Raw genomic sequence first — 72,089 nt, 5'->3', positions numbered from 1 at the left:
CTAAATCCTAAACTTTGTCTCCCCAAATAATTCATTGACTTTGTTGTGTTCTCTGCAATGATGATGGGAAACATTGCAGAATCACGCATAGAACTGGATGGCCAAGCACGGCTTATTATCGCTAGATTTTTTTTCCAGCTATTCACAATGTCCTTGTCACAAAGACTTTTCAGGGTGTGGTTCCTTAGGGACTTCTTCCTGATCAATAAGTGGTTGGGAAGGAAGAGTATGTGACCATCAGGTTCCACTCTCCCCTTCAATGCCCTGGCGCCTCTCTCTCTGAAAGAGAGCTGATCTAGACTGAGCTCCTAGTTTTACTTGGTTGGCAGCTCAGGTGGATGCTGGAAGCATGATTGGCTCTTCCTAAGTTTTGGCAAGATGAGGCCACCAAATCCCTGATTTTTGCAGTGACCTTCTGGTAAATAGATCCATAGGGTTGGGGAAAGGGTGCCATTCTCCTTTGGATATGGGCTGAGGTAAACCGCACATTTTTACACTTTTTTTCATGGCACTGTGCACTGTCTCCTGAGATGTGCAGGTTGCTGAGGATTTTTGATCGAAGTGGGTCAAGCCCGGACCCTTACTCATCTGCTTGCAATTTAAAGGGCACTAATATATCAAAAAAGATATGAAAGGTTTAATTACTCTTTTAAACACCACAGTATCTATAGTTACAATTGAAATTAATGTTTCATAGGGATTTTTCAAGATGTAATAAAAGTATAAATATTAGTGATTAGCGAACGTGCTCAGATAATGTTTTATTTGAAAATGCTCGGGTGTTATCTGAGTATCTTGGATATGCTCGAATAATATGTTCAAGTCTTTGCGGTTTTTAGACAAACAGGCAATTCCTGCATGTGTTGAGGTTGTCTAACAGCCGCGAATCATGCAGCTGCGGGGACTCAAACATATTATTCGAGCACGTCCAAGGTACTCGGATAACACCCGAGCATGCTCGAATAATATGTTATCAAAGCACAGTCGCTCATCACTAACAAATATTTGTGTGGGATTAAATGAAACCAAAACAGTATTCCAATAATTTTTATAGCTCAGCAAGTGTAATAAAGTTTTGTAACTAGCCCGAAGGTCGTAAATAAATCACTTGGGCAGTGGAATAATATAGCTGCTGCACACTAGCACAGATAAATTCATTCGCCAAAACAGAAACATGCTTTCACTGTCTTTTCCTCCTATTTTACAATATCACAAGAACACATAGAAGCAATTTATTGAACACAACTGGATACATGAATTTTATTTCATGGAGAGGCAAGTCTCAGAAATATTTTGAGTCTTGAAAGTCTGCATAGAGTGATGTTATGAATAATGCTGAACTACATGAATGAACATTCATAGCCATAAAAACCTCTCTGACATATTTAAGTCAGAAGCAAAGGCTATAGTTAGCCCATATAACAAAAAAGAAATATACCTACTCAAAGCAACATATTATAACCGGAGAAAAAAGAGTTGAACTAGGTATGAATAAAGTGGAAAAACTTCAAATTTTATTAAAGATACACATAACATGAACTGAACATTTAGACCTGAATAAAATACAATGGTACATGTGCAAAGATAGTACATAAAAGTGACCAAAAACCCTCCAACGACCCAAGTCACTTGAAGCCTATCAGTCCATATATAAAGTGCATATGCATAATATAAGGGCACTAGAAAATAAATGTCCTGCCAGATAAAAGCCTACCTACCACCACAGTGGGGAGATAATTAATAGGGAGTTGGCAGTGACTCACCGCTGACCAATCTGTATATAAAGTGCATATGCATAGTATGAAGGCACAAGACAATAGGTGTCCTGCCAAACAAAAACCCTATCTAGCACCACAGTGGGAAGATAATTGCTTCGTAGGGAGTTGGCAGTCACTTACCGCTGACAGGGGTTAGAGGGTCCTGGGGCAGATGTGAAGATAGAAGCCCCCCGACGCGCGTTTCGCATCACTAATCGACCGCTTTATCAAGGGAGTGTGCGTTCCCTTACCAGAAGGACCTTTTGAGGTCAAAGAGTATATCACATGTCCAATTTGGACCAATCACAGTGGTTTGGAAGCGGCGCATGCGCACCGCGAACCGCAGGTCCTAGAGATGCACCGGAGCGTCGCGCGCTACTGCGCACGCGCGGGGAAGGGAATCCCCAGGCGTGCGAGCAGGGCAAAGAGACGCGCCGATGCATAGCAGGAATCCCGGGTCACGGCACGCATGCGCACAGCCACTATATCACCAATGGGTAAGACAGAAAATAATATACCAAGCCGGAAATGCTTTTTGGGGTCTTGAAAATGTAGAAAGCAAGAACCCAATCATAAGAGACATGAACATAAATATGCTAATAAAGCAGAGATGTTGACTGATGCAAAACATGATTTTCAGTTCCCCAAAAATCGGGGACAAATTCTGTCTCTGCTGGTCTCAGTGGAAATCGTCAGCAATATTCTCCAAGGCAGGGTACTTGAATGGTAGAAGGGATATGGATATATATAGCAAATCCAACTCAGATGTAAGAAGTGTGATCCCAAAGGTATCTTTAGACAGGTCCTACTGCAAGGTACACAAATGTAAATATTAAACATAAAATGACAAATACCAAGTTAAAAACAAGAAATGACATCACCCCAGGCATAAAAAGTGGGTGACCGGTGGGAAAAACTAAAAAGTAAAAATAAGAAATAAAAATAAAAATAATACTAAAACAGACGGATATGCACAATTATAGATTCCTCAAGACCCCAAAAATGAGGAAAAGGACACGGATTCAATTCAGACCCTTCGGGGTCAGGGTATCTAGTATGGTAATCCATTTGGCCTCGACCTGCGCTAATATTTTCTTATAATTCCCCCCTCTTATACCAAGATGAATTAAATCTATCCCCCTCACCTTAAATGATGCTGGATCACTATTGTGATACTGTCGATAGTGACGGGGGATGGTTTTGAGGAGGGTCACATCGGTCGCCGTCTTGGCAGCGCAAATGTCCCGCACATGTTCTTGCACCCTTATTCTGAGCTCCCTTGACGTAAGTCCTACATAAATTTTGGAACACCCGCACGTAGCATAATATATAACATTTGTGCTACTGCAGGAGATCCGATGTCTTATGTCAAAGATTTTTTTACCATCGGAGCTACAGAAGGTGGAGCAACGCAGGACATTTGCACAGGCAAGACAGCGACCGCATGATATAGATCCAGGTGTTGGGCCTTTGGAACCAAAGGGGTGCTTCATAGTAGGCACATAGTGACTACTAACGAGAAGGTCTTTCAAGTTCTTAGACCTTCTTGCGGTCATAAGAGGGTAACTACCCAGGGATGTTCCCAGGGAGGGCTCAGTGCTCAAAATAGGCCAATGTTTAGAAAGGATCTGCCGCATGTCCTCCCATTCATGGTTGAATGTTGATATGAACCGAATGGGTCCATTGTAGGTGATATCTGTCCGGGCTCTGGTACTTTTTAGGAGATCGCCGCATGGAGTAGCCCGTGCCCTGCGATATCCATGTTTGATGCACCGGTTTGAATAACCTCGTGCTACAAATCTGGATTTGAGATCAGAAGCCTGTGCTTCGAATTTTGCATCTGACGAACAGATCCGCCTCATCCGGAGGAACTGTCCGACCGGGACAGCCCTAATGGTGGAAGAAATGTGTGCAGAGGACGCATGAATCAAGGAATTCACAGATGTCGGTTTACGGTATACATCAGTCTGGATGGACCTATTTGCATCCACTTCAAAACTGACATCTAGAAAGTTCACCTTTTTGACATCATAGTTATAGGTCAGAAATATGTTAAAAGAATTCCGATTCAGTGTCTCCATAAATTCCCCGAGCTGCTGCACTGTCCCGTCCCAAAGAAAAAAGACATCATCTATATATCTATGCCAGCACAGCACATGGGAGGCGGCCCGTGGGCCCTCGTCACCGAAAATAAATCTCTCCCAAGACCCCAGGAAGAGATTTGCGTACGAGGGCGCACAGGCCGCGCCCATGGCTGTGCCGCGCTTCTGTAGATAATATTGGTCCTTATAGACGAAAAAATTATGGGTAAGGACATAGTGCAGCAGCTCGAGGATAAGGTCACACAAAGGGCCGTCATGGTCGGAGGCCCCCAGGAAGAGGCGGACCGCGTCGATGCCCTGTTGTTGTTGTTTTCAAGCCAGCAGACAAGGGGGGGAACATTGTGATCTGGCCACAGGACAAATATGAACGTGAGGCTCTCAGACAACTGAGAGACTCTAAAACTTATTCCAGATTGTCCTACAATCCTCTGGTCTCTTTCTCTCTCGATCTCCAGGGCATTCTTGTCCGGGCTCTTGATAGAAATGTCATTACCAAACAGGTACTAGAGGGTCTGACGGTGAGATATCCAAAGGTCCCGACCTTCTACCTACTTCCTAAGATCCACAAGAATGCCCTCGACCATCCGGGGCGTCCCATTGTGCCCGGCATTGGGGGGCTCTGTAACCCCATATGCCAATTTATTGATTTTTATCTTAAACCTTTAGTTGAAACACTACCATCTTATGTGCGTGACACAACGGACGCCCTGGCGAGGGTTGACGGCATTTTTGTGGACCATGACACTTTGCTGGTGACCGCCAACGTGGAGAGCCTGTATACCTGCATAGACCACCAACAGGGCATCGACGCGGTCCGCCTCTTCCTGGGGGCCTCCGACCGTGACGGCCCTTTGTGTGACCTTACCCTCGAGCTGCTGCACTATGTCCTTACCCATAATTTTTTCGTCTATAAGGACCAATATTATCTACAGAAGCGCGGCACAGCCATGGGCGCGGCCTGTGCGCCCTCGTACGCAAATCTCTTCCTGGGGTCTTGGGAGAGATTTATTTTCGGTGACGAGGGCCCACGGGCCGCCTCCCATGTGCTGTGCTGGCATAGATATATAGATGATGTCTTTTTTCTTTGGGACGGGACAGTGCAGCAGCTCGGGGAATTTATGGAGACACTGAATCGGAATTCTTTTAACATATTTCTGACCTATAACTATGATGTCAAAAAGGTGAACTTTCTAGATGTCAGTTTTGAAGTGGATGCAAATAGGTCCATCCAGACTGATGTATACCGTAAACCGACATCTGTGAATTCCTTGATTCATGCGTCCTCTGCACACATTTCTTCCACCATTAGGGCTGTCCCGGTCGGACAGTTCCTCCGGATGAGGCGGATCTGTTCGTCAGATGCAAAATTCGAAGCACAGGCTTCTGATCTCAAATCCAGATTTGTAGCACGAGGTTATTCAAACCGGTGCATCAAACATGGATATCGCAGGGCACGGGCTACTCCACGCGGCGATCTCCTAAAAAGTACCAGAGCCCGGACAGATATCACCTACAATGGACCCATTCGGTTCATATCAACATTCAACCATGAATGGGAGGACATGCGGCAGATCCTTTCTAAACATTGGCCTATTTTGAGCACTGAGCCCTCCCTGGGAACATCCCTGGGTAGTTACCCTCTTATGACCGCAAGAAGGTCTAAGAACTTGAAAGACCTTCTCGTTAGTAGTCACTATGTGCCTACTATGAAGCACCCCTTTGGTTCCAAAGGCCCAACACCTGGATCTATATCATGCGGTCGCTGTCTTGCCTGTGCAAATGTCCTGCGTTGCTCCACCTTCTGTAGCTCCGATGGTAAAAAAATCTTTGACATAAGACATCGGATCTCCTGCAGTAGCACAAATGTTATATATTATGCTACGTGCGGGTGTTCCAAAATTTATGTAGGACTTACGTCAAGGGAGCTCAGAATAAGGGTGCAAGAACATGTGCGGGACATTTGCGCTGCCAAGACGGCGACCGATGTGACCCTCCTCAAAACCATCCCCCGTCACTATCGACAGTATCACAATAGTGATCCAGCATCATTTAAGGTGAGGGGGATAGATTTAATTCATCTTGGTATAAGAGGGGGGAATTATAAGAAAATATTAGCGCAGGTCGAGGCCAAATGGATTACCATACTAGATACCCTGACCCCGAAGGGTCTGAATGAATCCGTGTCCTTTGCCTCATTTTTGGGGTCTTGAGGAATCTATAATTGTGCATATCCGTCTGTTTTAGTATTATTTTTATTTTTATTTCTTATTTTTACTTTTTAGTTTTTCCCACCGGTCACCCACTTTTTATGCCTGGGGTGATGTCATTTCTTGTTTTTAACTTGGTATTTGTCATTTTATGTTTAATATTTACATTTGTGTACCTTGCAGTAGGACCTGTCTAAAGATACCTTTGGGATCACACTTCTTACATCTGAGTTGGATTTGCTATATATATCCATATCCCTTCTACCATTCAAGTACCCTGCCTTGGAGAATATTGCTGACGATTTCCACTGAGACCAGCAGAGACAGAATTTGTCCCCGATTTTTGGGGAACTGAAAATCATGTTTTGCATCAGTCAACATCTCTGCTTTATTATCATATTTATGTTCATGTCTCTTATGATTGGGTTCTTGCTTTCTACATTTTCAAGACCCCAAAAAGCATTTCCGGCTTGGTATATTATTTTCTGTCTTACCCATTGGTGATATAGTGGCTGTGCGCATGCGTGCCGTGACCTGGGATTCCTGCTATGCATCGGCGCGTCTCTTTGCCCTGCTCGCACGCCTGGGGATTCCCTTCCCCGCGCGTGCGCAGTAGCGCGCGACGCTCCGGTGCATCTCTAGGACCTGCGGTTCGTGGAGCGCATGCGCCGCTTCCAAACCACTGTGATTGGTCCAAATTGGACATGTGATATACTCTTTGACCTCAAAAGGTCCTTCTGGTAAGGGAACGCACACTCCCTTGATAAAGCGGTCGATTAGTGACGCGAAACGCGCGTCGGGGGGCTTCTATCTTCACATCTGCCCCAGGACCCTCTAACCCCTGTCAGCGGTAAGTGACTGCCAACTCCCTACGAAGCAATTATCTTCCCACTGTGGTGCTAGATAGGGTTTTTGTTTGGCAGGATACCTATTGTCTTGTGCCTTCATACTATGCATATGCACTTTATATACAGATTGGTCAGCGGTGAGTCACTGCCAACTCCCTATTAATTATCTCCCCACTGTGGTGGTAGGTAGGCTTTTATCTGGCAGGACATTTATTTTCTAGTGCCCTTATATTATGCATATGCACTTTATATATGGACTGATAGGCTTCAAGTGACTTGGGTCGTTGGAGGGTTTTTGGTCACTTTTATGTACTATCTTTGCACATGTACCATTGTATTTTATTCAGGTCTAAATGTTCAGTTCATGTTATGTGTATCTTTAATAAAATTTGAAGTTTTTCCACTTTATTCATACCTAGTTCAACTCTTTTTTCTCCGGTTATAATATGAATGAACATTCAGACTGTATTTAGCACAGGGCAGATCATGCCCTCACATAGGTAGAGGTAAGAATCCAAAGATCCCCTTCTTTTAAAACATAAAAAGGTTGTCTCATGTTTGTAAGTTACCTGGAGCACCTATCGATCCAGAGAAGCAGAGACCTTTGTAAATGTAGCAATAGTTTCATCATGCGATCTGCTGCTGCATCCACAATGGGACTGCTGGAGATAGTACCTTAATTAAGTGGCACCAAAAGTCCCAGGAAAAAAAATAGGACAGTTGCTGTCCCCAGCTTCCAGCAACAAAGGTGCGCTGCTGTCCAGCAGCTAAAGCATTTGTGCAAAATGATAAAGCCAAGCTAAAGCAGACAGTTGGGGCCTGGTATTCTCAGACTGGTAAGGGTTTATGGATACTGGCCCCATCTTAAAAATAGCAGCCGCCCCAGAAAAGGCATATCTATTAGATGTGCCAATTCTGGCACTTTACCTGACTCTTCCCACTTGCCCTTCTGCGATGGAAAATGGGATAATTGGTTTGGGGTTGATGTCAGCTGCTAACCCCATAGTTAGATTGCAAAAAAAACCACAGCCAGAATAAAGTCCTTTATTTGAAATAAAGACACCAACACCTTTTAAATAAAAAAAAAAAATCTAAATTATACTCCTCTTTACGCTTAATCCACTGAAGCCCATGTCACCTGTAAAAGACAAAAAATAATAAATCAACAGTACTCTCCTTTATGCCTAATTCAATGGTGCCTAGGTCCTTGAAAAAGGAGAAAAATAATAAACAACCATATCCCTCAACTGTCTGAATTTGCAAAGATCCGGATAATTTGGATAGCGGTCACATCAGTAATGCGATCGCTATCCACGTCAGTCAGATCACATAGAGAAAGGAGAGTAATCACGCTCCTGCAGTGTGTAACGTTGAGCTCCCATGAGAAAAGTCACCAGAGTTCACAGCTGATGAATCACAGTCACCTCACTTACGGCACCAGTCGCTGCTTGAGAACTCATTGCAGCATTCTCATTTCAGTCAAACGAGTATATTTACTAGGTTGTGCCAGATCAGGACTGGATTCCCTGCCATTTTTTTCCCTACCCCTTCTTCTAACTATTACCAGGCTACCTACTTCTGGGCCCAGATCTTCCACACTTCCGTATCACTGACCCCAGCTAGCGCATGCTCAGCGAGCTCTAAACTCATCTCCAGGTTTACAATGCTCCTGAGTGTTGCAAGCTGCACGTTTAGATCCATTACCTGGGCTTCCAAACATGCAACATGCTGACATCAAGGCAGATACATTCACAATGAACACCTAGTAAGTAAAATACCAAACTGTGCTCTTGTGTTAAACTATGATATTGTGTTTAATTATGAACTTATCAGCAGCCCCACATTTAAAATGCAGTCCCTGCTCTGCTCATCAGCCTGCTGTCAGTGGCGTTACCATCAACTTTTTTTAGTTTCAATAGATTTTTAGTTAGAAACTTACAAAACCAAGTTTAAATTTAAATCTTTTCCCATGCAAGGGACTATAGAATAACAAATTCACAAACATAACTAAAACTATTATAAGGGGGATACAAGACAAAGACAGGGGAGGGGAAAGGTACATAGGATTTATCAAAATAATATTTTAAAATTACGTCAGCAAACAGTCTCCATTAGATAAGACAATTACATAAGCCATCCTTTACCAAAACTCTTTACAGGTTTTAATCACTTCACAGTTGATTATGGAGAGAGTCTCAGTGCCTGAACAAGTCGGGTATCTGAGTGATGTTCTATCCAGGGCTGCCAAATCTTAAAGAAAGAGTCCAACGTGTCATTTCTTGTTGCTTCTATTCTTCCATACAGGATAATATCATCCATTTTTTCTTTCATCGTATGGATAGACAGAGAAAGTGATTTCCACTGTGCCGCGATATGGATTTTAGCAGCCATAGATAAATAGTTTATTAACTTCTGAAAGCTTTTCAAGGTCTGAGGTGGTCTGGCTCCTAATAAAAGGATAGAGGGATCTAGATCAACTGGTCCTCCAAACATCTGTGTGATTAAGTGTTTAACCTTTTACCAAAGTCCAGTTACTACTGTACATGACCACCAAATATGTTTCATGTCACCAGTTATTCCACAACCTCCAAAACAGTCTCCCGAGATATTAAGGAAGATATTGTGAATTTTCTCTGGAACATAATAAGTTCTATGTAGCAGTTTTAGAGAGGTCTCCACGAGAGACGTCTGATGGCTACCCCTTGAAAGAGTGTCACAACTATGAAACCACTCATCTAATGGCTTTTCAAACCCCAGATCCTCCTCCCATTGTAACCATCAACTTTTTTTGTCTGATAACTGACATCCTCTGAGAGGCAGGGAGATCTGAAATAAAATCCATGGAAATATGCGTCCAGGGCCTTTTCGGGACCGGCAAGGGCAAAAGCAACCCACTGGCACGAGAACAGCAGGGCTTAGCCCGAGCACAAGTCCCACAGGACTGCACAAAAGAATGCACATCTCGTGACAAGGAAGGCCACCAAAAGGATCTAGCCACCAAATCTCTGGTACCAAAGATTCCAGGATGACCAGCCAACACCGAACAATGAACCTCAGAGATAACTCTACTAGTCCATCTATCAGGGACAAACAGCTTCTCCGCTGGGCAACGGTCAGGTCTATCAGCCTGAAACTCCTGCAGCACCCGCCGCAAATCAGGGGAGATGGCAGACAAAATTACCCCCTCTTTGAGAATACCAGCCGGCTCAGGAACTCCCGGGGAATCAGGCACAAAACTCCTTGAAAGGGCATCAGCCTTCACATTCTTAAAACCCGGAAGGTACGAAACCACAAAATTGAAGCGGGAGAAAAACAGCGACCATCGAGCCTGTCTAGGATTCAACCGCTTGGCAGACTCGAGATAAGTCAGATTCTTGTGATCCGTCAAGACCACCACGCGATGTTTGGCTCCTTCAAGCCAATGTCGCCACTCCTCAAACGCCCACTTCATAGCTAACAACTCTCGATTACCCACATCATAATTGCGCTCAGCAGGCGAAAACTTTCTAGAAAAGAAAGCACATGGTTTCATCACAGAGCCATCAGAACCTCTTTGAGACAAAACAGCCCCTGCTCCAATCTCAGAAGCATCCACCTCGACCTGAAACGGGAGCGAAACATCTGGCTGACACAACACAGGAGCAGAAGAAAAACGACGCTTCAGCTCCTGAAAAGCCTCAATGGCCGCAGAGGACCAGTTGACCACATCAGCACCTTTCTTGATTAAATCAGTCAATGGTTTAACAACACTAGAAAAATTAGCGCTGAAGCGACGGTAAAAATTAGCAAAGCCCAGAAATTTCTGAAGGCTCTTCACAGAAGTAGGCTGAGTCCAATCATAAATGGCCTGGACTTTAACAGGGTCCATCTCGATAGTAGAAGGGGAAAAAATGAAGCCCAAAAATGAAACCTTCTGAACTCCAAAGAGACATTTAGACCCCGTCACAAACAAGGAATGAGCACGAAGGACCTGAAACACCATTCTGACCTGCTTCACATGAGACTCCCAATCGTCCGAAAACACCAAAATATCATCCAAATATACAATCATGAATCTATCCAGGTACTTTCGGAAGATGTCATGCATAAAGGACTAAAACACAGATGGAGCATTAGAAAGCCCGAATGGCATCACCAAGTACTCAAAATGGCCCTCGGGCGTATTAAATGCTGTTTTCCATTCGTCGCCCCGTTTAATACGCACAAGATTATACGCCCCTCGAAGATCTATCTTGGTGAACCAGCTAGCTCCCTTAATCCAAGCAAACAAATCAGACAGTAGCGGCAAAGGGTACTGAAATTTGACGGTGATTTTATTAAGAAGGCGGTAATCTATACAAGGTCTCAGAGAACCATCCTTCTTGGCCACAAAAAAGAACCCTGCTCCCAACGGTGACGACGACGGGCGAATATGCCCTTTCTTCAAGGACTCCTTTATATAACTCCGCATTGCAGCGTGTTCTGGCACAGATAAATTGAACAGTCGGCCCTTCGGAAACTTACTACCAGGAATCAAATTAATAGCACAATCGCAATCCCTATGAGGAGGTAGGGCACTGGATTTGGGCTCATCAAATACATCCCGGTAATCTGACAAGAACTCAGGGACTTCTGAAGGATGGGAAGATGAAATAGACAACAATGGGACATCCCCATGTACCCCTTGACAACCCCAACTGGATACAGACATTGATTTCCAATCCAATACAGGATTATGGACCTGTAGCCAATGCAAACCCAAAACGACCACATCATGCAGATTATGCAACACCAAAAAGCGAATATCCTCCTGATGTGCAGGAGCCATGCACATGGTCAATTGAGTCCAGTACTGAGGCTTATTCTTGGCCAAAGGTGTAGCATCAATTCCTCTCAATGGAATAGGATACTGCAAGGGCTCCAAGAAAAAACCACAGTGCCTGGCAAACTCCAAGTCCATCAAATTCAGGGCAGCGCCTGAATCCACAAATGCCATAACAGAATAGGACGACAAAGAGCAAATCAGAGTAACGGACAAAAGAAATTTTGGCTGTACCGTACCAATGGTGGCAGACCTAGCGAACCGTTTAGTGCGCTTAGGACAATCAGAGATAGCATGAGTGGAGTCACCACAGTAAAAACACAGCCCATTCTGACGTCTGTATTTTTGCGGTTCAGCTCTGGTCAAGGTCCTATCACATTGCATAGGCTCAGGCTTCTGCTCAGAAAACACCGCCAAATGGTGCACATTTTTGCGCTCACGTAAGCGTCGATCGATCTGAATGGCCAAGGACATAGACTCATTCAGACCAGAAGGCGTGGGAAATCCCACCATAACATCCTTAAGGGCTTCAGAAAGACCCTTTCTGAAAATTGCCGCCAGGGCACACTCATTCCACTGAGTAAGCACAGACCACTTTCTGAACTTCTGACAATATACCTCCGCTTCATCCTGACCCTGACATAAAGCCAGCAAAATTTTCTCTGCCTGATCCACTGAATCTGGTTCATCATAAAGCAATCCAAGCGCCAGAAAAAACGCATCAACATTACGCAATGCAGGATCTCCTGGCGCAAGGGAAAATGCCCAGTCTTGAGGGTCGCTACGTAGCAAAGAAATAATGATTTTTACTTGCTGAATGGGGTCACCAGAGGAGCGGGGTTTCAAAGCAAAAAACAGTCTACAATTATTTTTGAAATTCAGGAACTTAGATCTATCCCCAGAAAACAAATCAGGAATTGGAATTCTGGGTTCTAACATCGGGTTCTGAACTACATAATCTTGAATGCTTTGTACCCTTGCAGTGAGTTGATCCACACAAGAGGACAGACCTTGAATGTCCATATCTACACCTGTGTCCTGAACCACCCAAAGGTTAAGGGGAAAAGAAATACAAAACACACTGCAGAGAAAAAAAAATGGTATCAGAACTTCTCTTATCCCTCTATTGAGATGCATTAACACTTTGTAGGCCAGCTGTACTGTTATGTTGGGCTGGTGGTTAGGAGCACTAGAAATGACCAGATGAGCAAACTAGCAATACAGGACGAGCTCTGGGAAGTGGGAGCTCTGCTGACCGCAACCCCTAATCCTATCACAACAACTAGAAATAGCCGTGGAGCGTTCCTGACTCTGCCTAGACGCCTCTTCACAGCCTAAGAGCTAACTACCCCTAAAGATAGAAAATACAGCCTACCTTGCCTCAGAGAAATTCCCCAAGAAATAGGCAGCCCCCACATATATTGACTGTGAGTTAAGATGGAAGTCACAAACACAGGAATGAAATAGGTTTCAGCATAGGAGGCCAGACTTAACTAAACAGACTGAAGATAGAAAAGGTATCTCTGCGGTCAGCATAAAAAACTAACAAAAAACCACGCAGAGTGTGCAAAAGAAACCACCGCACCGACTCACGGCGCGGTGGTGCCACTCTGCATTCCAGAGCTTCCAGCTAACAAGATTAAATCATAATAGCAAGCTGGACAAAAACACAGTGGTAACAAATAAGCTAGCAGGGACTTAGCTTTTGCTAAAGTAGACAAGTCATCTGAAAGATCCAAGAGAACTGAACCAGTACTAGGACATTGACAGCTGGCATCAAGTAACAATCTGAGTGGAGTTAAATAGAGCAGCCAGCCAAGGCCTGAACGAGATCAGCAGGAGAAGGAATTTCAGAACCAGCAGCTCCACTCACAGCCACCAGAGGGAGTTCACGAACAGAACTCGCCGAAGTACCATTCATAACCACAGGAGGGAGCTCGAGAACAGAATTCACAACACAAGCCATACCATCTACGGGCACTTATAGCCAAGATTTAATAATGCATCATTTCCCTCAGGCTACTTAACGGCACCGGTTGCTTCCGGTCTGAAATCCATTTCACTACAGGGACTAATTACTAGTATGCACATGTGAACTTGTTCCACTATCTCCACAGCAATCTACATGGCATAGACCATCATCACTATGTGTTTTGTGTCTTCTTGATTTAGCCACGTGGCACAGCGAGTATATTTTTATTCTACCACCATATATCCATCCCCTAATTGACAGTACGGTATGTTTCTCTTCTTATTTGGTTACTATATTTCAGTACCCCTCTTCCCATAGGTGGACATACCGCCGGTTCAATCGGTGAGGCTGCACAGCGGCCCAGAGGCTCCGGGGGCCCCTGCAGGGCAGCTATTAATAAGGGCTATCTGGCCAGTTTATTTGGCCCCAAGGCTTCGGGGGGGCCCCTAGCCCAGTGGCGTATCCAGGGGGGGCAGCCGGGGCATGTGCTCCGGGCGCAGCCGACAGGGGGGTGCCAGTGGGCCGCCTGATGAAGCGGCGGTCCAAGGAGGCTCCTCGTCCTGTACTGAGCAGTCACATGGTACCGCTCATTACAGTAATGAATATGCGGCTCCACCTCCCTTAGGGGTGGAGCCACATATTCATTACTGTAATGAGCAGTAATAGTGACCGCTCAGTACAGGAAGAAGCTGCCAGCGCCGGAGAAGCAGGGACTGCACAGCGACAGGAGCAGGTGAGTATAACGGGGAGGGGAGCGCTGCACTGTGCGATATTCACCTGCTCCCCGTTCCAACACCGCTCCGTCTTCAGCAGTGACGCTGAGGTCAGACGGCGCGGTGACGTACTTAGTGCGTGCCCTCTGACTGAACGTCAGTACTGAAGATGGAGCGGTGGCTGAAATGAGGAGCAGGTGAATATTAAAAGTGCCGGGGGCCTGAGCGACAGAGAGGTGAGTATGTGATTTTTTTTTTTATTGCAGCAACAGCAAATGGGGCAAGTGTCTGTATGGGGCATCTTATGGGGCCATAACATTTGTGGAGCACTATAATGGGGCAAGTGTCTGTATAGAGCATCTTATGGGGCCATAACATTTGTGCAGCACTATATGGGGCAAGTGTCTGTATGGAGCATCTTATGGGGCCATAACATTTGTGCAGCACTATAATGGGGCAAGTGTCTGTATAGAGCATCTGATGGGGCCATAACATTTGTGCAGAACTATAATGGGGCAAGTGTCTGTATAGAGCATCTGATGGGGCCATAACATTTGTGCAGAACTATAATGGGGCAAGTGTCTGTATAGAGCATCTTATGGGGCCATAACATTTGTGCAGCACTATAATGGGGCAAGTGTCTGTATAGAGCATCTTATGGGGCCATAACGTTTGTGCAGCACTATATGGGGCAAGTGTCTGTATAGAGCATCTGATGGGGCCATAACATTTGTGCAGAACTATATTGGGGCAAGTGTCTGTATAGAGCATCTTACGGGGCCTTAAGGTTTGAGCAGCACTAAATGGGGCAAGTGTCTGTATAGAGCATCTTAAAGGGCCATAACATTTGTGCAGCACTATATGGGTCAAATATCTTTATGGAGCATCTTATGGGGCCATAATCAACGTTTCTGCAGCACTATACGGGGCAAATGTCTCTATGGAGCATCTTATGTGGCCATAATCAACGTTTCTGCAGCACTATATGGCGCAAATATCTTTATGGAGCATCTTATGGGGCCATAATCAACGTTTCTGCAGCACTATATTGGGCAAATGTGTCTATGGAGCATCTTATGGGGCCATTATTAACCTTTTTGCAGGATTATATGGGGCTCTTGATTCAATATGGATATTCAAAAACACTTAACCTACTGATGTCTCAATTAATTTTACTTTTATTGGTATCTATTTTAACATTATGGGGATTCAGGAATGTACCTTGGCTTGGTCATACACTTTCAATAGAGTTAAGGTTCAAATGGGGGAGGTTTTGGGGGGTGGGGGGGGCGCCAAACTAATCCTTTGCCCCGGGTGCAGGAAAGGCTAGATACACCTCTGCCCTAGCCAGATCGCCCTCATGTGCGGCGGGCAGGGAGCAATCCCTGCAGATCCGCTACCTGCAACAGAGAATGGGAGCAGTGCTGCAGGGAATGGATCCGTCTCGCTCTCACTTCCCACCTTTTCTTGCTGCAGTGCGAGTGCTGACTGTAATAATTATAGGAGATAACTCAGGAGACTCTTTGCATGGAACAAGACAACTACAGGACACAGTTTTATAAGTGGTAAAGTCTATATTATCACACGGTGATTCAAACAGGTGCAGAGAGAAACTCAATCCACAACACTTGGTGCAAATATCAAATGCAGCTCAGCAGTCTATAGGAAACTTCAGGGGAAAATGAAATCACGCAGAAAGTCTATGAAGCACAATTATTCTTGAGGATACTTGACATGAATAAGTCCTTGCTTAGTCCACAACACAGATAGATTATAAGGCAGTTAAAATAATATCTTAGCTCAGCCAGGGAGGTCTGGGTAATAGTCTCAGGTTCTTGCAGAGCAGAAACAGCTTACATGTCCAGCAAATGCAGATGGAAGCAAACACGAGCAGCAGATGAAGGAGGATTACTGGAACTGGTGTATGCAGCAGGAACTCAGAGCAGAGTAGCAGGATAACCCCACAGGTTCACAGGAGCAGGCATATAGCCAGGGAGTCACCAGAGGTCAGGAGCTGGATGCAAGGCAGAATGCTCTAGCACAGACTGAAGGCTGGGGTTAAGTTTTATAGCAGGAAGACACAGTGCACATGAGACCAAAGACGCCATCTTGGAAAAGGGCAGTAATGCACAAAAAGGTAATAAAAAATGTTCAAAGTCCTGACATTACTCCCTCCTTAGAAGCAGCCTCAGGATGATCCTGGACCTGGTTTCTCAGGGAATCTCTGATGAAAACGAGAAATCTTCTGTTGGGCATTGATGTTTTCCACAGGTTTCCAAGAGTCTTCCTCAGGGGGATATCCCTGCCATCTTATCAGATATTGGAGCCGATTCCTGCGAATCCTGGAATCAACAATTTCCTCCACCACAAATTGTTTTTGCCCATCAATCACCACAGGCTGCGGAGGTGGCACAACATGTCCCTGGAAGGTATTAGGAGATACAGGCTTTAGTAAAGATACATGAAAAACTGGGTGTACCTTCATAGTCCTAGGCAGCTTCAGCAGGCAGGCCACAGAGCTCACAATACCATTGATCTTGAAAGGGCCAATGAATTTCTGTCCAAGTTTTTGTGAAGGAACATTTAACTTCAGATTCTTAGTTGCTAACCACACAGAATCTCCTACCTTGAACATGGGTGCAGGTTTACGGAATCTATCAGCCGATCTCTTATAACGCTCTTGAGCTGTGGTCAGGGATTCCTTCAGAACCTCCAGATTTTGCCTCATCGCAGTCAGCCTTTCCTCCACTGCCGGAACCAGAGAATTAATTGGAGACCAAGGTAAGATACACGGATGATAACCCAGATTGGCAAAGAAAGGTGTATATTTAGTGGAGGCGCTCTGAGAATTGTTATATGAAAATTCAGCTAACGGTAGCAACTCCAACCAATCATCCTGGAGATGGCTGACATAGCATCTTAGATATTGTTCCAGCATCTGGTTGGTACGCTCAGTCTGACCATTTGTCTGGGGATAGTAAGCGGAAGAGAGACAGACATTAATATTGAGTGCAGAGCAAAACCCCTTCCAGAATCTTGAAGTGAACTGCACTCCACGGTCAGAGATGATCTCATCCGGAACCCCATGTAACCGAAAGACATTCTGTATAACCAACTTCACTGTATCTTTAGCTGAGGGGAGGCCGGTGCACGGAACAAAATGAGCAGCTTTAGTCAGGCGATCAACTACCACTATGATTGTATTCATGCCCCCCGATGTAGGCAGGTCCACAATAAAGTCCATTGATATAGACCCCCAAGGGTGGGACGGAACAGGTAATGGTTGTAGAAGACCCATAGGTGCCACATGAGGAGTCTTGTAACGAGAACATACCTCGCAAGAGAGAACATAGTCTTTGGTATCCTTCAGGCAAGTTGGCCACCAGAAGAATCGGCTCAGGAACTCTTGTGTCTTCTGTACCCCCCTGTGACCAGCCAACTTGGAGTCATGTACCAACTTGAGGATCTGCAGACGGACGACCTCAGGGACGTAGATATGTTGATCTCTGAACCACATGCCACCCTTAAAGACAAGATTAATATCCACAGGTGGTTTGGCCAGAAATACTTCACCGTCATAGGCCTCCCTGCACTCCTTCCACAAGTCCTGATCATGGATAACTCCGATGAAATTGGCATCAGATAGAATGGTCTTGGACGGGGCTCCAGGTACGGAATCCGCAGCATGGATTCGGGATAAAGCATCAGCCTTCCCATTATGAGAACCTGGACTGTACGAGATAACAAAGTTAAATTGATTTAAAAATAAGTTCCAATGAGCCTGACGAGGAGAAAGACATCTAGCGGATCTAAGGAACTCTAAATTGCGATGGTCAGTTAGCACTATGATCTGTTGTGCAGCTCCTTGCAGATGATGCCTCCATTCTTTGAAAGCCTCAATAATAGCCAGCAATTCCTTGTCTCCCACGTTGTAATTCTTCTCTGCTGAGGTTAGTCTACGGGAAAAGAAAGCACAAGGATGTAGCAGACCCTTCTCTCCAGTTCTTTGGGAGAGAATAGCCCCCAAAAGCATTATCAGAAGCGTCCACCTCCACAATGAAAGAAAGTGTTGGATCTGGGTGTATCAACAGCGGTGCTGATGTGAAACAGATCTTAAGCCGATCAAAAGCTTCTTGAGCCTGTGATGACCACTTAAAGGGCTTTTCCTTCTTTGTCAAGGAAGTAATGGGACGGACAATATCAGAAAAATTTCGAATGAAGCGTCTGTAGAAATTTGCAAAACCAATAAAGCGTTGGACCTCCTTAACGTTCTTGGGTACCGGCCAGTCAAGGATAGCCTGAATCTTACCAGATTCCATGTTCAGCCCCTGGGGAGAGATGATATAACCTAAGAACTGTATCTCAGAACGATGGAACTTGCATTTCTCCGGCTTAATATACAGATGGTTCTCTTTCAGACATCTTAAAACAGTTTTGACATGTTCTTCATGTTCCTGTAGAGAGTCAGAAATGATTAGTATATCGTCCAAATAGATCACTACAAACTGGTCCAACAAATCTCTGAAAATGTCATTAGCAAGGTGTTGAAATGTTGCAGGGGTGTTACAAAGCCCGAAGGGCATCACAAGAGATTCAAAGTGTCCTTACCGGCATCTGAATGCTGTCTTCCACTCATCCCCTGGACGAATATGCACCAAATTATAAGCCCCACGAAGATCCAGTTTAGAGAACACCTTAGCATCGCAGACTCTTTCCAGTAATTCGGGAATCAGAGGCAAAGGGTAACGGTTTCGTACGGTTACCGTATTGAGTTCCTGATAGTCAACACAGGGTCTCAGGGTCCCATCCTTCTTCTTTACAAAAAAGATAGGTGCCCCTGCTGGTGAGGAAGAAGGACGTATGAAGGAGGACAATGAGGGGTGTGGGGGATTGGGATGGGAGGAAGGGGGATTTATAATGGATTTAGGAACAGGGAAAGGTGGAGGAAATGTTATTGTCGACTATTATGTCTAACACAGTCCCTTACTATAAAGTGTACTCACTAATGCATAGCACAGTCCCTTAGTATGTGTGTGTGTGTGTATATATATATATATCTATATATCTATATATATATATAGATATATATATATGTATATGGCGTTGCTGCCTTAAAAGGAGGGGGCCCAGACACATTTCCTGCACAGGGGCCCCAAGCTGTCTGTGTCCGCCCCTGCCTCTTCCTCTTACCTCATTTATGAGCAATGTATTTTCCATCTCCTGCTTAAACTTACAATGTTGCATATTCTTGACCACGCTATTGATTTATTATGCAAAAAGGATGTTGGAACCACAAACAAACATGTGACCATATAGCCCAAAATATAAACTTTATTGGAAACATTCAGTAAACCAAAAAAGAGAAAAGAGACATACCAAAATTTGGGGAACACCCTAAATATAGTAATATATAGAAAAAAGTTTATTGATTCCAATCCAAACAACACATATCGTATAGGCAATAGTTACATAAAAACATGAGAATTTTAAAAACATCAATAGAAAAAACCACCTTAAGAGAAAGGAAAAAACAGTGTGAAAAGCCCCCAGACCAGGGGTAAAGTGCACACAAATGCTAAATATAACTGTAATACATTAGATTCTGAGAGGACAAGACTAACTGTACTAATGATACTAGCATACGAGGTAGAGCATACCATGCCCACAAAAAGTGGAGAATAGTGCCTAAATTGGCTAGTTCTTATCAAACATATGATATTACCAAATACCTATAGTTGGAAAGTTCACTAAAATAGGTGAACCCTATGTGACCAGCCAAACCTCATAATAACCGTTTAGGTATAAATATAATGATAGACCACAGGCTGGCTTGTCCAGCATAACCATATACAAAGCACCTGCGTGTGGATAGTAAGCGCGAGATATATATAGCCAAGCCCCTCAGTTTAAATAACTATCCCTGCAGGAGTATAGCGTTAAATGCATGATATAAAAACCAAATATGCAGCTGAACAAACTAAAATACAAATGCATGGAAGGAGGATGAATACATGACCTGAGACCGCAGAATGGAACAGTCAAATATAGCTAAGATCTCTGCTGAACCTACATAGCCACACCGCAGATCCCATTAGGCATGTCCATAAAGAAAGTGTGCACAATCCCGGAAAAAAGGTCCAGGGGGGATTAAAAACCCAACGTGTGTCGCCACCGCTGTGGCTTCATCAGGGGTAGAAAGTCATATGCGCCATTGGACTCGAATACTAAACTTTAAGTAGTTTACCCGAAAGCACGAGATGCTGAACAGCTGTAGAGGAGGACGCCGTGTGCGACCAGAAATAACATCGCACCGGAAGTAGGATGAGGTGTACATTTCACAAACTGGGTGTACCAATATGGTGGCTGAGGAATCATTCAGCGCATGCGCAAAATATATTGTAGAGAATCCCTGTCAATATTGGACGAGACCGCCCGCCTGCAGAGATGCGATCTGTAAGGGAAAGCACAACGCTGCTGCAGCCATATGCAAAACATAGTGTCACTCATGTTTTTACCACACTCTAAGACTTCACTGATTGTACAGTATAGAGAACTAAGTGCTGTGATGTTATGATATCCGTGTGCGACCGGAAATGACATCGCACCGGAAGTAGGGTGAGGTGTACACTTCACATCCTAGGTGTACCAATATGGTGGATGAAGACTCATACAGCGCATGCGCACAATACACCATAGAACATCCCTGTCAGTATTGGACAAGACCGCCCACCTGCAGAGATGAAAACTATAAGAGAAGTCACATCGCTGCTGCAGCCACATGCAACACATAGTATCACTCGTATTTTTTACCACACTCTCGAAGTTCACTAATTGTACAAACATAGAGAACTAAGTGCTGTGATGTTATGATATGGCAAAAAAATGTCATACCTGCACTTATGACTTGGAGCGGGGGTTCCAGAGGTCATCATAAGGATATTTCTATCCATAGGGAAGTGTAAATCCACAAACATCTCCTACTGTGAATGTATAAATGGTGTGGGAGACACCAGTGCTAAGAGCACGGTGGAATAACCTCCTACTGTGTCAGTATAAAGCCGCAGCACATACAGTATGTAGATACGGCGCCGCATGTAGAGAAGATCACGCCAAACAGGAGACTGTGTCCACTCCATATCAGTGTGTACAGCTCTATATCGCACAAAACTAGAGCCAAAGGTGAAAAGCAACTGAAAATTTGAAACTTTATTGGATGACCAACGGGCCCAACATAAAGGAAAAAAGGGGGGGAACGACGAAACTCAAAGACAGAGTATACAGCCGCTCGAGATACATGTATATATTCTCAAAGATCAATAAATCAAAAATATAATTAAATAATAATATAATTAACCCTCATTAATATAAAGATACTAAAATAAGTGTACCTATAGCAGCACCTCAAACGTAAATATGGTAGTGACTAGGGTTGAGCGAAACGGGTCGATCATTTTCAAAAGTCGCCGACTTTTGGCTAAGTCGGCGTCTCATGAAACCCGATCCGACCCCTGTGCTTGTCGGCCATGCGGTACGCGACTTTCGCGCCAAAGTCGCGTTTCAATGACGCGAAAAGCGCCATTTCTCAGCCAATGAAGGTGAACGCAGAGTGTGGGCAGCGTGATGACATAGATCCTGGTCCCCACCATCTTAGAGAAGGGCATTGCAGTGATTGGCTTGCTGTCTGCGGCGTCACAGGGGCTATAAAGGGGCGTTCCCGCCGACCGCCATCTTACTGCTGCTGATCTGAGCTTAGGGACAGGTTGCTGCCGCTTCGTCAGAAGCAGGGAGAGCGTTAGGCAGGGTCCACTAACCACCAAACCGCTTGTGCTGCAGCGATTTCCACTGTCCAACACCACCTTCGGTGTGCAGGGACTGTGGAAGCTATTTTTTTTTTTTTTTCCCCTCAGCGCTGTAGCTCATTGGGCTGCCCTAGAAGGCTCCGTGATAGCTGTATTGCTGTGTGTACGCCACTGTGGAAACCAACTGCTTTTTTCAAAGCACATATCCTCTTGTTCCTTCCTTTCTGCACAGCTATCTTTTTTGTTTGTCCACACTTTTTATTTAATTTGTGCATCAGTCCACTCCTATTGCTGCCTGCCATACCTGGCTTAGATTACTGCAGGGAGATAGTAATTGTAGGACAGTCCCTGTTTTTTTTTTGTTTTTTTTGTGGGAGATTAAGATTGGCATTTCTGCTACAGTGCCATCCCTGTGTGTGCCATCTCTCACTGAGTGGGCCATAGAAAGCCTATTTATTTTTTCCGTGATTTGTGTTCTAAATTCTACCTCAACACAAAAACACTACATCAATCAGTGGGAGAAAAATATTGGCCTCAGTCAGGGCTTGTGTGCCACTGCTGTGTGTGCTATCTCTCATTCAGTGGGCTATAGAAAGCCTATTTATTTATTTATTTTTTTTAATATTATTTGGTTTCTAAAGTCTCCCTGAAAAAAAAAAAAATACCTAAAAAAACAGTGGGAGAGTAATATTGCCCTTTCAGCTTGTGTGCCAGTCTTGACTCCTGGGTGTGCCACCTCTCTCTAATTGTGGGCCATAGAAAGCCTATTTATTTTTTCCGTGATTTGTGTTCTAAATTCTACCTCAACACAAAAACACTACATCAATCAGTGGGAGAAAAATATTGGCCTCAGTCAGGGCTTGTGTGCCACTGCTGTGTGTGCTATCTCTCATTCAGTGGGCTATAGAAAGCCTATTTATTTATTTATTTTTTTTCTTATTATTTGGTTTCTAAAGTCTCCCTGAAAAAAAAAAAAAAACATAAAAAAACAGTGGGAGAGTAATATTGCCCTTTCAGCTTGTGTGCCAGTCTTGACTCCTGGGTGTGCCACCTCTCTCCCTCTCATTCAGTGGGCCATAGAAAGCCTATTTATTTTTTTTTAAAAATATTATTGGGTTTCTAAAGTCTCCCTTAAAAAAAAAAAAAAACATAAAAAAACAGTGGGAGAGTAATATTGCCCTTTCAGCTTGTGTGCCAGTCTTGACTCCTGGGTGTGCCACCTCTCTCCCTCTCATTCAGTGGGCCATAGAAAGCCTATTTATTTATTTTTTTAAATATTATTGGGTTTCTAAAGTCTCCCTTAAAAAACAAAAAATACATAAAAAAACAGTGGGAGAGTAATATTGCCCTTTCAGCTTGTGTGCCAGTCTTGACTCCTGGGTGTGCCACCTCTCTCTCATTCAGTGGGCCATAGAAAGCATTTTTTTTTTTTCCTTGATTTGTGTTCTAAAATCTACCTCAACACAAAAACACTACATCAATCAGTGGGAGAAAAATATTGGCCTCAGTCAGGGCTTGTGTGCCACTGCTGTGTGTGCTATCTCTCATTCAGTGGGCTATAGAAAGCCTATTTATTTATTTATTTTTTTTCTTATTATTTGGTTTCTAAAGTCTCCCTGAAAAAAAAAAAAAACATAAAAAAACAGTGGGAGAGTAATATTGCCCTTTCAGCTTGTGTGCCAGTCTTGACTCCTGGGTGTGCCACCTCTCTCCCTCTCATTCAGTGGGCCATAGAAAGCCTATTTATTTATTTTTTTAAATATTATTGGGTTTCTAAAGTCTCCCTTAAAAAACAAAAAATACATAAAAAAACAGTGGGAGAGTAATATTGCCCTTTCAGCTTGTGTGCCAGTCTTGACTCCTGGGTGTGCCACCTCTCTCTCATTCAGTGGGCCATAAAAAAGCATTTTTTTTTTTCCCTTGATTTGTGTTCTAAAATCTACCTCAACACAAAAACACTACATCAATCAGTGGGAGAAAAATATTGGCCTCAGTCAGGGCTTGTGTGCCACTGCTGTGTGTGCTATCTCTCATTCAGTGGGCTATAGAAAGACTATTTATTTATTTATTTTTTTTCTTATTATTTGGTTTCTAAAGTCTCCCTGAAAAAAAAAAAAAAAACATAAAAAAACAGTGGGAGAGTAATATTGCCCTTTCAGCTTGTGTGCCAGTCTTGACTCCTGGGTGTGCCACCTCTCTCCCTCTTATTCAGTGGGCCATAGAAAGCCTATTTATTTTTTTTTTTAAATATTATTGGGTTTCTAAAGTCTCCCTTAAAAAACAAAAAATACATAAAAAAACAGTGGGAGAGTAATATTGCCCTTTCAGCTTGTGTGCCAGTCTTGACTCCTGGGTGTGCCACCTCTCTCTCTCATTCAGTGGGCCATAGAAAGGCTATTTTTTTTTTTTGGTTTTTTTAATATTAATTGGTTTCTAAAGTCTCCCTGAAAAAAAAAAAAAAAACATAAAAAAACAGTGGGAGAGTAATATTGCCCTTTCAGCTTGTGTGCCAGTCTTGACTCCTGGGTGTGCCACCTCTCTCCCTCTCATTCAGTGGGCCATAGAAAGCCTATTTTTTTTTTAAAATATTATTGGGTTTCTAAAGTCTCCCTTAAAAAAAAAAAAAACATAAAAAAACAGTGGGAGAGTAATATTGCCCTTTCAGCTTGTGTGCCAGTCTTGACTCCTGGGTGTGCCACCTCTCTCTCTCATTCAGTGGGCCATAGAAAGGCTATTTTTTTTTTGGTTTTTTTAATATTATTTGGTTTCTAAAGTCTCCCTGAAAAAAAAAAAAAAACATAAAAAAACAGTGGGAGAGTAATATTGCCCTTTCAGCTTGTGTGCCAGTCTTGACTCCTGGGTGTGCCACCTCTCTCCCTCTCATTCAGTGGGCCATAGAAAGCCTATTTATTTTTTTTTTAAAATATTATTGGGTTTCTAAAGTCTCCCTTAAAAAAAAAAAAAAACATAAAAAAACAGTGGGAGAGTAATATTGCACTTTCAGCTTGTGTGCCAGTCTTGACTCCTGGGTGTGCCACCTCTCTCCCTCTCATTCAGTGGGCCATAGAAAGCCTATTTATTTATTTTTTTAAATATTATTGGGTTTCTAAAGTCTCCCTTAAAAAACAAAAAATACATAAAAAAACAGTGGGAGAGTAATATTGCCCTTTCAGCTTGTGTGCCAGTCTTGACTCCTGGGTGTGCCACCTCTCTCTCATTCAGTGGGCCATAGAAAGCATTTTTTTTTTTTTCCTTGATTTGTGTTCTAAAATCTACCTCAACACAAAAACACTACATCAATCAGTGGGAGAAAAATATTGGCCTCAGTCAGGGCTTGTGTGCCACTGCTGTGTGTGCTATCTCTCATTCAGTGGGCTATAGAAAGCCTATTTATTTATTTATTTTTTTTCTTATTATTTGGTTTCTAAAGTCTCCCTGAAAAAAAAAAAAAAACATAAAAAAACAGTGGGAGAGTAATATTGCCCTTTCAGCTTGTGTGCCAGTCTTGACTCCTGGGTGTGCCACCTCTCTCCCTCTCATTCAGTGGGCCATAGAAAGCCTATTTATTTTTTTTAAAAAATATTATTGGGTTTCTAAAGTCTCCCTTAAAAAACAAAAAATACATAAAAAAACAGTGGGAGAGTAATATTGCCCTTTCAGCTTGTGTGCCAGTCTTGACTCCTGGGTGTGCCACCTCTCTCTCTCATTCAGTGGGCCATAGAAAGGCTATTTTTTTTTTTGTTTTTTTAATATTATTTGGTTTCTAAAGTCTCCCTGAAAAAAAAAAAAAAAACATAAAAAAACAGTGGGAGAGTAATATTGCCCTTTCAGCTTGTGTGCCAGTCTTGACTCCTGGGTGAGCCACCTCTCTCCCTCTTATTCAGTGGGCCATAGAAAGCCTATTTATTTTTTTTTTTAAATATTATTGGGTTTCTAAAGTCTCCCTTAAAAAACAAAAAATACATAAAAAAACAGTGGGAGAGTAATATTGCCCTTTCAGCTTGTGTGCCAGTCTTGACTCCTGGGTGTGCCACCTCTCTCTCTCATTCAGTGGTCCATAGAAAGGCTATTTTTTTTTTTGGTTTTTTTAATATTAATTGGTTTCTAAAGTCTCCCTGAAAAAAAAAAAAAAACATAAAAAAACAGTGGGAGAGTAATATTGCCCTTTCAGCTTGTGTGCCAGTCTTGACTCCTGGGTGTGCCACCTCTCTCCCTCTCATTCAGTGGGCCATAGAAAGCCTATTTTTTTTTTTAAATATTATTGGGTTTCTAAAGTCTCCCTTAAAAAAAAAAAAAACATAAAAAAACAGTGGGAGAGTAATATTGCCCTTTCAGCTTGTGTGCCAGTCTTGACTCCTGGGTGTGCCACCTCTCTCTCTCATTCAGTGGGCTATAGAAAGACTATTTATTTATTTATTTTTTTTCTTATTATTTGGTTTCTAAAGTCTCCCTGAAAAAAAAAAAACAAAACATAAAAAAACAGTGGGAGAGTAATATTGCCCTTTCAGCTTGTGTGCCAGTCTTGACTCCTGGGTGTGCCACCTCTCTCCCTCTTATTCAGTGGGCCATAGAAAGCCTATTTATTTTTTTTTAAAAATATTATTGGGTTTCTAAAGTCTCCCTTAAAAAACAAAAAATACATAAAAAAACAGTGGGAGAGTAATATTGCCCTTTCAGCTTGTGTGCCAGTCTTGACTCCTGGGTGTGCCACCTCTCTCTCTCATTCAGTGGGCCATAGAAAGGCTATTTTTTTTTTTGGTTTTTTTAATATTAATTGGTTTCTAAAGTCTCCCTGAAAAAAAAAAAAAAAACATAAAAAAACAGTGGGAGAGTAATATTGCCCTTTCAGCTTGTGTGCCAGTCTTGACTCCTGGGTGTGCCACCTCTCTCCCTCTCATTCAGTGGGCCATAGAAAGCCTATTTATTTTTTTTTTTAAATATTATTGGGTTTCTAAAGTCTCCCTTAAAAAAAAAAAAAACATAAAAAAACAGTGGGAGAGTAATATTGCCCTTTCAGCTTGTGTGCCAGTCTTGACTCCTGGGTGTGCCACCTCTCTCTCTCATTCAGTGGGCCATAGAAAGGCTATTTTTTTTTTTGGTTTTTTTAATATTATTTGGTTTCTAAAGTCTCCCTGAAAAAAAAAAAAAAACATAAAAAAACAGTGGGAGAGTAATATTGCCCTTTCAGCTTGTGTGCCAGTCTTGACTCCTGGGTGTGCCACCTCTCTCCCTCTCATTCAGTGGGCCATAGAAAGCCTATTTATTTTTTTTTTTAAATATTATTGGGTTTCTAAAGTCTCCCTTAAAAAAAAAAAAAAACATAAAAAAACAGTGGGAGAGTAATATTGCCCTTTCAGCTTGTGTGCCAGTCTTGACTCCTGGGTGTGCCACCTCTCTCCCTCTCATTCAGTGGGCCATAGAAAGCCTATTTATTTTTTTTTTTAAATATTATTGGGTTTCTAAAGTCTCCCTTAAAAAACAAAAAATACATAAAAAAACAGTGGGAGAGTAATATTGCCCTTTCAGCTTGTGTGCCAGTCTTGACTCCTGGGTGTGCCACCTCTCTCTCATTCAGTGGGCCATAGAAAGCATTTTTTTTTTTTTCCTTGATTTGTGTTCTAAAATCTACCTCAAAACAAAAACACTACATCAATCAGTGGGAGAAAAATATTGGCCTCAGTCAGGGCTTGTGTGCCACTGCTGTGTGTGCTATCTCTCATTCAGTGGGCTATAGAAAGCCTATTTATTTATTTATTTTTTTTCTTATTATTTGGTTTCTAAAGTCTCCCTGAAAAAAAAAAAAAAACATAAAAAAACAGTGGGAGAGTAATATTGCCCTTTCAGCTTGTGTGCCAGTCTTGACTCCTGGGTGTGCCACCTCTCTCCCTCTCATTCAGTGGGCCATAGAAAGCCTATTTATTTTTTTTAAAAAATATTATTGGGTTTCTAAAGTCTCCCTTAAAAAACAAAAAATACATAAAAAAACAGTGGGAGAGTAATATTGCCCTTTCAGCTTGTGTGCCAGTCTTGACTCCTGGGTGTGCCACCTCTCTCTCTCATTCAGTGGGCCATAGAAAGGCTATTTTTTTTTTTGGTTTTTTTAATATTATTTGGTTTCTAAAGTCTCCCTGAAATAAAAAAAAAACTTAAAAAAACAGTGGGAGAGTAATATTGCCCTTTCAGCTTGTGCGCCAGTCTTGACTCCTGGGTGTGCCACCTCTCTCTCTCTAATTGTGGGCCATAGAAAGCCTTTTTTTTTTTTTTTTTTTAATATTATTTGGTTTCTAAAGTCTCCCTGAGAAAAAAAAAAAATAAATTAGGTGGGAGATTAATATTGACATTAGTGCTTGAGTGACAGTCCTGCGTGTGTGTCATCTCTGTGATTTTGTGCCACAGAAAACAGAGTGTGTAACATTGTGTCTGATTTTCCTTGTGGTCTCACCAACCTGTTAAGGGATATTGAAATCATACTGAAGTTATAGCTCACCGTGTAAGTTGTTTGACAGCAACAAATAAAGTTACTTTGGTTAAGATTTTAAAACAATGAGGAAGTCTGGTGCAAGAGGTCGTCGTGGGCGTTCATTGTCAGCTGGTAATGATGGTAGTGGTAGTGGAGCATCAGGTGGTCGTGGGGATAAAAATATTCCACCTAAGTCTGGAGCTGTGGAGCCAGTTTCGTCGTCAGGCTACACAAGGCCTCGAACGCTCTCTTTTCTGGGAGTAGGAAAACCGCTTTTAAAGGCGGAGCAGCAACAGCAAGTTTTGGCTTACATTGCAGACTCAGCCTCTAGCTCTTTTGCCTCCTCTTCCGAAACTGGTAAATGTAAAAGCAGCGCGTCGCTTGTGGATGTTCACGGTCAGGGACAAGTCGCTTCCTTGTCCTCCTCAGCAAAAACTACAACAAGAGAGAAGGATGCAGCAGGCGACACAACGGGTCACTCCATGGAGCTCTTTACACATACCGTCCCTGGCTTAGAAAGTGAAACATTTAACAGGCCATGCCCATTACAAGTATATTCTGACATGGAGTGCACTGATGCACAGCCACAGCCAGAGTACTATGCTGCTCCTTTGACTCAGACCACCACATTGCCCTCTCAGGGTACAGATCCACAATCAGACCCTGATGAGACTATGTTGCCCCGCCACGAACGCTATACCACCGACCGACACAGTGACACAGACGAAGTTGCACACGAGCTCGAAGAGGAGGTAATAGATGACCCAGTTATTGACCCCGATTGGCAGCCATTGGGGGAACAGGGTGCAGGCGGCAGTAGTTCAGAAGCGGAGGTGGAGGAGGGGCCGCAGCAGGCATCAACATCGCAACAGGTTCCATCTGCCGGGCCCGTATCTGGCCCAAAACGCGTGTCAAAGCCAAAACCTGTTGGAGCACAGCGTTGCCATCCGGTTAAAGCTCAGTCTGCAATCCCTGAAAAGGGATCCGAGTCTAGGAAGAGTGCAGTCTGGCATTTTTTTAAACAACATCCAACTGATCAGCGCAAAGTCATCTGTCAAAAATGTTCAACTAGCTTAAGCAGAGGTCAGAATCTGAAAAGTCTAAATACTAGTTGCATGCATAGACACTTAACCACCATGCATTTTCAAGCCTGGACTAACTACCAAACGTCCCTCAAGGTTGTAGCACCCTCGGCCAATGAAGCTAGTCAGCAACGCAACATCCCTTCCGTCACTGTAAGGCCACCATTTTCCGCACCACCGGCAGTATCTGTGCAGGTTTCTTTGCCAGCCAAAAGCAGTCAGGGTCAGGGAATCACCAGTTTTGTAGGAGGAAATATTGCATCTAGGGCACCGGCGGAAACAATACCGTCTCCAACCGTCTCTCAGTCTGCCATGTACACCGGCACACCCGAAAGTTCCACGATCTCCAGCTCTCCAGTCCAGCTCACCCTACATGAGACTCTGGTTAGAAAAAGGAAGTACTTATCCTCGCATCCGCGTACACAGTGTTTTAACGCCCACATAGCTAGACTAATCTCGTTAGAGATGATGCCCTACCGGTTAGTTGAAAGCGAAGCTTTCAAAGCCCTGATGGAGTACGCTGAACCACGATACGAGCTACCCAGTCGACACTTTTTTTCCAGAAAAGCCATCCCAGCCCTGCACCAGCATGTTAAACAGCGCATCGTCCATGCACTCAGGCAATCTGTGAGTACAAAGGTGCACCTGACTACAGATGCATGGACCAGTAGGCATGGCCAGGGACGTTATGTGTCCATCACGGCACACTGGGTGAATGTGGTGGATGCAGGGTCCACAGGCGACATCAATTTAGGGACAGTTGTGCCTAGCCCACGGTCTAGGAAACAGTTGGCTGTAGGCGTTCGCACCCCCTCCTCCTCCTCCTCCTCGTCCTCCTGCAGAAGCTACAGCTCTTCCACAGAACGCAGTCTGCCAACCACTCCATCGGCAGATGACACTGTTGCACACCAGTTGTCCCATTATGGGCCAGCTACTGCCAAGCGTCAGCAGGCTGTATTGGCTATGAAGTGCTTGGGCGACAACAGACACACCGCGGAAGTTCTGTCCGAGTTCTTGCAACAAGAAACGCAGTCGTGGCTGGGCACAGTAGATCTTGAGGCAGGCAAGGTAGTGAGTGATAACGGAAGGAATTTCATGGCTGCCATCTCCCTTTCCCAACTGAAACACATTCCTTGCCTGGCTCACACCTTAAACCTGGTGGTGCAGTGCTTATTGAAAACTTATCCTGGGTTCTCCGACCTGCTCCTCAAAGTGCGTGCACTTTGCTCACATATCCGACGTTCGCCTGTACACACCAGCCGTATGCAGACCTATCAGCGGTCTTTGAACCTTCCCCAGCATCGCCTAATCATAGACGTTGCAACAAGGTGGAACTCAACACTGCACATGCTTCAGAGACTGTGCGAACAGAGGCGTGCTGTTATTTATTTGTGGGAGGATACACGGGCGGGCAGTAGGATGGCAGACATGGAGTTGTCAGGTGTGCAGTGGTCTAAGATACAAGACATGTGTCAAGTCCTTCAGTGTTTTGAGGAATGCACACGGCTGGTTAGTGCAGACAACGCCGTAATAAGCATGAGCATCCCCCTAATGCGTCTGCTGATGCAAAGTTTGACGCACATAAAGGAGCAGGCGTCTGCACCAGAGGAAGAGGAAAGCCTTGATGACAGTCAGCCATTGTCTGGTCAGGGCAGTGTACAGGACGAGGTAGCGGGCGAAGAGGAGGTGGAGGACGAGGAGGATGATGGGGATGAGTATATTTTTAATGCCGAACCTTTCCCGGGGGCACAGGAAATTGGTTGCGTGTCACGGCCGGGTTCTGGTTTTTTGAGGGACACAAGTGACGTAGATTTGCCTGCAACTGCCCCTCAACCAATCACAACCGGAGATTTGACAACTGGAACTTTGGCCCACATGGCGGATTATGCCTTACGTATCCTAAAAAGGGACACACGCATTACGAAAATGATGAACGATGACGATTACTGGTTGGCCTGCCTCCTTGATCCACGCTATAAAGGCAAATTGCAAAATATTATGCCACATGAGAACTTGGAACTAATATTAGCAACCAAACAATCAACTCTTGTTGACCGTTTGCTTCAGGCATTCCCAGCACACAGCGCACGTGATCGTTCTCACACGAGCTCCAGGGGGCAGCAGACTAGGAGTGTTAGGGGTGCCCACATCAGAAGTGGCGTTGGACAGAGGGGTTTTCTGACCAGGTTGTGGAGTGATTTTGCTATGACCGCAGACAGGACAGGTACTGCTGCATCAATTGAAAGTGACAGGAGACAACATTTGTCCAGTATGGTTACTAACTATTTTTCATCCCTTATCGATGTTCTCCCTCAACCGTCATTCCCATTTGATTACTGGGCCTCCAAATTAGACACCTGGCCAGAATTGGCAGAATATGCATTGCAGGAGCTTGCTTGCCCGGCAGCAAGTGTCCTATCAGAAAGAGTATTCAGTGCTGCAGGTTCAATATTAACCGAAAAAAGGACTCGTCTGGCTACCCAAAATGTTGACGATCTAACATTCATTAAAATGAACCACAACTGGATTTCGAAATCTTTTGCCCCACCTTGCCCGGCCGACACCTAGCTTTCCTATGAAAAGCTCTTGCCTGTGAATTACTTTTCTAATGTCTAATTTGCTGCAGCTGATTGTACAGCATACGACATGTTTACACCTCCCTAAATGGCAAAACTCCCCACACGGGGCCGTGGTATCGCGACTTGGCGCAAGCACCCGTGAGACTGCTGTTTGTCTGAAGAGGTGGGTGTGCTCGCTTTTGGTTGACGGCATTGCTACTGGGTCCCTCATAGTACAATGTAGTGTCTCTGGCGGTGGTGGTGCGCACCCAACGTCAGACACACCGTTGTAACATGAGGGGCCCTGGGGCGGTCCCGCCGGCCTCAAGAGAGTTCCCCCCTACCCCAGCTCAAAATGTGCTCTACCACGTGCAAAATTATGTCGCACAGCTCCACCAATCTTTAGTCTATTCGCTGACATCATTCAATGTCTGGCACTGACAATACAAATTTGTAGACATCTATGATGCAACTTAAAGTAGTCTGTGTCTGTGTCCTATATTGGCACCATTAAATAGTTACTGCCAAATTACTATGTCAGAAACTCAGCAGATGAGCCCACCCCTGTACCTAAGTATGCCACCTTTTTTTTTGTTTTGGTTGTTTTGCGAGACATTAACATCTATTTATATTTTGGGAGTACTGGGACAGACACTCCTTGCACTACTCCTCCACTCACCACCAAGCTGCCCGTGTATCCATGTAACCGCTGTAAAACTGCCATGAGCCTATTGTTTGTTATTTTAGGCCTTTGAAGCCTGTCTGCGGTCCCTCCTTCCACTAGTCCTCCACTGACCAGACCACTGCTGCCCGTGTACCCCTGGAACCAATTATAAAGTGCCTACAGCCAGCCCATTTTTTTATGTTAGGCCTTTGAAGCCTGTCTGCGGTCCCTCCTTCCACTAGTCCTCCACTGACCAGACCACTGCTGCCCGTGTACCCCTGGAACCAATTATAAAGTGCCTACAGCCAGCCCATTTTTTTATGTTAGGCCTTTGAAGCCTGTCTGCGGTCCCTCCTTCCACTAGTCCTCCACTGGCCAGACCACTGCTGCCCGTGTACCCCTGGAACCAATTATAAAGTGCCTACAGCCAGCCCATTTTTTTATGTTAGGCCTTTGAAGCCTGTCTGCGGTCCCTCCTTCCACTAGTCCTCCACTGACCAGACCACTGCTGCCCGTTTACCCCTGGAACCAATTATAAAGTGCCTACAGCCAGCCCATTTTTTTATGTTAGGCCTTTGAAGCCTGTCTGCGGTCCCTCCTTCCACTAGTCCTCCACTGGCCAGACCACTGCTGCCCGTGTACCCCTGGAACCAATTATAAAGTGCCTACAGCCAGCCCATTTTTTTATGTTAGGCCTTTGAAGCCTGTCTGCGGTCCCTCCTTCCACTAGTCCTCCACTGGCCAGACCACTGCTGCCCGTGTACCCCTGGAACCAATTATAAAGTGCCTACAGCCAGCCCATTTTTTTATGTTAGGCCTTTGAAGCCTGTCTGCGGTCCCTCCTTCCACTAGTCCTCCACTGGCCAGACCACTGCTGCCCGTGTACCCCTGGAACCAATTATAAAGTGCCTAGAGCCAGCCCATTTTTTTATGTTAGGCCTTTGAAGCCTGTCTGCGGTCCCTCCTTCCACTAGTCCTCCACTGACCAGACCACTGCTGCCCGTGTACCCCTGGAACCAATTATAAAGTGCCTACAGCCAGCCCATTTTTTTATGTTAGGCCTTTGAAGCCTGTCTGCGGTCCCTCCTTCCACTAGTCCTCCACTGGCCAGACCACTGCTGCCCGTGTACCCCTGGAACCAATTATAAAGTGCCTACAGCCAGCCAATTTTTTTATTTTAGGCCTTTGAAGCCTGTCTGCGGTCCCTCCTTCCACTAGTCCTCCACTGACCAGACCACTGCTGCCCGTGTACCCCTGGAACCAATTATAAAGTGCCTACAGCCAGCCCATTTTTTTATGTTAGGCCTTTGAAGCCTGTCTGCGGTCCCTCCTTTCACTAGTCCTCCACTGGCCAGACCACTGCTGCCCGTGTACCCCTGGAACCAATTATAAAGTGCCTACAGCCAGCCCATTTTTTTATGTTAGGCCTTTGAAGCCTGTCTGCGGTCCCTCCTTCCACTAGTCCTCCACTGACCAGACCACTGCTGCCCGTGTACCCCTGGAACCAATTATAAAGTGCCTACAGCCAGCCCATTTTTTTATGTTAGGCCTTTGAAGCCTGTCTGCGGTCCCTCCTTCCACTAGTCCTCCACTGGCCAGACCACTGCTGCCCGTGTACCCCTGGAACCAATTATAAAGTGCCTACAGCCAGCCCATTTTTTTATGTTAGGCCTTTGAAGCCTGTCTGCGGTCCCTCCTTCCACTAGTCCTCCACTGGCCAGACCACTGCTGCCCGTGTACCCCTGGAACCAATTATAAAGTGCCTACAGCCAGCCCATTTTCTTATGTTAGGCCTTTGAAGCCTGTCTGCGGTCCCTCCTTCCACTAGTCCTCCACTGACCAGACCACTGCTGCCCGTGTACCCCTGGAACCAATTATAAAGTGCCTACAGCCAGCCCATTTTTTTATGTTAGGCCTTTGAAGCCTGTCTGCGGTCCCTCCTTCCACTAGTCCTCCACTGGCCAGACCACTGCTGCCCGTGTACCCCTGGAACCAATTATAAAGTGCCTACAGCCAGCCCATTTTTTTATTTTAGGCCTTTGAAGCCTGTCTGCGGTCCCTCCTTCCACTAGTCCTCCACTGGCCAGACCACTGCTGCCCGTGTACCCCTGGAACCAATTATAAAGTGCCTACAGCCAGCCCATTTTTTTATGTTAGGCCTTTGAAGCCTGTCTGCGGTCCCTCCTTCCACTAGTCCTCCACTGACCAGACCACTGCTGCCCGTGTACCCCTGGAACCAATTATAAAGTGCCTACAGCCAGCCCATTTTTTTATGTTAGGCCTTTGAAGCCTGTCTGCGGTCCCTCCTTCCACTAGTCCTCCACTGGCCAGACCACTGCTGCCCGTGTACCCCTGGAACCAATTATAAAGTGCCTACAGCCAGCCCATTTTTTTATGTTAGGCCTTTGAAGCCTGTCTGCGGTCCCTCCTTCCACTAGTCCTCCACTGGCCAGACCACTGCTGCCCGTGTACCCCTGGAACCAATTATAAAGTGCCTACAGCCAGCCCATTTTCTTATGTTAGGCCTTTGAAGCCTGTCTGCGGTCCCTCCTTCCACTAGTCCTCCACTGACCAGACCACTGCTGCCCGTGTACCCCTGGAACCAATTATAAAGTGCCTACAGCCAGCCCATTTTTTTATGTTAGGCCTTTGAAGCCTGTCTGCGGTCCCTCCTTCCACTAGTCCTCCACTGGCCAGACCACTGCTGCCCGTGTACCCCTGGAACCAATTATAAAGTGCCTACAGCCAGCCCATTTTTTTATGTTAGGCCTTTGAAGCCTGTCTGCGGTCCCTCCTTCCACTAGTCCTCCACTGGCCAGACCACTGCTGCCCGTGTACCCCTGGAACCAATTATAAAGTGCCTACAGCCAGCCCATTTTTTTATGTTAGGCCTTTGAAGCCTGTCTGCGGTCCCTCCTTCCACTAGTCCTCCACTGACCAGACCACTGCTGCCCGTGTACCCCTGGAACCAATTATAAAGTGCCTACAGCCAGCCCATTTTTTTATGTTAGGCCTTTGAAGCCTGTCTGCGGTCCCTCCTTCCACTAGTCCTCCACTGGCCAGACCACTGCTGCCCGTGTACCCCTGGAACCAATTATAAAGTGCCTACAGCCAGCCCATTTTTTTATGTTAGGCCTTTGAAGCCTGTCTGCGGTCCCTCCTTCCACTAGTCCTCCACTGGCCAGACCACTGCTGCCCGTGTACCCCTGGAACCAATTATAAAGTGCCTACAGCCAGCCCATTTTCTTATGTTAGGCCTTTGAAGCCTGTCTGCGGTCCCTACTTTAAATACTCCTCCACTCACCACCAAGCTGCCTGCCCGTGTATCCATGTAACCGCTGTAAAACTGCCATGAGCCTATTGTTTGTTATGTTAGGCCTTTGATAGCCTGTCTGCGGTCCCTACTTTAAATACTCCTCCACTCACCACCAAGCTGCCTGCCCGTCTATCCATGTAACCGCTGTAAAACTGCCATGAGCCTATTGTTTGTTATGTTAGGCCTTTGATAGCCTGTCTGCGGTCCTTACTTTAAATACTCCTCCACTCACCACCTAGCTGCCTGTGTATCCATGTAACCGATGTAAAACTGCCATGACTGCCTACTGTTTGTTATTTTAGGCCTTTGATAGCCTGTCTGCGGCCCCTACTTGCAATACTCCTCCACTGACCACAATGCTGCCTGGAGTGCCTGCCTGTGTATCCATGTAACCGATGTAAAACTGCCATGACTGCCTACTGTTTGTTATTTTAGGCCTTTGATAGCCTGTCTGCGGCCCCTACTTGCAATACTCCTCCACTGACCACAATGCTGCCTGGAGTGCCTGCCTGTGTATCCATGTAACCGATGTAAAACTGCCATGACTGCCTACTGTTTGTTATTTTAGGCCTTTGATAGCCTGTCTGCGGCCCCTACTTGCAATACTCCTCCACTGACCACAATGCTGCCTGGAGTGCCTGCCTGTGTATCCATGTAACCGATGTAAAACTGCCATGAGTGCCTACTGTTTGGTATTTTAGGCCTTTGATAGCCTGTCTGCAGCCCCTACTTGCAATACTCCTCCACTGACCACACCAATGCTGCCCGTGTACCCCTGGAACCTATTTAAAAGTTCATAGAGCCTAGTTATATATTTTATTTACTATTAATAAGGCCATGATGGACTACGCTGTACCACGCTACAAGCTAACCAGTCGACACTTCTTTTGCGAGAAAAGCCATCCCAACCCTCCACCAGCATGTAGAAGACCGCATTGTCCATGCACTCTGGCAATCTGTGAGTACAAAGGTGCACCTGACAACAGACGCATGGACCTGTAGGCATGGCCACGGAAGATTACGTGTCCATTACGGCGCAATGGGTTAATGTGGTGGATGCATGGTCCACAGGGGACAGCCTACTAAGTCTGTCTGCAGTCCCTAATTCAAATTGTCCTCCACTGTCTAAATTGGAGCTTCCACCTTCTGGCTTTCGGCCTATAGTATCAGAAATTAAACTGCATTTGGCCTTCAACTTTGGTTAGGGCCTACTAACGGCTTCTGCCCCTCCCTGGTGTTGCCCTCAACTAAATAAAGCTGAGCTTCAACCTTCCGGCTCTCATTAAGTGGTTTTTTTTAAAAAAAATGGTGGTTAGGGCCTACTAACGGCTTCTGCCCCTCCCTGGTGTTGCCCTCAACTAAATAAAGCTGAGCTTCAACCTTCTGCTCCAAATTACCATTTTAAAAAATGCAATAGGCTTTTCCGGCCTACTAAAGGTGTCTGTCTGTGTGCCCCTGCCTGGTGTTGCCCTCAACTAAATAAAGCTGAGCTTCAACCTTCTGCTCCAAATTACCATTTTAAAAAATGCAATAGGCTTTTCCGGCCTACTAAAGGTGTCTGTCTGTGTGCCCCTGCCTGGTGTTGTCCTCAACTAAATAAAGCTGAGCTTCAACCTTCTGCTCCAAATTACCATTTTAAAAAATGCAATAGGCTTTTCCGGCCTACTAAAGGTGTCTGTCTGTGTGCCCCTGCCTGGTGTTGTCCTCAACTAAATAAAGCTGAGCTTCAACCTTCTGCTCCAAATTACCATTTTAAAAAATGCAATAGGCTTTTCCGGCCTACTAAAGGTGTCTGTCTGTGTGCCCCTGCCTGGTGTTGTCCTCAACTAAATAAAGCTGAGCTTCAACCTTCTGCTCCAAATTACCATTTTAAAAAATGCAATAGGCTTTTCCGGCCTACTAAAGGTGTCTGTCTGTGTGCCCCTGCCTGGTGTTGCCCTCAACTAAATAAAGCTGAGCTTCAACCTTCTGCTCCAAATTACCATTTTAAAAAATGCAATAGGCTTTTCCGGCCTACTAAAGGTGTCTGTCTGTGTGCCCCTGCCTGGTGTTGTCCTCAACTAAATAAAGCTGAGCTTCAACCTTCTGCTCCAAATTACCATTTTAAAAAATGCAATAGGCTTTTCCGGCCTACTAAAGGTGTCTGTCTGTGTTCCCCTGCCTGGTGTTGTCCTCAACTAAATAAAGCTGAGCTTCAACCTTCTGCTCCAAATTACCATTTTAAAAAATGCAATAGGCTTTTCCGGCCTACTAAAGGTGTCTGTCTGTGTGCCCCTGCCTGGTGTTGCCCTCAACTAAATAAAGCTGAGCTTCAACCTTCTGCTCCAAATTACCATTTTAAAAAATGCAATAGGCTTTTCCGGCCTACTAAAGGTGTCTGTCTGTGTGCCCCTGCCTGGTGTTGTCCTCAACTAAATAAAGCTGAGCTTCAACCTTCCGGCTCTCATTAAGTGGTTTTTAAAAAAAAAAATGGTGGTTAGGGCCTACTAACGGCTTCTGCCCCTCCCTGGTGTTGCCCTCAACTAAATAAAGCTGAGCTTCAACCTTCTGCTCCAAATTACCATTTTAAAAAATGCAATAGGCTTTTCCGGCCTACTAAAGGTGTCTGTCTGTGTGCCCCTGCCTGGTGTTGTCCTCAACTAAATAAAGCTGAGCTTCAACCTTCTGCTCCAAATTACCATTTTAAAAAATGCAATAGGCTTTTCCGGCCTACTAAAGGTGTCTGTCTGTGTGCCCCTGCCTGGTGTTGTCCTCAACTAAATAAAGCTGAGCTTCAACCTTCTGCTCCAAATTACCATTTTAAAAAATGCAATAGGCTTTTCCGGCCTACTAAAGGTGTCTGCCCCTCCCTGGTGTTGTCCTCAACTGAACAAAGCTGAGCTTCCACATTCTGGCTTTCGCCCTATACTATCAGATATTAAACTGCATTTGGCCTACTAGTGTGGTTAGGCCCTTGAAACAGTGTCTGCTGCTCTTGGGTTTGCTACTCCACTGAACAAAGCAATGCCGCCTGTTTAGTCCTGTTACCAATTTTGAACTGCATTTAGCCTACTTTATTCTTTGGCCCTATATCTGTTTCCTCCTCATCCTGCCCATTGCCCAGCCACTGCTAAATGAGTCTGCTGGTACATTGACCTAGACCACTACATTCCCCTTGTACTCTACACAGCCAGAATCTGACCCTGCTGAAAGTAAGGTTCCCCTTCCCGCATGTTATACCACCTTACACAGGGACAAAGAGGAAGGTGCAGATGAAAGTGCAGGTTCCTTCATCAGGTGGGGGGGCATACTCGTTGGCGACGTCACTGGCACAGGGCCCCTCAGAGTACGCAAAAGTGTCGCTGCTGGTGGGAGGCGCCCCCGCCATGCAAACACACCGCCGTACTTTGAGGGGCCCTGTGCCAGTGCCAATGCGAACGAGTGGGCCCCCCCCTGCTTGCTCAGGATCACAGCACTTGCAACGTTTAAATACTTACCTTTCCCTGCAACACCGCCGTGACGTAGTCCGCATTTCCTGGGCCCACGAAAAACTTGAGCCAGCCCTACTCCCCCCACAACTTTCCCCCAATTCCCTATGCCCAACTATTATTATACAGTTAATTAAGATTGGCAAGCTTCAGAAACAAGAATGGATGTTTTTGGCATTAAAATGGGCACTGTAGGTGTTTTCCTGGCCTCCACTCACTGCCGACTATGCTTCCCCATTGACTTGCATTGGGTTTCGTGTTTCGGTCGATCCCCGACTTTTAGCGATAATCGGCCGACTGCACTCGACTCGACTCTGGACAAAATCGGGTTTCCCAAAACCCTACTCGATCTTAAAAAAATGAAAGTCGCTCAACCCTAGTAGTGACATTAACCAGTCACCATGAGTGACACTATGTTTTGCATATGGCTGCAGCAGCGTTGTGCTTTCCCTTACAGATCGCATCTCTGCAGGCGGGCGGTCTCGTCCAATATTGACAGGGATTCTCTACAATATATTTTGCGCATGCGCTGAATGATTCCTCAGCCACCATATTGGTACACCCAGTTTGTGAAATGTACACCTCATCCTACTTCCGGTGCGATGTTATTTCCAGTCGCACACGGCGTCCTCCTCTACAGCTGTTCAGCATCTCGTGCTTTCGGGTAAACTACTTAAAGTTTAGTATTCGAGTCCAATGGCGCACATGACTTTCTACCCCTGATGAAGCCACAGCGGTGGCGACACGCGTCGGGTTTTTAATCCACCCTGGACCTTTTTTCCGGGATTGTGCACACTTTCTTTATGGACATGCCTAATGGGATCTGCGGTGTGGCTATGTAGGTTCAGCAGAGATCTTAGCTATATTTGACTGTTCCATTCTGCGGTCTCAGGTCATGTATTCATCCTCCTTCCATGCATTTGTATTTTAGTTTGTTCAGCTGCATATTTGGTTTTTATATCATGCATTTAACGCTATACTCCTGCAGGGATAGTTATTTAAACTGAGGGGCTTGGCTATATATATCTCGCGCTTACTATCCACACGCAGGTGCTTTGTATATGGTTATGCTGGACAAGCCAGCCTGTGGTCTATCATTATATTTATACCTAAACGGTTATTATGAGGTTTGGCTGGTCATATAGGGTTCACCTATTTTAGTGAACTTTCCAACTATAGGTATTTGGTAATATCATATGTTTGATAAGAACTAGCCAATTTAGGCACTATTCTCCACTTTTTGTGGGCATGGTATGCTCTACCTCGTATGCTAGTATCATTAGTACAGTTAGTCTTGTCCTCTCAGAATCTAATGTATTACAGTTATATTTAGCATTTGTGTGCACTTTACCCCTGGTCTGGGGGCTTTTCACACTGTTTTTTCCTTTCTCTTAAGGTGGTTTTTTCTATTGATGTTTTTAAAATTCTCATGTTTTTATGTAACTATTGCCTATACGATATGTGTTGTTTGGATTGGAATCAATAAACTTTTTTCTATATATTACTATATTTAGGGTGTTCCCCAAATTTTGGTATGTCTCTTTTCTCTTTTTTGGTTTACTTTATCTGTTTGACATACTCTTGGGTAGAACCCCTATACAATTTGGCCAGTATGGTCGATGGTGCCCTCCCTCTTTGTTTGTAAAGCGATTTCTTGTTGGTGGTATCTTTGTTACCACTGTTTCTGGAGTTGTGGCACATCAGGATAAATATTTTTAGCTATTATTAATATCTATATACCCGATTAGTATGGATCTTTCTAGCAGGGAGACTGCTTGGAGTAATAGGGCCCTTGGTCTATTTGATGGAACTACAGATTCAACTTTGGCAGGCTCTAGCAAGGAATCGGATTTTCATTCCCTTTCCTCTAAGATCATTGAGCTACATAAAAATTTAACTAAGATCTGGTGGAACATTAGCAGTCTTGAGGAGTACAAAAAGGCGGGATTTATCCCCCGGGGGTTACGTGTGCAAATTTTTCCAGCATGGGAGGTTACTCCGGAATTTCAGAAAATATGGGAATCTGGACTTGCAAAATGCTCCACCATCATAATTGATATGCTTATTGAACATGATCAAACTTTATTCAGTAAGACTAAAGAAGAAATTAAACTATGTGAAGGGAAACTCAAGGACTTTGATAAGGACACTTTGGTTACAGCATTTCAACTGAAACTCAAAAGCATTATTGATTCATTTGAAAAAGAAATTATCACACGGAAAAGGAGTAAGTTTCATAGAGATAAATCAGACTTTTTGAGCGGTAGAGCATTTAAATGGCAACCGCCATCCTCTCATGGATGGCTCCAAATATACGGATGCAGCATCCTGTAGAGAAGAAATTCCATCTAGCGATTTTTTATCTTCAGACCCCAGCGACGCCGAAGGCGCCAGCGGAGGGGTCGTAGAAAAAATAGGATACAACAAAAGAAAGGGCAAGAACTATCGAAACTGCTCCCCGTCATTCAGGAGGGAAACCAGACTCAACAAGAAATATTAAATGCGGCACCCGAAGAAACTGCTATGGAAGGTAATCTCCAAATTATCAATTTGTCGTCATATGAATTATCCGATACTGAACGTGAGGTACTATCTAAGGGTTTCTCCTTTTCTCCTATGAGTCCCCTTAATAAATTTGTCTTGATTAAGGATGTATACTTGTTTTGCCGCCAACTCACGTTTAAATTGCTTTACCATCAGCCATCTCTTGTAGATTCTCTCCCGGATGACGAAAGACAGGTCTTCTGTGATCTCTTGGAACTTTTGGAGAATAATGAAACATCTAACGGTAACAGAAGATTTACCAGGAGATTACCTTCCCAAGTTACCCCATCCTTTTCCTTGTTTCCTGCAGTCCAGATCTTTTTCGACAGGGTCTGTCATGATATTGACCAACTAAAACTGGACCGTCACAGACCCAACAACTTTGGTAAGAGGGAAAATCTTGCATTACAAAATCTAAAAAGAAATGCTGCTTTTGTTATCCGGGAGGCGGATAAGGGGGGTAACGTGGTGTTATGGCCCCACGATCAATATCAGAGGGAGATTGCTCGACAACTGAGTAACGGACAGTATTACTCTCCATTACCCTCTGACCCCACTGACTTCTTTAAAAGACAAATTGATTCACTCATTCTAATGGCTGTCCAAGAAAACATCATTACGAAGAAAGAGGCACATTTTTTGACAACCCCTTCCCCGATTGTCCCTACCTTTTACGCAATGCCTAAGGTCCACAAGTCTATGGTGGAACCACCGGGCAGACCTATTGTGTCAGGTATTGGCAGCATTTTTGAACGGCCATGTATTTACGTGGATCATTTCTTACAGCCAATTGTTACCTCCTTGAGATCATACACAAGGGATTCCACCCACCTGATGCAACTTGTGGAGGAGCTGGTGATCCCTGATAAGACCCTTATTGTCACCATGGATGTCGAGTCCCTCTACACGAATATTGCACATCAAGCAGGTATGCGGGCGACTGGTTATTTTTTTGAAAAAATGTCAGACCGATCCCGAGAACTCGATAGTTTCATTTTGAAACTTCTATACTTTATCTTAGACAAAAATTATTTTGTGTTCGATAGAAGGTTCTATAGGCAAATCTCTGGCACCGCCATGGGTGCACGGTGTGCACCGTCTTATGCTAATCTTTTTCTTGGGTGGTGCGAGGAGACTGTCGTCTACAAACATCAGGCCTTCAATTCTAATGTGTTGGCCTGGCAAAGATATATAGACGACATTCTGATGTTATGGACGGGGTCCTTGGAAACCTGTAATGACTTAATTGCTAATCTCAACTGTAACGTTCATAACATTAAGCTTACATCTACCATTTCAGACTCGACAATAGAATTTTTAGACATCAAACTCTCTATGGAACGGTCGAGCATTGTGTGTAATCTATATCGTAAGGCAACGTCAACAAACAGTCTCCTCCACTACACCAGTTTCCATCCTCGGCATCTTAAAGATGGCATACCGAAAGGTCAATTTCTTCGGCTCAAGAGGAACTGCAGCAAAGAAACAGATTTTGTAGAGCAATCAAGGGACCTTTCTGAACGGTTCAAGAGAAGGGGATACCCAAAGAAAAGCATCTCCAAGGCATACCAACATGCATGCCAACAAGATAGGAGAAATTTGTTCCAGAAGAAGGTACGTGACTCTTGTCGTCCACTCTCGTTGATTACAACTTTTAACAATCAGTGGTCAGATATTCGAGTCGTTTTGGAAAATAATTGGGGTATCCTCATGAGTGATGTAAGAACTATCCCAATCATTTCTTCTTCTCCCTGCTTGGTGGCGAGGAGAGCTAAAAACCTTAAGGACAACCTGTGTCATAGTCATTACCAAAGACCAGTTACCAGACTCAAGGGTGGAAGGAGGACCTATGGTTCCTATCCATGTGGCAATTGCAATATATGCCAGTTCATGATTGCGCAAGATGGTTTCTCAGTGTCTACTCTGTCTTTCCAGATTCAACCCAAGGAATTCTTCACATGTAGATCACGTAATCTAGTCTACGCTATATTCTGTGATTGTCCAAAAATCTATGTGGGACAGACGACGCAGGAAATAAGGAAAAGGATGCAACAACACCTCTCCAACATCTCTACGGCCCAGAGGGATCGAGAAAAAAACAAAACGTTAACATCAGTGGCCGCACATTTTCTGGACAGACACCGTGGAAAAACCTCCAGCTTTAAAGTAATGGGTCTTGAATCCGTCAAAATGAACATTAGGGGGGGTGATATACATAACCTCCTACTCCGATGTGAAACTAAGTGGATATATGAACTCCAAAGTCTTTCACCCAAGGGCCTGAACGAAGAATTGTTGTTTACAGGATACTACAAACAACTATAGAGTGTATTTTTTTGTCATAACTTTCTTAATAATTTTGTGTATTTAAGTACCTCGGCATGGATATCTATATGACCAGCTAGATCTATACCTAGTGAGCCGGGTTAATAATTTTACCCCGTTCTTTTGGGCTTATTTATATATATGACCAGCCATACTTCCGTAAAGGGGTTATGTCCGCAGTTTAGATTAACCTTTAGGCTGGTTGGTGTTTCCACCATATTAATCTAGGGGGGTTTCACTTTTCATAGTGAACCTTTGAGTAATCTTTCCAACGTCGCCTTTCTCCATCTTATATTTATGGTGGTTGGTCTATACTGACTGGTTAATGTCACTACCATATTTACGTTTGAGGTGCTGCTATAGGTACACTTATTTTAGTATCTCTATATTAATGAGGATTAATTATATTATTATTTAATTATATTTTTGATTTATTGATCTTTGAGAATATATACATGTATCTCGAGCGGCTGTATACTCTGTCTTTGAGTTTCGTCGTTCCCCCCCTTTTTTCCTTTATGTTGGGCCCGTTGGTCATCCAATAAAGTTTCAAATTTTCAGTTGCTTTTCACCTTTGGCTCTAGTTTTGTGCGATATAGAGCTGTACACACTGATATGGAGTGGACACAGTCTCCTGTTTGGCGTGATCTTCTCTACATGCGGCGCCGTATCTATATATGTGCTGCGGCTTTATACTGACACAGTAGGAGGTTATTCTACTGTGCTCTTAGCACTGGTGTCTCCCACACCATTTATACATTCACAGTAGGAGATGTTTGTGGATTTACACTTCCCTATGGATAGAAATATCCTTATGATGACCTCTGGAACCCCCGCTCCAAGTCATAAGTGCAGGTATGACATTTTTTTGCCATATCATAACATCACAGCACTTAGTTCTCTATGTTTGTACAATTAGTGAACTTCGAGAGTGTGGTAAAAAATACGAGTGATACTATGTGTTGCATGTGGCTGCAGCAGCGATGTGACTTCTCTTATAGTTTTCATCTCTGCAGGCGGGCGGTCTTGTCCAATACTGACAGGGATGTTCTATGGTGTATTGTGCGCATGCGCTGTATGAGTCTTCAGCCACCATATTGGTACACCTAGGATGTGAAGTGTACACCTCACCCTACTTCCGGTGCGATGTCATTTCCGGTCGCACACGGATATCATAACATCACAGCACTTAGTTCTCTATACTGTACAATCAGTGAAGTCTTAGAGTGTGGTAAAAACATGAGTGACACTATGTTTTGCATATGGCTGCAGCAGCGTTGTGCTTTCCCTTACAGATCGCATCTCTGCAGGCGGGCGGTCTCGTCCAATATTGACAGGGATTCTCTACAATATATTTTGCGCATGCGCTGAATGATTCCTCAGCCACCATATTGGTACACCCAGTTTGTGAAATGTACACCTCATCCTACTTCCGGTGCGATGTTATTTCCGGTCGCACACGGCGTCCTCCTCTACAGCTGTTCAGCATCTCGTGCTTTCGGGTAAACTACTTAAAGTTTAGTATTCGAGTCCAATGGCGCATATGACTTTCTACCCCTGATGAAGCCACAGCGGTGGCGACACGCGTCGGGTTTTTAATCCCCCCTGGACCTTTTTTCTGGGATTGTGCACACTTTCTTTATGGACATGCCTAATGGGATCTGCGGTGTGGCTATGTAGGTTCAGCAGAGATCTTAGCTTTATTTGACTGTGTCACGATATGGTATGAAATATCATAAGTTAGTTTTCTTGCTAGCATGCGGGGGCTAAACCCCCCTCTCTCTGGTTCTCTTTCCTTCCCTGTGTTTCTAACTGTGTAGAAGAGCTTGCCTTGTGGGGGAGTTTTATTGACGAAAGGTATTTATGACTGGCATAGCTGCAAGGGAAATTTGTGTTAGCAGGAACTGGTAGAGAAACTTCTAGAACGCATGGGAGTTCTTTGTTCTGTTTTTGGAAGATATTATGCAAACCGTTTAAGTTATGGACACGAAAATATATATTCTTATTTTTCCTCGATGGATCTACCCCTCACTCGAAATACAGGTTTCTAGCTCCATCTGGTACAGAGGTAGGGATTTCTCTGTCAGTGTGCGTGACAAATAGGACATATTTGATCTCATCGGAATGCCCACGATACTACGAGATGAATGATGGGTATGGTGTGATTATTTTATGTTCTGTAGCGAAGTTACGGGCATCAGATATATTTAATGCCCAGTGAGTAATACTGAAGAAGTAGGAGGGGTTGGAAAAGCCAGCCCTTTCTGTGAGGTCACAGCCTGCAGGTTTTAAGTTGCTGGGAGACTTTCAGGAGGCAGAGTTGTGAGTTTTTACCTGAAGCGACCAGACTGCGAGTGCAAATGCACTGGGATAGATGGAAAGCTCTCCTAGCCTGTTGCCTGCAAATGCAATGATCTGAGAATATGTGAGTGTTACCTTTTCTTCATTTAATCCTTTTATTTTTATAATTACCTTGTACATATTTGCAATTGTCTCATTTGTAACATCTCTGTAAAATATTTTATAAACACTGCCTAAAAATCATTTATGGGGTATAATATTTAATACTAGTTCGTTCTTCCTGCCCTAAACCGTACCGTCTCTGAAGGGAATTACGCTACTGTTTTGGGGTTAGCTCCAGACCCGTTCAATTGGAGCTGGTGGCAGCGACCGTGTGCCGGCTTTTGGGGGTCACTGTAGCGACTGCGGCTTGATAATTATTGTTCCTGCCTGAGTGGGAGTAGTTATCGCGTCGCTGCAGCGCGCCCAATAGCCAGTACATAGCAGGCAGCCTTTCTGGCGAATAATCACCCTAGGTGCAGTACCTAATCTGACCTGACAGTAAGGGGGGCGCCAGAGAGCTGCAAGGTTTAAGTGGAACTGTTAGCGGGATATACACAAATCCCTGCAGTTCCTGGTATACTGAAGAGCAGTGGGATACCTAAAATAAGCCCCTGCTGGAAACAAGAGGTCAATAGCCTCGTGTGTGTTTTTTCATCACATTGTGGCAGTGGAGGGATAACTAGGATAAGCCCCCTGCACATGTGACAGCCGTCTGCTGGTCTAAAGTCACCCCGATCCGTGACATATTGTGGGCAGCGGCTAAGGGATCTTGACAGTCACGGTGTGAATCGTGACATAGTGGTGGCAAGGCGGTGGGATATTAGAGCATTAGTGATTTGGTTTGAGCAATCATTCCTCTCACTAAAAACTTGCAGAAAGTTCTTGCGAGAACTCTGCGCAAATAAGTTTGGAGAAAGAACTCAGTGTTTACACAACTAATAAGTTGTGAGACAATTGTGTACTGGTAATTATCCCTTCCCTTTCTCTTCGTTTTTCTATCCTATCTTTTATTTGGCAACCATGGTTGTGCTGGGAGAAACCTTTTATAAGAAGCAGTCCAAGGACACTCTTATGGCCTTGTGCATGTCACAGCAGATTGACTGTACAAACAAAACCAAGGCTCAAATGGTCGCTGAACTGGTGCAATGTGAAGCAGACCAAGCCAGGCCACAGAGCCCAGAGGCCGCAGAAGCCGGCACAAGCGAACATGGTGCTGCAGCAGAGGTCCAACCGCTGAATACGGGCCCTACTGGCAACCAAGGGGGCGCAGACCTCCTCCTGCAGCTGGCTCTGCAACAATGCTCCGCAGATGACCTGGAGAGACTTCTGCAGCTGATCCAGCAATACCAGGAGCGAGCCGAGCGGCAAGCGGAGCGGGAGTACCAGCTGCAGATGGCCCAACTGCAAATGCAGGGGTCGTCTCAGTCCAGTCGTGAGCCCAGCAGCGCTCAGATACCAAAGCCCCGGCCCGACCACTTTCCTGTTATGGAAAAGGATGGGGACTTGGACACTTTTCTGCGGGCCTTTGAGAAAGCCTGCAGACAGTACCAGCTGCTTACACAAGAATGGGCACGATACCTGACCCCAGGGCTGAGAGGAAAAGCTCTGGAGGCGTTTGCTGCCCTCCCTCAAGAACAAGATGGTGACTATGAGGCCATCAAGCAGGCTCTCATAGCTAAGTACCAGCTTACACCCGAGGTGTACCGCAAAAAGTTTCGGACCCTCCAACGTGGCCCACACGACAGTTACAGTGATGTGGTGCATGGACTGGGGACCCACTTTGACCAGTGGACTCAAGGACTGTCAGTGACCACCTTTGCACAGCTGCGAGACCTGATGATCAAAGACCAGTTCTTCCGTCTTTGCCCAACTGAGGTGCGACAGTTTGTGATGGACAGAGAACCCAAAGACGTGACGAAAGCAGCGCAGATTGCCGATGCCTATGAGGCCAACCGTAGATCGGAAGTGCGGAAGCCAGTCACCACCAGCTGGAGAGGGGGTAAGCCTGCAGCCAACGCCAGTACCCCTGCCAGCCAACACACCAGAGGTCCTGTCCCCGTGGCCAACAGCACCAGACCTACCACCGAACTTCGCCAGTGTTACCACTGCAGGCAGACTGGACACCTCAGTCACCAATGTCCAGCCAAGCAGAAGAACCCCTCATCCCAGGCCCCAGGGCCTAATGCAGCTGTTCTTTTGGTGGGTGGTGTGGTTGGGAGGGTGTGTGACAACGTACAGCCCGTCACTGTGGGAGGTCGTGTTGCTACAGGCCTCAAGGACACCGGGGCTGAACGAACCCTCATCCGACCCGAACTGGCGGCCCCTGAAGAAATCATTCCGGGGAAAACCCTAACTGTCACTGGGATTGGGGGCATCAGCTGTCCCTTACCGATGGCCCGGGTTTTTATTGATTGGGGTGCCGGGAGCGGGGTGAAGGAAGTGGGGCTGTCTGATAATTTGCCCACTGATGTTTTGTTGGGGACTGATTTGGGGAGGTTGGTTGCATACTTCGTGGATAACCCTCCTCCCCAATCTACTAATGAGGGTAAAGTTAACCCTGATGATGATGATGATGGGAAATCGCATGTGTTACCTGACCATGCTTTATCTTGTAATGATGCATCTGTTAACCATTTTTTCCCTAGGATTGATGGTGGAAATGTTGTACCTGTGCCAACTGTATCTGATAATGATGTTTCTGTGAAAGTTGATGTGTCCATAGGTACAGGAGTGCTCAGCCACGTCGCTCTGCGGAGTGAGACGGCTGAGGAACCCCTAGCAGGGGCAAGTGTCGGTGCTACAGGAAATGGGGAGATACATGGGAACCGTGAGGAAGGTGATGCCATGCAATTGACCAGTGCCACCGAGGAAGGTAACTGGCCCATAAGTAGCAATGCTCCTGAGGTAATGGGGGTGGATGGGGAGGTAGAGCCCATAGCAGCATCGGCTGTTGGGTCTGTAGAAATCCCCGGGGAGACAGCCTACGTAGCTGCTGTCACCCACAGTCAGAGTGCCCGGAACGCAGATACCTGTCTGCCTTCCGGACCCTCCTCAGTCATCAGTGTGACTGAACCAGAGGTGGACCCAGAGCAGGTCCCAGAGGGCTCCCGTGGGGAAGGGACCCTGACGTCGCTTCTGGCTTCCCCTAGCCAGGAGTTTCAGGCCGCTCTGCACACAGATGCGAGCCTAGAGAGTTTGAGACAACTCGCCGGGACGTCATTCTCCGAGACTGATAAGGAGAAGGTGTTCTGGGAAGGAGGAAGGTTGTACCGGGAGACAGTACCCGGAGAATCACAAAAGGAGTGGTTGAGGGAAAGACAGCTGGTCGTCCCGCAGCAATTCCGGGGTGAGTTGTTGCGGATTGCCCATGAGATCCCGCTAGCTGGACACTTGGGGATCAGCAAAACTAAGGCCCGGCTGTCTCAACACTTCTATTGGCCTAAGATGGGGACAGATGTGTCAAACTACTGCCGCTCCTGTGTCACCTGTCAAAGAGTGGGGAAGGCGGGGCCTGCTCTTAAGGCTCCCCTGATCCCTTTGCCAGTGATAGAGGAGCCTTTCCAGAGGATTGCGGTGGACATTGTGGGCCCGCTGGCCGTCTCCAGCAGCTCTGGAAAGCGATATATTCTTACTGTGGTAGACTACGCTACCCGGTACCCAGAGGCAGTAGCTCTGTCGTCAACTAGGGCAGATAAGGTGGCGGATGCCCTGTTGGCCATCTTTTCACGTGTAGGATTTCCCAGGGAAATGCTTACTGATCGAGGGACCCAATTTATGTCTCACCTAATGGAGGCTCTCTGTAAGAAAATGCAGGTGAAGCACCTGGTATCGAGTGCGTATCACCCACAGACCAATGGCTTGTGTGAACGCTTCAATGGTACCCTCAAACAGATGCTACGCATGCTGGTTGAGACACAAGGGCACGACTGGGAGCGGTACCTCCCACACCTGCTATTTGGTTACCGAGAGGTTCCGCAGGCCTCGACGGGGTTCTCCCCCTTCGAGCTCCTGTACGGCAGGCGAGTCCGGGGACCCCTTGGGTTGGTAAGAGAATCCTGGGAAGGGGAGCCGAACCCTTCTGAAGTGTCCATAGTGGAGTATGTCATGCGCTTCCGTGACAAGATGCAGACCTTGACGCAGTTGGTGCATGACAACATGACGCAGGCTCAGGCTGATCAGAAGCACTGGTACGACCAGAACGCCCGGGAGCGGACCTACCACGTGGGTCAAAAGGTGTGGGTGCTGGTTCCTGTACCAACGGATAAGCTTCAGGCAGCCTGGGAGGGCCCGTACGTCGTCCACCAACAGCTCAACCCGGTCACCTACGTGGTCACGCTTGACCACACTCGGGGTAGGCGAAAGGCCTTTCACGTCAACATGATGAAGGCTCATCACGAACGTGAACCTTTTGTCCTACCGGTCTGCAGCGCACCCGAAGACGGGGAGGAAGACACCCTCCTGGACATGCTGGCCCAAGCCAAGGCCCGTGGGTCCATTGAGGACGTGGAGGTGAGCGCCTCGCTAGATGAAACACAGCGGTTGCAGTTGCAAACCACACTGGAACCCTTCCGGGTCGTGTTCTCCAACCGGCCTGGAAGGACTGAGTTAGCCATCCACGAGGTGGACACCGGGAATCACGCCCCACTACGGCGAACACCCTATCGAATCTCTGACCAGGTGCAGCAGATTATGCGCCAGGAGATCGATGAGATGTTGCAGCTGGGGGTGATTCGACGGTCAAAGAGCGCGTGGGCCTCACCTGTAGTTCTCGTGCCAAAGAAGGACCGGACCACCCGGTTCTGCGTGGACTACAGGGGGCTCAACGCCATTACAGCCTCTGACGCGCACCCAATGCCGCGCATCGAGGAGCTGCTTGAGAAGTTAGCTGGCGCAGAATACCTGACAATAATGGATCTGAGTCGCGGATACTGGCAGATTCCCCTGAGCCCCGAGGCACAGGAGAAGTCCGCCTTTATCACCCCCTTTGGACTGTACGAGTCCACGGTCATGCCCTTCGGCATGAAGAATGCCCCTGCCACTTTCCAGCGGATGGTCAATCTCCTGCTTCAGGGACTGGAGAAGTACGCTGTGGCGTACTTAGATGACATTGCCATCTTCAGTCCCTCCTGGGATGAACACCTGCAGCATCTCGAGGAGGTGCTCGGGCGAATTCACCAAGCAGGCCTGACTATCAAGCCTGGAAAGTGCCAGATGGGCATGAGGGAGGTTCACTACCTGGGACACCGGGTAGGCGGAGGCACCCTGAAACCGGAGCCTGACAAAGTGGGCGTGATCGTGAACTGGCCCACTCCCAGGAACAAGAAACAGGTGATGTCCTTCCTGGGCACTGCAGGGTACTATAGGCGCTTCGTGCAGCACTATAGTAGCCTGGCAAAACCTTTGACGGACCTCACCAGGAAGAAGCTACCCCACATCGTCAACTGGACAGATGGCTGTGAGGGGGCCTTCCAGGCGTTGAAGACCGCACTGTGCAACGCCCCTGTGTTGAAAGCAGTCGACAGCAGTCGACCGTTCTTGGTACAGACCGACGCCAGCGAGTTTGGCCTTGGTGCTGTGCTCAGCCAGGTTGACTCGGAGGACCAAGAGCACCCCGTGTTGTACCTGAGCCGGAAACTTTTGCCGAGGGAAGTGGCCTACTCCACCATTGAGAAGGAGTGCCTGGCCATAGTCTGGGCCCTGCAGCGCTTGCAGCCCTACTTGTACGGGCGCACCTTCACTGTGGTGACCGACCACGACCCTCTGCGCTGGCTAAGCACCATGTGTGGAACCAATGGCAGGTTGCTACGCTGGAGCCTTGCCCTTCAGCAATTTGACTTCACCATTAAACACAAAGCGGGCAAAGAGCATGGGAATGCAGATGGACTCTCCCGCCAGGGTGAACCCACGGAGGTGCGCATGGAGGCATACCGAGAGGTTCTGCCGCCGTAGCGCACGCTAAAAGGGGGAGGTGTCACGATATGGTATGAAATATCATAAGTTAGTTTTCTTGCTAGCATGCGGGGGCTAAACCCCCCTCTCTCTGGTTCTCTTTCCTTCCCTGTGTTTCTAACTGTGTAGAAGAGCTTGCCTTGTGGGGGAGTTTTATTGACGAAAGGTATTTACGACTGGCATAGCTGCAAGGGAAATTTGTGTTAGCAGGAACTGGTAGAGAAACTTCTAGAACGCATGGGAGTTCTTTGTTCTGTTTTTGGAAGATATTATGCAAACCGTTTAAGTTATGGACACGAAAATATATATTCTTATTTTTCCTCGATGGATCTACCCCTCACTCGAAATACAGGTTTCTAGCTCCATCTGGTACAGAGGTAGGGATTTCTCTGTCAGTGTGCGTGACAAATAAGACATATTTGATCTCATCGGAATGCCCACGATACTACGAGATGAATGATGGGTATGGTGTGATTATTTTATGTTCTGTAGCGAAGTTACGGGCATCAGATATATTTAATGCCCAGTGAGTAATACTGAAGAAGTAGGAGGGGTTGGAAAAGCCAGCCCTTTCTGTGAGGTCACAGCCTGCAGGTTTTAAGTTGCTGGGAGACTTTCAGGAGGCAGAGTTGTGAGTTTTTACCTGAAGCGACCAGACTGCGAGTGCAAATGCACTGGGATAGATGGAAAGCTCTCCTAGCCTGTTGCCTGCAAATGCAATGATCTGAGAATATGTGAGTGTTACCTTTTCTTCATTTAATCCTTTTATTTTTATAATTACCTTGTACATATTTGCAATTGTCTCATTTGTAACATCTCTGTAAAATATTTTATAAACACTGCCTAAAAATCATTTATGGGGTATAATATTTAATACTAGTTCGTTCTTCCTGCCCTAAACCGTACCGTCTCTGAAGGGAATTACGCTACTGTTTTGGGGTTAGCTCCAGACCCGTTCAATTGGAGCTGGTGGCAGCGACCGTGTGCCGGCTTTTGGGGGTCACTGTAGCGACTGCGGCTTGATAATTATTGTTCCTGCCTGAGTGGGAGTAGTTATCGCGTCGCTGCAGCGCGCCCAATAGCCAGTACATAGCAGGCAGCCTTTCTGGCGAATAATCACCCTAGGTGCAGTACCTAATCTGACCTGACAGTAAGGGGGGGCGCCAGAGAGCTGCAAGGTTTAAGTGGAACTGTTAGCGGGATATACACAAATCCCTGCAGTTCCTGGTATACTGAAGAGCAGTGGGATACCTAAAATAAGCCCCTGCTGGAAACAAGAGGTCAATAGCCTCGTGTGTGTTTTTTCATCACATTGTGGCAGTGGAGGGATAACTAGGATAAGCCCCCTGCACATGTGACAGCCGTCTGCTGGTCTAAAGTCACCCCGATCCGTGACATATTGTGGGCAGCGGCTAAGGGATCTTGACAGTCACGGTGTGAATCGTGACATAGTGGTGGCAAGGCGGTGGGATATTAGAGCATTAGTGATTTGGTTTGAGCAATCATTCCTCTCACTAAAAACTTGCAGAAAGTTCTTGCGAGAACTCTGCGCAAATAAGATTGGAGAAAGAACTCAGTGTTTACACAACTAATAAGTTGTGAGACAATTGTGTACTGGTAATTATCCCTTCCCTTTCTCTTCGTTTTTCTATCCTATCTTTTATTTGGCAACCATGGTTGTGCTGGGAGAAACCTTTTATAAGAAGCAGTCCAAGGACACTCTTATGGCCTTGTGCATGTCACAGCAGATTGACTGTACAAACAAAACCAAGGCTCAAATGGTCGCTGAACTGGTGCAATGTGAAGCAGACCAAGCCAGGCCACAGAGCCCAGAGGCCGCAGAAGCCGGCACAAGCGAACATGGTGCTGCAGCAGAGGTCCAACCGCTGAATACGGGCCCTACTGGCAACCAAGGGGGCGCAGACCTCCTCCTGCAGCTGGCTCTGCAACAATGCTCCGCAGATGACCTGGAGAGACGTCTGCAGCTGATCCAGCAATACCAGGAGCGAGCCGAGCGGCAAGCGGAGCGGGAGTACCAGCTGCAGATGGCCCAACTGCAAATGCAGGGGTCGTCTCAGTCCAGTCGTGAGCCCAGCAGCGCTCAGATACCAAAGCCCCGGCCCGACCACTTTCCTGTTATGGAAAAGGATGGGGACTTGGACACTTTTCTGCGGGCCTTTGAGAAAGCCTGCAGACAGTACCAGCTGCCTACACAAGAATGGGCACGATACCTGACCCCAGGGCTGAGAGGAAAAGCTCTGGAGGCGTTTGCTGCCCTCCCTCAAGAACAAGATGGTGACTATGAGGCCATCAAGCAGGCTCTCATAGCTAAGTACCAGCTTACACCCGAGGTGTACCGCAAAAAGTTTCGGACCCTCCAACGTGGCCCACACGACAGTTACAGTGATGTGGTGCATGGACTGGGGACCCACTTTGACCAGTGGACCCAAGGACTGTCAGTGACCACCTTTGCACAGCTGCGAGACCTGATGATCAAAGACCAGTTCTTCCGTCTTTGCCCAACTGAGGTGCGACAGTTTGTGATGGACAGAGAACCCAAAGACGTGACGAAAGCAGCGCAGATTGCCGATGCCTATGAGGCCAACCGTAGATCGGAAGTGCGGAAGCCAGTCACCACCAGCTGGAGAGGGGGTAAGCCTGCAGCCAACGCCAGTACCCCTGCCAGCCAACACACCAGAGGTCCTGTCCCCGTGGCCAACAGCACCAGACCTACCACCGAACTTCGCCAGTGTTACCACTGCAGGCAGACTGGACACCTCAGTCACCAATGTCCAGCCAAGCAGAAGAACCCCTCATCCCAGGCCCCAGGGCCTAATGCAGCTGTTCTTTTGGTGGGTGGTGTGGTTGGGAGGGTGTGTGACAACGTACAGCCCGTCACTGTGGGAGGTCGTGTTGCTACAGGCCTCAAGGACACCGGGGCTGAACGAACCCTCATCCGACCCGAACTGGCGGCCCCTGAAGAAATCATTCCGGGGAAAACCCTAACTGTCACTGGGATTGGGGGCATCAGCTGTCCCTTACCGATGGCCCGGGTTTTTATTGATTGGGGTGCCGGGAGCGGGGTGAAGGAAGTGGGGCTGTCTGATAATTTGCCCACTGATGTTTTGTTGGGGACTGATTTGGGGAGGTTGGTTGCATACTTCGTGGATAACCCTCCTCCCCAATCTACTAATGAGGGTAAAGTTAACCCTGATGATGATGATGATGGGAAATCGCATGTGTTACCTGACCATGCTTTATCTTGTAATGATGCATCTGTTAACCATTTTTTCCCTAGGATTGATGGTGGAAATGTTGTACCTGTGCCAACTGTATCTGATAATGATGTTTCTGTGAAAGTTGATGTGTCCATAAGTACAGGAGTGCTCAGCCACGTCGCTCTGCGGAGTGAGACGGCTGAGGAACCCCTAGCAGGGGCAAGTGTCGGTGCTACAGGAAATGGGGAGATACATGGGAACCGTGAGGAAGGTGATGCCATGCAATTGACCAGTGCCACCGAGGAAGGTAACTGGCCCATAAGTAGCAATGCTCCTGAGGTAATGGGGGTGGATGGGGAGGTAGAGCCCATAGCAGCGTTGGCTGTTGGGTCTGTAGAAATCCCCGGGGAGACAGCCTACGTAGCTGCTGTCACCCGCAGTCAGAGTGCCCGGAACGCAGATACCTGTCTGCCTTCCGGACCCTCCTCAGTCATCAGTGTGACTGAACCAGAGGTGGACCCAGAGCAGGTCCCAGAGGGCTCCCGTGGGGAAGGGACCCTGACGTCGCTTCTGGCTTCCCCTAGCCAGGAGTTTCAGGCCGCTCTGCACACAGATGCGAGCCTAGAGAGTTTGAGACAACTCGCCGGGACGTCATTCTCCGAGACTGATAAGGAGAAGGTGTTCTGGGAAGGAGGAAGGTTGTACCGGGAGACAGTACCCGGAGAATCACAAAAGGAGTGGTTGAGGGAAAGACAGCTGGTCGTCCCGCAGCAATTCCGGGGTGAGTTGTTGCGGATTGCCCATGAGATCCCGCTAGCTGGACACTTGGGGATCAGCAAAACTAAGGCCCGGCTGTCTCAACACTTCTATTGGCCTAAGATGGGGACAGATGTGTCAAACTACTGCCGCTCCTGTGTCACCTGTCAAAGAGTGGGGAAGGCGGGGCCTGCTCTTAAGGCTCCCCTGATCCCTTTGCCAGTGATAGAGGAGCCTTTCCAGAGGATTGCGGTGGACATTGTGGGCCCGCTGGCCGTCTCCAGCAGCTCTGGAAAGCGATATATTCTTACTGTGGTAGACTACGCTACCCGGTACCCAGAGGCAGTAGCTCTGTCGTCAACTAGGGCAGATAAGGTGGCGGATGCCCTGTTGGCCATCTTTTCACGTGTAGGATTTCCCAGGGAAATGCTTACTGATCGAGGGACCCAATTTATGTCTCACCTAATGGAGGCTCTCTGTAAGAAAATGCAGGTGAAGCACCTGGTATCGAGTGCGTATCACCCACAGACCAATGGCTTGTGTGAACGCTTCAATGGTACCCTCAAACAGATGCTACGCATGCTGGTTGAGACACAAGGGCACGACTGGGAGCGGTACCTCCCACACCTGCTATTTGGTTACCGAGAGGTTCCGCAGGCCTCGACGGGGTTCTCCCCCTTCGAGCTCCTGTACGGCAGGCGAGTCCGGGGACCCCTTGGGTTGGTAAGAGAATCCTGGGAAGGGGAGCCGAACCCTTCTGAAGTGTCCATAGTGGAGTATGTCATGCGCTTCCGTGACAAGATGCAGACCTTGACGCAGTTGGTGCATGACAACATGACGCAGGCTCAGGCTGATCAGAAGCACTGGTACGACCAGAACGCCCGGGAGCGGACCTACCACGTGGGTCAAAAGGTGTGGGTGCTGGTTCCTGTACCAACGGATAAGCTTCAGGCAGCCTGGGAGGGCCCGTACGTCGTCCACCAACAGCTCAACCCGGTCACCTACGTGGTCACGCTTGACCACACTCGGGGTAGGCGAAAGGCCTTTCACGTCAACATGATGAAGGCTCATCACGAACGTGAACCTTTTGTCCTACCGGTCTGCAGCACACCCGAAGACGGGGAGGAAGACACCCTCCTGGACATGCTGGCCCAAGCCAAGGCCCGTGGGTCCATTGAGGACGTGGAGGTGAGCGCCTCGCTAGATGAAACACAGCGGTTGCAGTTGCAAACCACACTGGAACCCTTCCGGGTCGTGTTCTCCAACCGGCCTGGAAGGACTGAGTTAGCCATCCACGAGGTGGACACCGGGAATCACGCCCCACTACGGCGAACACCCTATCGAATCTCTGACCAGGTGCAGCAGATTATGCGCCAGGAGATCGATGAGATGTTGCAGCTGGGGGTGATTCGACGGTCAAAGAGCGCGTGGGCCTCACCTGTAGTTCTCGTGCCAAAGAAGGACCGGACCACCCGGTTCTGCGTGGACTGCAGGGGGCTCAACGCCATTACAGCCTCTGACGCGCACCCAATGCCGCGCATCGAGGAGCTGCTTGAGAAGTTAGCTGGCGCAGAATACCTGACAATAATGGATCTGAGTCGCGGATACTGGCAGATTCCCCTGAGCCCCGAGGCACAGGAGAAGTCCGCCTTTATCACCCCCTTTGGACTGTACGAGTCCACGGTCATGCCCTTCGGCATGAAGAATGCCCCTGCCACTTTCCAGCGGATGGTCAATCTCCTGCTTCAGGGACTGGAGAAGTACGCTGTGGCGTACTTAGATGACATTGCCATCTTCAGTCCCTCCTGGGATGAACACCTGCAGCATCTCGAGGAGGTGCTCGGGCGAATTCACCAAGCAGGCCTGACTATCAAGCCCGGAAAGTGCCAGATGGGCATGAGGGAGGTTCACTACCTGGGACACCGGGTAGGCGGAGGCACCCTGAAACCGGAGCCTGACAAAGTGGGCGTGATCATGAACTGGCCCACTCCCAGGAACAAGAAACAGGTGATGTCCTTCCTGGGCACTGCAGGGTACTATAGGCGCTTCGTGCAGCACTATAGTAGCCTGGCAAAACCTTTGACGGACCTCACCAGGAAGAAGCTACCCCACATCGTCAACTGGACAGATGGCTGTGAGGGGGCCTTCCAGGCGTTGAAGACCGCACTGTGCAACGCCCCTGTGTTGAAAGCAGTCGACAGCAGTCGACCGTTCTTGGTACAGACCGACGCCAGCGAGTTTGGCCTTGGTGCTGTGCTCAGCCAGGTTGACTCGGAGGACCAAGAGCACCCCGTGTTGTACCTGAGCCGGAAACTTTTGCCGAGGGAAGTGGCCTACTCCACCATTGAGAAGGAGTGCCTGGCCATAGTCTGGGCCCTGCAGCGCTTGCAGCCCTACTTGTACGGGCGCACCTTCACTGTGGTGACCGACCACGACCCTCTGCGCTGGCTAAGCACCATGTGTGGAACCAATGGCAGGTTGCTACGCTGGAGCCTTGCCCTTCAGCAATTTGACTTCACCATTAAACACAAAGCGGGCAAAGAGCATGGGAATGCAGATGGACTCTCTCGCCAGGGTGAACCCACGGAGGTGCGCATGGAGGCATACCGAGAGGTTCTGCCGCCGTAGCGCACGCTAAAAGGGGGAGGTGTCACGATATGGTATGAAATATCATAAGTTAGTTTTCTTGCTAGCATGCGGGGGCTAAACCCCCCTCTCTCTGGTTCTCTTTCCTTCCCTGTGTTTCTAACTGTGTAGAAGAGCTTGCCTTGTGGGGGAGTTTTATTGACGAAAGGTATTTACGACTGGCATAGCTGCAAGGGAAATTTGTGTTAGCAGGAACTGGTAGAGAAACTTCTAGAACGCATGGGAGTTCTTTGTTCTGTTTTTGGAAGATATTATGCAAACCGTTTAAGTTATGGACACGAAAATATATATTCTTATTTTTCCTCGATGGATCTACCCCTCACTCGAAATACAGGTTTCTAGCTCCATCTGGTACAGAGGTAGGGATTTCTCTGTCAGTGTGCGTGACAAATAGGACATATTTGATCTCATCGGAATGCCCACGATACTACGAGATGAATGATGGGTATGGTGTGATTATTTTATGTTCTGTAGCGAAGTTACGGGCATCAGATATATTTAATGCCCAGTGAGTAATACTGAAGAAGTAGGAGGGGTTGGAAAAGCCAGCCCTTTCTGTGAGGTCACAGCCTGCAGGTTTTAAGTTGCTGGGAGACTTTCAGGAGGCAGAGTTGTGAGTTTTTACCTGAAGCGACCAGACTGCGAGTGCAAATGCACTGGGATAGATGGAAAGCTCTCCTAGCCTGTTGCCTGCAAATGCAATGATCTGAGAATATGTGAGTGTTACCTTTTCTTCATTTAATCCTTTTATTTTTATAATTACCTTGTACATATTTGCAATTGTCTCATTTGTAACATCTCTGTAAAATATTTTATAAACACTGCCTAAAAATCATTTATGGGGTATAATATTTAATACTAGTTCGTTCTTCCTGCCCTAAACCGTACCGTCTCTGAAGGGAATTACGCTACTGTTTTGGGGTTAGCTCCAGACCCGTTCAATTGGAGCTGGTGGCAGCGACCGTGTGCCGGCTTTTGGGGGTCACTGTAGCGACTGCGGCTTGATAATTATTGTTCCTGCCTGAGTGGGAGTAGTTATCGCGTCGCTGCAGCGCGCCCAATAGCCAGTACATAGCAGGCAGCCTTTCTGGCGAATAATCACCCTAGGTGCAGTACCTAATCTGACCTGACAGTAAGGGGGGGCGCCAGAGAGCTGCAAGGTTTAAGTGGAACTGTTAGCGGGATATACACAAATCCCTGCAGTTCCTGGTATACTGAAGAGCAGTGGGATACCTAAAATAAGCCCCTGCTGGAAACAAGAGGTCAATAGCCTCGTGTGTGTTTTTTCATCACATTGTGGCAGTGGAGGGATAACTAGGATAAGCCCCCTGCACATGTGACAGCCGTCTGCTGGTCTAAAGTCACCCCGATCCGTGACATATTGTGGGCAGCGGCTAAGGGATCTTGACAGTCACGGTGTGAATCGTGACAGACTGTTCCATTCTGCAGTCTCAGGTCATGTATTCATCCTCCTTCCATGCATTTGTATTTTAGTTTGTTCAGCTGCATATTTGGTTTTTATATCATGCATTTAACGCTATACTCCTGCAGGGATAGTTATTTAAACTGAGGGGCTTGGCTATATATATCTCGCGCTTACTATCCACACGCAGGTGCTTTGTATATGGTTATGCTGGACAAGCCAGCCTGTGGTCTATCATTATATTTATACCTAAACGGTTATTATGAGGTTTGGCTGGTCATATAGGGTTCACCTATTTTAGTGAACTTTCCAACTATAGGTATTTGGTAATATCATATGTTTGATAAGAACTAGCCAATTTAGGCACTATTCTCCACTTTTTGTGGGCATGGTATGCTCTACCTCGTATGCTAGTATCATTAGTACAGTTAGTCTTGTCCTCTCAGAATCTAATGTATTACAGTTATATTTAGCATTTGTGTGCACTTTACCCCTGGTCTGGGGGCTTTTCACACTTTTCCTTTCTCTTAAGGTGGTTTTTTCTATTGATGTTTTTAAAATTCTCATGTTTTTATGTAACTATTGCCTATACGATATGTGTTGTTTGGATTGGAATCAATAAACTTTTTTCTATATATTACTATATTTAGGGTGTTCCCCAAATTTTGGTATGTCTCTTTTCTCTTTTTTGGTTTACTTTATCTGTTTGACATACTCTTGGGTAGAACCCCTATACAATTTGGCCAGTATGGTCGATGGTGCCCTCCCTCTTTGTTTGTAAAGCGATTTATTGGAAACATTCAATTATAGTCCATGTTCCAAGAAAAACAGGTTACAGCACTCACCGATCCTTTTAGTACTTTATTCAAACATGGTTACAATTTTCACGGCTCGGGGGTGTGCGGGAAAAAGGTGTGTGCAAGCATAGACGACGGTCATTTCGCGCCTGGTATGGGTCAGTGATCAGGGGGATGTGACGTGGGAAGAAATACATGTGCAAGAGCCGGCTCCTCCCACCACCACATATCCCAATAACCGCTAAGAAATACATAAAACCAACTACAATAAAAAAAACACTCTCACCTGTCACAAATTAAAAGAATTTGACGTATAATGACTTTTGCATTGCACTACTTAGATAATTTGGAGGAGTACTTCCGTGCATTTACACCTTTGGTTGCAGGTATCTCATAAATCTCTCAGGTGAAATTCTCAATTAACCAGATACTACATACATTTTCAACAGAGGGATACAACTGGCAGGCCATGCGTTTACAAAAAAATTGACATGTCAACCCTATCGTTCAGTCCGGCCAGACCTATCGCATGCGTCCGCATAATCCACCTGGCTTCCAGGTAAACGCATGGCCTTCCGGTTGTATCCCCCTGTTGAAAATGTATGTAGTATCCGGTTAATTGAGAATTTCACCTGAGAGATTAATAATAATTTTAAGGGTAGGTTAATTTTAACATTGAGAGACAGAATATCAAAAATAAAATCCAGAAAATCACATTGTATAAATTATATAAATTTATTTTTTGCATTTTGCAGTGAGAAAAAAGTATTTGAGCCCCTATCAACCATTAAGAGTTCTGGCTCCTAAAGACCAGTTAGACGCTCCTAATTAACTCGTTACCTGCATTAAAGACACCTGTCTTATATAGTCACGTTTATAAAATACTCCTGTTCACATACTCAATTAATCAATCAATCAGACTCTAACCTCTACAACATGAGCAAGACCAAAGGGCTTTATAAGGATGTCAGGGACGAGATCATAGACCTGCGCAAAGCTGCAATTGGCTACTAAACCATAAGTAAGACGCTATATGAGGAGACAGCTGTTCGTTAGTGTTGAGCATTCCGATATCGCAAGTATCGGGTATCGGCCGATACTTGCGGGTATCGGAATTCCGATACCGAGATCCGATACTTTTGTGGTATCGGGTATCGGTATCGAAACAACATTAATGTGTAAAAGAAAGAATTAAAATAAAAATATTGCTATACTCACCTCTCCGACGCAGCCTGGACCTCACCGAGGGACCCGGCAGCATTCTTTGCTTAAAATGCGCGCGTTTACTTCCTTCCGTGACATCACGGCTTGTGATTGGTCGCGTGCCGCCCATGTGGCCGCGACGCGACCAATCACAGCAAGCCGTGACGTAATTTCAGGTCCTGAATGCCTAATTCTGCATTCAGGACCTGAAAATTACGTCACGGCTTGCTGTGATTGGTCGCGTCGCGGTCACATGGGCGGCACACAACCAATCACAAGCCGTGACGTAATTTTAAAATGCGCGCGTCTCCTGCCTCCCGTGACGTCACGGCTTGTGATTGGTCGCGTCGCCCATGTGACCGCGACGCGACCAATCACAAGCCGGAACGTAATTTTAAAATCCTGAATGCCTAGAATTAGGCATTGAGGACCTGAAAATTACGTCACGGCTTGCTGTGATTGGTCGCGTCGCGGCCACATGGGCGGCACGCGACCAATCACAAGCCGTGACATCACGGAAGGAAGTAAACGCGCGCATTTTAAGCAAAGAACGCTGCCGGTTCCCTCGGTGAGGTCCAGGCTGCGTCGGAGAGGTGAGTATAGCAATATTTTTTATTTTAATTCTTTCTTTTACACATTAATATGGATCCCAGGGCCTGAAGGAGAGTTTCCTCTCCTTCAGACCCTGGGAACCATCAGGGATACCGTCTGATACTTGAGTCCCATTGACTTGTATTGGTATCGGGTATTGGTATCGGATTAGATCCGATACTTTGCCGGTATCGGCCGATACTTTCCGATACCGATACTTTCAAGTATCGGACGGTATCGCTCAACACTACTGTTCGTGCAATAGTAAGAAAATGGAAGAAACACAAAATGACTGTCAATCAACATCGATCTGGGGCACCATACAAAATCTCACTTCATGGGGTATCCTTGATCATGATGGATGGTGAGAGGTCAGCCTAAAACTACATGGGGCAACATGTTAATGATCTCAAGGCAGATGGGAACTCACTCCCCATAAAACCATTGGTAACACATTACGCCGTAAATGTTTAAAATCCTGCAGTGCCCGCAAGGTCCCCCTGCTCAAGAAGGCACATGTGCAGGTTTATCTGAAGTTTGCCAATGAACACCTGGATGACTCTGTGAGTGATTGAGAGAAGATGCTGTGGTCAGATGAGACAGAAATTGAGGTCTTTGGCATTAACTCAACTCGCCGTGTTTGGAGGAAGACAAATGTTGCCTATGACCCAAAGAACACATTCCCACTGTCAAGCATTGAGGTGGAAACATTATGTTTTGGGGGTGTTTCTCTGCTAAGGGCACATAACTACTCCACAGCATCAATGGGAGAATGGATGGAGCAATGTACCATAAAATCCTGAGTGACAACCTCTTTCCCTCTGCCATGACAATAGAAGTCATACTAGGATAGGGATGGGGCCATGCACACCAGGATAAGGATGGGGGCCATGCACACCAGGATAAGGATGGGGGCCATGCATACTATGACAAGATGGGGGCTCTACATACCAGGGTAGGGATGGGCCCATGCATACTAGGGTGAGATGGGGGCCCTGCATACCAGAATAGAAATGGGGACATGAATACTAGGATAGGGATAAGGGCAATTATTCCTGCCAGGATAGGGATGAGATGGCGATGCATACCAGGATAGGGATGAGGGGTCAATGCATACCAGGATAGAGATGAGAGATCCATGCATACCAAGATAGGGATGAGGGGACCATGTGTATCAGGATGGGGATGAAGGGACCATATATACCAGGATAGGGGATATTAAGTACAGAATTGACCACATTTTTTGCTTTAATTTTTGTCTTCCTAATTTCCTCCTCTAAACCCTAGGTGCGTCTTTTGGTCTGGTGCTTCTTATAGTCTGAAAAATACAGTAAATCCACCAAATGCCTTCTCCAATAATAACCACCAACAACCTCCAGACATGCATAATAAGCAAGCTCTGACAATGAGTGCTAGTCAGGGCTTAGACTATGTAGAAGATGGAAGTGGCTAACAGTGAACAGCTGAACCTTAATACTGAAAAGCTTCCAGGAGCTTTCAATTGAGCAGAATAACCCCTGCTTTGCTAAAAGAAACTTGCACTGTTTAATATGAAGGTGAAATGCTTCTAATCAGTGCAGGAGTAGGATAAATCAGTCGCTGCAGTCTTCAGTAAACCCGTGACAGCTAATCAGTGTAACCCAGCCCCCACCATTGATTGGGGTTTTTCAGAAATATAAACTCTTCAAAGTCACTTTGAAAAAGAAATGGTCCCAAAAAAGTGAGTTTTGTAAATTTCACTAAAAAGATTAAGAATTAGGCTATGTGCACACTTTCAGGATTTCTTGCAGAAATTTCCTGAGAAAAACCTGAAATTTTCTGCAAGAAATCTGCATGAGTTTTTTGCACCTTTTTTGCGTGTTTTTACGGCATTTTTTTGCGGATTTTTCCGGACATTTCCCAATGCATTATATAGTGGGAAATCCGCAAAAAATCCGCAAAATTAATGAACATGCTGCGTTTTTTACCGCAATGCGTTTTTTTTCACGGAAAAAAAACGCATCATGTGCACAAAAATTGCAGAATGCATTCTAAATGATGGGATGCATAATGTATGCAGTTTTTATGGCGAAAAACCGCGAAAAAAATGCTAAAAATCTGCTACATGTGCACACAGCATTACTGCTAAATTTTAACCCTTAAAAGATCTTAACAAAAAGAAATAGACATTTCAAAGCAAAGCTGACATAAAGTAGACATACTAATTCAGACTTTGAAAATGGTGAATTTTTTAAAAATTTGTCAAACTTCACACACACACACACACACACACACACACACACACACACACACACACACACACACACACACACACACACACACACACACATATATATATACAAGGACATTTTTAACCACCTAAATTTAACATTAACATACTGTAAAGAACAAGGTGTCAAAAGAAACAATCTCAGAATCACTATGACATGTAGAAGCATTCCAAAGATACAGTATTACTACATAAAGTGAGAACTGAAAAATTTGGCCTGGCCAGGAAGGTGAAGGCTTCATCACTGACTTGCTGGTCAATTTCAAATGTCTATAATAATTTTTATGTTAGTTATCCTAGCTTGTTATTAAAGCTCATAAAATTCTTATTATAATATAAGGATTATACAGCTATTCGGAAGAATATTTTCCTAATAAGTGCAACAGCATCACCTCGTCAATTTAATATTGTTTGCAGTTTCTATTGTGAAATCCGATGACAGATACACTGTTAAAAACCCAAATGAAAACAATGAATTGGATAACAGACGTTTTTCACAGAGAGTGGACAGTTATGATGAATTCATATACTTAGGGTACACATTAAGCTAGACTGTTAAGTCCTTCCTGTGTGACATTCAGCAGTATGTATAAAAGTCACTGTAGATTTTATTTTGAATGTCAGTGCTATAACTGATAGACTTCTTCAGTACCTTAGTTGTTTCCCTATAAGTAATTTTCATTCAGATGTACAGAGTCTTGTGTAATCTTCATAATTAGAATTTATCCAAAGACCTTTTAAGTCAGAGAATCTACAGCATATTGAAGTCACATTGTATCAGCAGGTGGTAAAAATAATACAGTACATTCTTCACCATATTGGCAGAACTTTATTTTCTAGTAATTTGCAATTCTTTAATAGCTATGCTTTCATATGAAATGCTATATTATTTTATGCTCTTACATTACAATAAGGGTAATTGTATAGTATTAGAATGTAATTTTCCATTAGAGACTGGTTTATTTTTCAATCATGCCGAGGCTGTTTTTGATGGTATTCCTTTTGAAAGGAAAAGGTAACACAATATAGTATGTTTTCTATATATCCAGTAAATCATTATCTGTATGCATAGCCGTGAACATGAGCCTCCTATGGAATCTAGAATCTACCTGGCACCAAGTCAATAGCTATAGGTCTTCTAAGTTGAAATTGAAATGTGGGAAATTTTGAGGCGAAATCAACAGTTTGATTTAATTTCAGGTAAAAAAAAAATGGAATTCATCAAACCAAGCTACCTTCTTTTACTTTTACAGCATCCAGTTCTAATCCTCATGTGCTCATTGTAGATGATTCAGAGAGTTGAAAGAGGTTAGCATTGACCCCTGACCCGTCTGTGGGTACACAGTTACATTTGCAGCTAGTTTTTATGCACTGTGTGTTCTGAAACCTGTCTATCATAGCCAGGTGCCATCTTGAACTTTTCATGAATTTGTGTGTCAGTAGCCCTTCTGTGGGATAGGAGGCACAGACTAGCCTTCGTTACCAAAGTGTTTTGATATAGGGAACACAGTTAAAAATAGTACGGTTTGCCCAAACTTTCCATTTGGCATAACAGGAATAAGTGTGTCTGTATCACAAGGCTAGCTTATGCATCGCCCCAGAGTCCTGGTCATTGCAGTACTGTCGCTCCACCACTAAGGGGAGTGATGGTACGTCTGATGGCACTAAAGGAGTTCACCTGACCAGGTATCACAGTCACACATTACACTTCACACTCCGGCCACAAGGGGGAGCAAAGGGTTCTATGTATTAGACCACTCCTCACACTCTGGTAAAACTGGGGGTTGGATAGGAAGTTAGGGAGAAGCTGACTGGGTTTTGCCCAGGTAACATCTAGTGAGAGAAGAGCATTGCTTGGGAAGATCCAGGGGGGTCCCTGTCAGGGGTGGAATCCTGACAGAGGCCTAGCGAAAGGACAGATTGTTACGGAGCCGTGCCTGCACCTCATTGCGGCGGCATCTTAAGAAAGGACACAAAGCGAAGTTTATTGTGGAGAAGTGAGAAACGAGATCACAGCACAAAAGCGATAGAACCAGTAGGAGTCATACCCTGAAATCGGCAACATCCTACTGAGGCGCGTAGCCGGTGGCCAGAACGCCGAGGAAGTATTGGGCTCTAGGCATTACTTCAAATCAACGGCAGGGCAGTTAATTTTAGGTTGGCTGCCTCACCTTAATCACCTAATGAAGACAACAGAGGCAATTGTGGGAGAGGGGCGTCTCTAGGGTCCCTATAAAATAACTCCAGGCCTACCCTGTCATATGGGTGCGTCCTATCCATATCATCTGGGGGACGGAGAGAAAGAACAGAAACATACACGACAGTTGTGAGGACTATCCCGTGGTGCTCAGCAGGGAAGTACTACAACACCCAGGCGCTAGTAGGTAGGCACTGATTTCCACCTGCAAAGGGAACTCTGGATGTGCCTTCGGACCGGCCGGTCTCAGCCAGCCCTGTTAGCAGTGCTCTGGATTGCAGATGCCGAAGCCTTCAGTAAAGAGGTAAAGAGACTGCAACCCTGTGTCCTCATTATTTACTGCGACCTACACCACCACCTACACCTTTTAATGGGCGCCCCTTAGCAGGACCACGGACCGGGTCAGGCCACCGTGACATCCTCAGAACCGAGAGACCCGGATCCGAGTACCCCGCGGTCCTGCGTCTGGGGGCCGCTCCACTTACATGAGTGTATTATAAAAAATGCAGTATGCAGTATGTATAAATTAAATACATATATACATGTGATTTGGCTTTGTTTCAAGTCCCAGCTAGATAATATATTTTAAACTCTTAGAATTAGAAAAGGCTGTTTTGGGTTGAATTTTTACATTTTAACCCCCAAAAATGTTGTCTATAAAGAAATACAGTTTAACTTAATTTGCATTTCATAAAGTGTGGGCATTTGCATGTCATAAAGTGATAATATACAGTATCTTTAGGAGATCACATTACTTTATGAGTGGTGATTGAACCACTAATGATTTAACAATGTTGTCCCTGTATGCACAAGAGGGTTTTTTTTAGGAGTTTTTAGAGCAGATCCATTGCAAAATCTGCTTCAAAACTGGTTGGAAAACTCTACTGTTTCATTTCTATGGAAAATCTATTTTGCTGTTCATGTGAGAGTTTTTTTTATATTGAAGAAGTTTTGAAACACATCTTTTGGAAAAATAAATGCATGTCACTTCTGGAAATGGATCCTGGTGGAAAGAGCTCCAAACTAAGCACTCTCAAATGAAATATCTGCACCAAAATGCTTCAGCAAAACAATACTTCACAACCTAATCAAAACTTATTCACAAAATAGAAAACTCCTTCAAATTCTCTAAACAAAGATGGCTGTCATGATTTCACCCCAGTGTGTCTGGGATGCAGTTACTGACAGCTTGGCCATCCAGTCTGGTACAGGGGATTGCTGAGCTGTCAGTGTGTTGATTGATAGCTCGACTATCCAATCTGAGACTGTGAGGCATCGGCTGTCTCCAAGTGTTCATTATTCCAGGTAATTGCCTTGCTACTTAACTGAGCTATGTCTCCCAGACATCAACCAACTGGAGCAAGTTCAGAGAAGAGCGACCAGAATGGCGACCGGTCTGCAAACCATGTCCAATGAGGAATAGTTACAGAATCTGGGAATGTTTAGTGTCATGATCTCTGCAGGCAGAGATCATAGCAAGCCTATAGAGGGACAAGCTCTCGGAAGATGGAACTATACTGACCATGAACTAAGCCTGCCGCGCAACTAGAAATAGCCAGGTAGCATTTCCTATTTATAGCTAGATGCCCAGCTCTGGCCTAAGACCTAAATAGCTAGCAGAGGGAAATATAAGACCTGGCTCACCTCTAGAGAAATATTCCAAAGAAGACAGTAGCCCCCCACATATAATGACGGTGAGTTCAGATGAAACAACAAACGCAGCAGGAAAATAGTCTTAGCAAATTTGAGGTCCGCTTACTAGATAGCAGAAGACAGATAGTATACTTTCATGGTCAGCAGAAAAACACTAACAAAACACCATCCAGAGATTACCTTAAACTCTGGCATTAACTCATAACGCCAGAGTAGCAATCCCTGATCAACGAGAGCTTTCCAGACACAGTAACAAAACCTCAGCTGTGAACTGGAACAAATAGGCAAAACAAAACATGGACAAAAGTCCAACTTATCTAGTAGTAGTCTAGAAGCAGGAACAAGCACTGAGAGGCATCAGATAACATTGTTGACCGGCAAGAAACCACCAGAGAAATGAGCTTAAATAGCGACACCCACTACTGATGGAATCAGGTGAAACAGGAAAGAGGATGACAAGTCCAATTCCACAAGCGGCCACCGGGGGAGCCCAGAATCCAAATTCACAACAGTACCCCCCCCTCAAGGAGGGGGCACCGAACCCTCACCAGATCCACCAGGGCGACCAGGATGAGCCCTATGGAAGGCACGAACAAGATCAGAAGCATGAACATCAGATGCATTGACCCAAGAATTATCCTCCTGGCCGTAACCCTTCCAGTTGACCAGATACTGGAGTTTCCGTCTGGAAACACGAGAGTCCAAAATTTTCTCCACAACGTACTCCAACTCACCCTCAACCAACACCGGAGCAGGAGGCTCAACTGAAGGTACAACAGGTACCTCATACCTGCGCAATAACGACCGATGAAAAACGTTATGAATGGAAAAGGACGCAGGGAGGTCCAAACGGAAAGAAACAGGATTAAGAATCTCCAATATTCTATAAGGGCCGATGAACCGAGGTTTAAACTTAGGAGAAGAGACCCTCATAGGGACAAAACGAGAAGACAACCACACTAAATCTCCAACACAAAGCCGAGAACCAACACGACGATGACGGTTGGCAAAACGCTGAGTCTTCTCCTGGGACAACTTCAAATTGTCCATAACCTGCCCCCAAATGTGATGCAATCTCTCTACCACCGCATCCACTCCAGGACAATCCGAGGATTCCACCTGACCGGAGGAAAATCGAGGGTGAAACCCCGAATTACAGAAAAACGGGGACACCAAGGTGGAAGAACTAGCCCGATTATTGAGGGCGAACTCTGCCAATGGCAAAAAAGCAACCCAATCATCCTGGTCAGCAGAGACAAAACACCTCAGATATGTCTCAAGGGTCTGATTAGTCCGCTCGGTCTGGCCATTAGTCTGAGGGTGAAAAGCAGACGAAAAAGACAAATCTATGCCCATCCTAGCACAGAATGCCCGCCAAAATCTAGACACAAATTGGGTACCTCTGTCAGAAACAATATTCTCAGGAATACCGTGCAATCGGACAACATTCTGAAAAAACAGAGGAACCAACTCAGAAGAAGAAGGCAACTTGGGCAGAGGAACCAAATGGACCATTTTAGAGAAACGGTCACAGACCACCCAGATGACAGACATCTTCTGGGAAACAGGCAGATCTGAAATAAAATCCATCGAGATGTGTGTCCAAGGCCTCTTAGGAATAGGCAAGGGCAACAGCAGTCCGCTAGCCCGAGAACTACAAGACTTGGCCCGAGCACAAACGTCACATGACTGCACAAAGACTCGCACATCTCGTGACAGAGAAGGCCACCAGAAGGATCTTGCCACCAAATCCCTGGTACCAAAAATTCCGGGATGACCTGCCAATGCAGAAGAATGTACCTCAGAGATGACTCTGCTGGTCCAATCATCCGGAACAAACAGTCTATCAGGCGGACAACGATCCGGTCTATCCGCCTGAAACTCTTGCAAGGACCGCCGCAGATCAGGAGAAACGGCCGACAAAATTACTCCCTCCCTAAGGATACCTGTGGGTTCAGAATTACCAGGAGAGTCCGGGTCAAAACTCCTAGAAAGGGCATCTGCCTTAACATTCTTAGAACCCGGTAGGTATGACACCACAAAATTAAAGCGAGAAAAAAATAAAGACCAGCGCGCCTGTCTAGGATTCAGGCGTCTGGCAGTCTCAAGATAAATCAAATTTTTGTGGTCAGTCAATACCACCACCTGATGTCTAGCCCCCTCGAGCCAATGGCGCCACTCCTCAAACGCCCACTTCATGGCCAAAAGCTCCCGATTCCCAACATCATAATTCCGCTCTGCGGGCGAAAATTTGCGAGAAAAGAAGGCACAAGGCCTAATGACGGAGCAGTCGGAACCTTTCTGCGACAACACTGCCCCAGCTCCGATCTCCGAAGCGTCAACCTCAACCTGAAAAGGCAGATTCACATCAGGCTGACGCAACACAGGGGCAGAGGCAAAACGGCGCTTAAGCTCCTGAAAGGCCTCTA

Source organism: Ranitomeya variabilis, chromosome 1, assembly GCF_051348905.1.
Source record: "Ranitomeya variabilis isolate aRanVar5 chromosome 1, aRanVar5.hap1, whole genome shotgun sequence".
Classification (NCBI taxonomy): domain Eukaryota; kingdom Metazoa; phylum Chordata; class Amphibia; order Anura; family Dendrobatidae; genus Ranitomeya; species Ranitomeya variabilis.
This window is presented reverse-complemented; position numbering follows the sequence as displayed.